General features: G+C 40.8%; 1 protein-coding gene and 1 pseudogene across 3 annotated transcripts; one reads left to right on the top strand and one right to left on the bottom strand.

The window, feature by feature from the left end:
* Positions 1-23,719: 23,719 nt before the first annotated feature.
* LOC123937587 lies at positions 23,720-24,226 on the bottom strand (annotated as a pseudogene).
* A 6,130-nt stretch (positions 24,227-30,356) lies between these two features.
* Positions 30,357-71,467, top strand: LOC123944911 (protein argonaute-4). 3 transcript variants are annotated; one of them, XM_046010358.1, is made up of 18 exons: positions 30,357-30,736; positions 39,465-39,630; positions 43,442-43,562; positions 45,384-45,565; positions 45,964-46,100; positions 46,198-46,332; positions 47,272-47,359; positions 49,413-49,560; positions 50,253-50,372; positions 50,496-50,624; positions 50,873-51,006; positions 52,147-52,331; positions 53,612-53,771; positions 56,923-57,115; positions 57,379-57,513; positions 64,893-64,994; positions 65,262-65,461; positions 67,612-71,467. In XM_046010358.1, exons 1-18 carry the CDS (start codon positions 30,718-30,720, stop codon positions 67,718-67,720), a joined length of 2,463 nt encoding a protein of 820 aa, XP_045866314.1. In that variant the 5' UTR covers positions 30,357-30,717; the 3' UTR covers positions 67,721-71,467. The 3 variants fall into 3 exon arrangements, with proteins under 3 accessions (XP_045866314.1, XP_045866307.1, XP_045866322.1); XM_046010351.1 differs by having other exon boundaries at positions 56,923-57,238; XM_046010366.1 differs by lacking the exon at positions 30,357-30,736 and having other exon boundaries at positions 39,519-39,630; positions 43,446-43,562; positions 56,923-57,238.
* Positions 71,468-72,089: the final 622 nt, after the last annotated feature.

Here is a 72,089-nt window from a genome sequence, read left to right as displayed (position 1 = left end):
TATTGGAATTAGCAACCTATATTCTCAATCTTGGTGGTTGGCACCATAATCCATCACCAATTTAGAAACCTGGGAGTCACCTGACTCCTTTCTGTCTCTTGACTCTCAAGGTTAATCATCCAACAAGCTCTGTTTAGGAAGTTGATGATGATGAGGGAAATCTCTGCAGGATTCATTTTGCAGAGATTAGCCTGAACCTGTCTAGTAAAGGGCTTTGTAAACTTAGGTGAGTCATTTAGCTTCTCAGAGTCTTGTTTTCTTTATTTATAAGTAGAAAACACTGGATCCAATCCAATCCAATCAGATGGAGTCTCCAGTGGGTTTCATTGGCAGATCACCTGGATGTATGGTACTCTACAGGAAATATTTTCAGTACTGAGCACACCTAATCTGGTCATAGAAATTAGGAATTGTTTTTACTGCTAGGATCTATCCTTATGTCACACAAAATCAATATTAAAAAGGAATCCTTAGGGGTGCCTGAGTGGCTCAGTGGGTTAAAGCCTCTGCCTTCAGCTCAGGTCATGATCCCAGGGTCCTGGAATTGATCCCCACATCGGGCTCTCTGCTCCACGGGGAACCTGTTTCCTCCTCTCTCTCTCTCTCTGCCTGCCTCTCTGCCTACTTGTGATCTCTGTCTGTCAAATAAATAAATAAATAAATAAATCTTTAAAAAAATATATAAGGAATCCTTAGATTACATGTCTATGGAAAAAAAGCTACAGGATTTAACGTTGTCAGCTCATCCCTAAGTTATATTTACATTTGCTCACTGGAAGACAAAAGCAGATTCCAAAGACTTATGGAAGTTTGGAGGGAGAAAGCTGGGATTAAATTCCGTATTTTATTTCACCTTTTCTGCAAATTGAGAAAGCCTCCCGTGTTTAAGTTTTAGCACTACTATCTGGTGGTAAGTGGGAGGAATGGCTTGCATTTCTCAAGTCCTCTGCCATTGAGTCTTTATCCCTGGAGAAGCACTGCCACCAAGTGGCAGACCTTGGTCATGTCATTCCATCTATTGCCTGTACCCACTCTATTCTTAGGAAAAAAAAAATTTTTTTTTTAAATAATTCAGAATTGTTTAAATTTTCCTTTGGTGCAGTGAAATAATTGCATCTCCCAAAATCTGCTTTCAAAAATCATTTCAGGGGCGCCTGGGTGGCTCAGTGGGTTAAAGCCTCTCTGCCTTTGGCTCAGGTCATGTTCCCAGAGTCCTGGGATTGAGCCCCACATCGGGCTCTCTGCTCAGCAGGGAGCCTGCTTCCTCCTTTCTCTGCCTGCCTCTCTGCCTACTTGTGATCTCTGTCTGTCATATAAATAAATAAAATCTTTTTTAAAAATCATTTCATGTGGTAATTCCATATAGTTTAAGCTTCTCCTGGCAAGTGCCCCACTGTAAGTCCAGGGCTATTTTTTTTCTGGCTTCATTTAAGTAACCCCTGACCTTTAAAAATGTCACAGGACCTGACACATAAGGGGTGCTTACTACAGAATTGTTGAATGAATGGTGAAAATACCGTGCCCTAAAAAACAAAACCGAAAACTCTCAGGGCCTCTTCCCAAGCATGACAGCACACAGGCTATCTGCTATTTTGTATTCAGAAGTCCCTTTACTGCAACTTTCTTTTCTTTTTTTTTTAAGATTTTATTTATTTGACAGAAAGAGACACAGCGAAAGAGGGAACACAAGCAGAGGGAGTGGGAAAGGGAGAAGGTGGCCTCCTGACAAGCGGGGAGCCCAATGTGGGGCTTGATCCCAGGACCCTGGGATCATGACCTGAGCCAAAGGCAGACACACAACGACTGAGCCACCCAGGGACCCCTTTACTGCACCTTTTGGCAAGGTTAAGTATCTATCCAATATTCATACGCTCATTTAACGGAGCATCTATGTTAAGCCTATTCTAAACACGGAGACTATATAGATAAATAAAATACAGTCTTGTTCTCAGAGAACTTCCCATTGTTGGTTGGAGACAGGCAAACAAATATACACATGTGATAGTAGAAGAGTGTACAGGTAGCTGTGGGGGCCTGAGAAAGGCAAGTGACTTTGCCCGGGGTAAGCCAGGGGTAGATGACTCCTGAACTGAGTTTCAAAGGATTGGAGCTTCTCGGCTGGCACAGGGAGGAGAAGGCATTTAGGTATGTGCAGGGGCTTGATAAAGCATGTTGTGCTTGGGGAGCTAAAAGTAGGTCAGTATGACTAGAGCCCAGGGTATGCATTTGGGCAGGGAAAGGGGAATGGCCAGACAAAGTTTGCAAGTTAAACAGGGAACAAAAAAAGTCTGGCATGCTATGCTTAGTCTAGTTTTTAGACAAAATGAACTGGGCATCTAGGGGTGGGCGTGGAGGTTGTAAAGAAGGAGAGCAATGTGGTTCGATAGTAAGTTTGAGAAAGATTATTCTGGCAGGGTATGAAGGCTGGATTGGAAGGGGATTAGACTGGAGGCAGGAAGACCAGTTGTCTAGGTGGGAGATTAGAGGGAACTGAACTAGGTCAATGATAGCAGCAGTGGAGAGAAGGAGATGGATTGGGAACAAAGAGGCGAATAGGAGGAGGGCTTGTTGGATGATTAACCTTGAGGGGTGAGGGAGAGTATAATCAGTGTGATGTTTGTGACTCTCAGGTTTTCAGATTGGTGGGTGACCAATTCTGGTGCCATGTACCAAAATTGAGAATATACATAATTAATTCTAAGTACAGGCTCACTTATGCTTGGCCCAAAAGCTCGGTTAATATGCAGAACAAAAGGAGTGCCTGGGTGCCTCAGTCAGTTAAGCATCTGCCTTCAGCTCAGGTCACACCTGGGATCTGGCCCTGCATTAGGCTCCCTGCTTAGCAGGAAGCCTGCTTCTCCCTCTCCCACTCCCCCTGCTTGTGTTCCCTCTCTCGCTGTGTCTCTCTCTATCAAATAAATAAATAAAATCTTTAAAAAAAATTGTAGAACAAAAAGTTTCCCCTTCCAAGCTCCCCCTGTCCACACCTTGTCCACATTGCAGCTCTCTCTCTTAGCTTTCCTGGTGACTGAAGAGGCACTGCCCAGGCACAGACTCCTCTTTCCATTCCATTTCCAAACTGCTCCCAGAACCTCAACTCAGTAGCTCTTTGTTTCCTGTTCGTATAATTTCTCCTTAATTTTCTTTTCCTTTCTGGCTTCCTACCCCGGGGGCGGGGGGGAAGAGAAGGTGTAAGAAAAATTCCTCTGCCCTGTTTTATTGTCTTTTTTTCCTCAGGCTTTTGGCTTCAGTTTTTGTGAAAACCCAAGTATTTCCGTGACCCAACCCTCCTCTAAAATCTTATAGACACTTAATTGCTTGGTGTTGCAAGGAGTGTTTAATCAGACATCAGCATCCTCAGCACTTGGTTACTTATACCTCAATCACATGTTCCTCGAGTCTAGGGAGACTCTACATCTTTAAGTATGTCTAGGGGAGGGGATTCCATCCACGGAAAGGACAAAGGGGACCTGCTCCACTTGTGTTTTCTATTAAATTTTAGCACCTGCTTTTGGGTAGTCTAATGCCTACTTCAGACATGTCAGATAATTTGACTGTACCTAGAAGGGCAGAATCTTATAGTAATATAATAACTCCTTCAAGCACAATATAGTTGGGGAAGGAACACCTCCTAAGACAGGACAAACAAAACAACATGGTTCCCACTATAAGCCCAAACAATGGTTTTATTAGTGGTATTCAACCAGGGGATTTATCACAGTTGTTTTAATGCCCCCTTCTTTACTGGAATTTAGAGGGTAGGGCCAAGGTTGCTAAATGCAATAAGCATGGAGGAAGAGTATTTTTTTAAGATTTTATTTTTAAATAATCTCTACACCCAACATGGGGCTCAAACTTATACACTAAGACGAAGAATCTCATGCTCTACCAACTGAGCCAGCCAGGGGTCCCCGAGGGAGAGTATTTTAGGCAGGGAAGATACAATGGGTAAGGGCACTGAGATAGGAATGATGGTAAGCTTTTTCAGGGAATTGTTCAATCAGTGACTTCATGATGATAGAATGGATTGTAGGGGATAGGATGTCAAGATTATTGAATTAAATTCAACTCAAGGATCTACAGAGTGTCTTTTAGGAGACTGAATATCTGTTAGATACTCGGAATATAGGGAGAGAATGAGACAAGGTAACTTCCTTTGAGGATAAAAAAACACAGAGCAGAATGTGATGAGTGTTATGGGAAAGATAGGAAATCTGCACTCTGGGAAGCACGATCACAGCAAACCTTGAATATGAAGATGGAACTTTAGACAGTCATTGACTCACTTCACAAATCTTTACTGAGCATTGTGATGGATTGCTAGAATAATCACAGCTTTTTTTCCTCTCCCTTCCTCAAGGTGATTTGTGTCTCCCATCTAATTCTCAGTCTCAAATCTGGGCCCTCCTTGTTACTTGCAGTGATGAACAAACTATAGGGAAGGTAACATTGTATATACAGCTTCTGGGGCTAAGCTTTACGGAACTTTGTAGCTTTTATTTTCATTACCTTAGAACACTGTGGCTACCATTTAAGAAACCCAAGGTATCTTACTGTATGGACCCCATAGAGGAAAATAAAGGCAGTTCACCCAACAGCTACCTGCTAGACTTGACCATCTTGGACTATATAGCCCTAGTGAGCCTCTAGATGAACATAGCCATGTAAGCTACCAAAGACTTTTCTTGAGATCAAGAAAAGAACTGATCAACTAAGGCTAGCCAAACCACAGAATCGTGGGCAAATAAATGAGCCACTACATTTTAGTATGGCTTGTTATGCAGTAATAGATAACTGAAACAAGCTCCTACCATGGGTCAGACATAGATGATACATCTTTAAACAATGGTTCGGCTCTTGTAGAGATTATGTTCTTATACCAGAAGATAGACAATAAACAAATAAGCAAATATAATGTCAGGTAGTGATAAATATTTTGAAGAAAAATAAAGGATGGTAAAGGATTAGAGAGTAGACTCCAAGTAGCCAAAGCCAATCCTGAGAAAGAAAACTGTATTACAAAACTATTGTGATCAAAACAGCATGGTATTGGCATAAAAACAGACACATAGATGAATAGAACAGAATAGAGAGCTCAGAAATAAACCTATAAATGGGGTGCTGGCTGGCTCAGTGGGTAGAACATGTGACTCTTGATCTTGGGGTTGTAAGTTCAAGCCCCACGTTAGGTATAGGGCTATCATTAAAGCAGTGGGGTGGGAATGGAGAGGGAGAGAGAGAGACCCGTGAATATATGACTAAATAATTTACAACAAAGGGGCCAGAAATGTAACAAAGGGAAAGGACAGTCTAATAAATGATGTTAGGAAAACTGGACAGCCACATGCAAAAGAATGAAACTAGACCACATTCTTACATTATACCCAAAAATGAACTCAAAATGGATCAAAGACTGGAATGTAAGAAACCATAAAACTCCTAAAAGAATACATAGGTGGTCAGCTCCTTGGCATTGTTCTTTTTTTTTTTTTAAAGATTTTATTTATTTATTTGACAGAGAGAGAGATCACAAGTAGGCAGAGAGGCAGACAGAGAGAGAGGAGGAAGCAGGCTCCCTGCGGAGCAGAGAGCCCGATGCCGGGCTCGATCCCAGGACCCTGAGATCATGACCCGAGCTGAAGGCAGCGGCTTAATCCACTGAGCCACCCAGGCGCCCCTCCTTGGCATTGTTCTTAATGATTTTTTTGGATCTGACACCAAAACCAAAGGAAACAAAAGGAAAAAATAAAGAAGTGGGAATACATCAAACAAAAGCACAGCAAAGGAAACCATCAACAAAATGAAAAAGCAACCTACTGAATGGGAAAATATTTGCAAATCATATATATCTATAAGGGTTTGATATCCAAAATATATAAATAACTATACAACTTGGTATAAAAAATCCGATTAAAAAATGAGCAGAGAGACATCTGGATGGCTTAGTCATTGAAGCATACAGCTTTTGATCTCCAGGTTGTGAGTTTGAGCTCCACATTGGGCATAGAGATTACTTTAAAAATAAATTGAAATTTAAAAAAATGAACAGAGACTCTGAATTGACATTCTTCCAAAGAAGACATACACACGGCCAACAGGTACTTGAAAAGGTGTTCAACATCACTCATCAATAGGGAAATGCAAATCAAAACTGCAATGAGTTATCACCTCACACCTGCTAAAGTGGTTATCATCAGAAAGACAAGAAATAACAAGTGTTTGTGAGGACGTGGAGAAAAGGGAAACTGTACTGTTGCTGCAGCCACTTCCTCAAAAAATTAAAAATAAAACTACCATATGATCCAGCAGTTCCACTTCTGTGTATTTATCTGAAGAAAATGAAAGCACTAGCTTGAAAAGATATATGCGTTCCCCCCCCCCCAATCAGGTTCATTGTAGCAATATTTAGAATAGCCAAGACATAGAAATAGACTAAATATCCATTTTGGATGAATGGGTTTTTAAAAATGTGATACACAGATACACACACACAGAAGAATATTATTTGGCCATATAAAAGAATGAAATGTTGTCATTTGCAACAACACAATCTTCAGGGCATTGTGCTAAGTGAAAAAAGTCAGAGAAGAACAAATACCATATGATCTCACTTTTATATGGAATCTAAAAAACAAATTCGTAGATTTCATAGATACAGGGAACAGATTGGTGTTTTCTCAAAGTAGGGGTGAGGAAATGGAGAGTGTGTGAAATGGAGGAAGGGAGTCAAAAAGTACAAACTTTCTGGGATGCCTGGGTGGCTCAGTCAGTTACGCGTTTGCATTCAGCTCAAGTCATGATCCCAGGGTCCTGAGTTCAAGTCCCATATCAGGCTCCTTGGTTGGTGGGGAGCCTGCTTCTTCCTCTGCCTGCCACTCCCCTGCTTGTACCCTCTCTCTCTGACAAATAAATAAATAAAATCTTTTTTAAAAAGGTTCAAACTTCTAGTTATAAAATAAATAAGTCTTGAGGATATACTGTGCATCATAGTGAGTGTAGTTAATAATACTATGTTGCATAATTGAAAGTTGCTGAGAGTAGATCTTAAAAGTTCTCATCACAAGGAAAAAAACGATAACTATGCATGGTGACAGATTGTGGAAATCGGTTTGAAATATTCAACTGCCCCCAGAACAATGTAGGGAAATGGATCGGTGGCTGACCTCCCCATCCAGATGAAAATCCACATAGACTTCTGATGCCCCCAAGACTTAACTGTTGACCAGAAGCTTTCCCAATAACATAAGAGTACATTAACACATATTTTGTAAGTTGTATACATAATGTGTTGTATTTTTTTAAGATTTTATTTATTTATTTATTTATTTGAGAGAGAGCTCAAGCAGGAAGAGGGGCAGAGAGAGAGAGACTCTAAAGCAGACTCCACACTGAGTGCAGTCTGTAGGTACTGTATTCTTACAATAAAGCTAATGAAAAGAATATGTTATTAAGAAAATTATAAGAGATTAAAAAAGAAATTATAAGAGATGATACACTTACAGCATTCTACTGTAAAAATGCACATAGAGGGGTGCCTGGGTGGCTCAGTGGATTAAAGCCTCTGCCTTCGGCTCAGGTTGTGATCCCGGGGTCCTGGGATCGAGCCCCACATCGGGCTCTCTGCTCCGCAGGGATCCTGCTTCCTCCTCACTCTCTGCCTGCCTCTCTGCCTAGTTGTGATTTCTCTCTGTCAAATAAATAAAATATTTTTTAAAAATCTTTTTTAAAAATGCACATATAGGTGGATCTACATAGTTAAACTCATGTTGTTCAAGGGTCAACTGTATACAAATATTGAATCATAACATGGTACACCTGAAACAAATATAATGTTATATGTCAGTTATACCTTAGTGTTTAAAAGTGTATTAAAAAGGAAGGGTTAGAGGATGACAGGTGTGGTTGGGGGATAAGGAGAAGAGCTGCTGTTTTAGAAAAATAAATCCTTTTCTGTGGGGGGGTTCTTTCAGTAAGAGAAAGAGGGTGAAGGGGGGAGGGGGACAGATGGACAGGAAAAGAGAATCTTAAGCAGGTTCCATGCTGGACATAGATGACATGGGGCTTGATCGCCAGACCCTGAGTTCATGACCTGAACTGAAATCAAGAGTCGGGTGCTTAACCGGCTGAGCCACCCAGGCACTGCAGAAAAAGAAATCCTTTGAAGGAAACCTGAGTGTTCTAGAAAAGAGGTTTTCATGCTGATAACCTTCTACCACCTATCAGTCAATTCTTTTCATGATCCTAACCCAGATCCTTACAACCGCATTAGATTCCATTTTTAGAATCATAGAAGAAACTTTAGAAGTCAGTTCCTCCTATCTCCTCATGTAAATAGACTGAGCCCTAGAGGAGGTGTTATGCTGATATTTACTTATATTAAATACCATAATATATAATATAGAATCTGATATATTATGTGTTAATAGGTGTTAAAATGTTTCAGATGAGAAAGTTTGACATACAAGTATATTAACTAGCTTTAGTGTAAACCTACTGAAGTGTAAAGCTGTTCGTTAACATGGAAGTACCCTAATAAGAAATATACTTTAGGAGTGGTTAGTTAGTATCTGAGAAATGCTAGGCAATAGGCTACATTCCAGTAGTAGTAACAAGAACTTCCACTATCTCTGTCTCTAATTAGCATTAGAAAGCTGTTCGGGGCGCCTGGGTGGCTCAGTGGGTTAAAGCCTCTGCCTTGGGCTCAGGTCATTATTGCAAGGTCCTGCCCGTAAGGGCGGTGCAATCCCGCCTCGGGCAAAGACACTTGAGAGTCACTACAACAGGGCCCTCCCCCAGAAGATCAACAAAATATCCAGCCAGGACGAAGTTCATCTATCAAGGAGAAAGCAGGTTCAATTCCTAAGACAGCAGAGCAACTCCAGAGGAGGAGAAAGCAAAGCACGGAACTCATGGCTTTCTCCCCATGATTCTTTAGTCTTGCGGCTACTTCAATTTTTTTTTTCAATTTTTTTTTCTTTTTTCTTTTTTCTTCTTCTGCTAAATTTTTTAAAACTTTTACCCTTTTCCTTTTTAACGTTTTTTGACTAGTTCATCTAAATATATATATTTTTTCTTTCTTTTTTATATTTTTTATTTGTTTTATTTTTTAAATTTTTTTCTTTTTTTTCCCTTTTTTTTTTCAGAACCTGTTTTTATCCCCTTTCTCCCCCCCACAATTAGGGGTCTTTTCTGATTTGGTTACAGCGCATTTTTCTGGGGTTTTTGCCACCCTTTTAGTAGTTTATTTGCTCCTTCATATCCTCTTATCTGGACAAAATGACAAGGCGGAAAAAATCACCACAAACAAAAGAACAAGAGACAGTACCGAAGGCTAGGGACCTAATCAACACAGACATTGGTAATATGTCAGATCAAGAGTTCAGAATGACGATTCTGAACATTCTAGCCGGGCTCGAAAAAGGCATGGAAGATATTAGAGAAACCCTCTCTGGAGATATGATTGCAAGGTCCTGGGATCCAGCCCCACAACGGGCTTTTTCTCGGCAGAGAGCCTGCTTCCCCCCACCCCCTCTCTGCATGCCTCTCTGCCTACTTGTGATCTCTGTCTGTCAAATAAATTTTTAAAAAAAGAGAGAGAGAGAGAGAGCTGTTAAATATGGTTAGGTGTCAGATACAGTTTCTCATGCGTGAAATGAGTGATGTCAAGATATGTGATTTGGGTAGAAGTATTATATTGTACAAGCATCCCCACCCTTACCTAACCAAGATATAAGAATCTAGTGTGCCCAACAACTAGGTTCCTTTGGAGAGATGTTATGGGCTAGGACCTATTCAGTTTTTTCCTTCCCACTTAGTGGAGAATTGTGTTACCTGATTCTGACTAGCGGGTCAGATAAATCCTGCTGCTAGAATATTTTCTTATTTACCTAAAGTAAACCTTTCATGCCAAGTGCTTGGCAAAGTGTCTAAAAAGATCAGGAGCTAAGACTTCATTGAGCTAACAAGTTGTATGACTGGTTTTGTCTGCTTGTTAATAAATATTTGAGCATGTGGCAGATTTCAGTCTAAGACTTGCCTTCATTGTAATACACCACTTGGTGGTAAGGTTTGAGGAAGGAACATGTGGCCCTTCTCTTCCTGTTGAAGGCTACTGATAGCAGCCCTTCACCCTTGAAAGTAAAAATGACCAAAAAAGAAAAAATAAAACTCTACTCAATCATTAATAGTTTATTAATAGAATATAATTAACAAATGAGCAAATTGGCTTGGCTTGGTATGGGACAGATGATTTGCCTAAGATCACATAACAAATTGATTCTTGCCACCATTAAATACCAAACAATTTGGACCCACATTAACAAAGGGAAGCCAACCAATGTTAAGTCAAGGTAGACACATGTTTTAGGAAGTTCAGCTTGCTACAATCTAAAGAATGGGCTGAGAAGAGAAATGCTGGAGACAGGACTAGCAATGAGGAGATTGTTGCTATAGCCCAGGTGAGGTGGGAGTCGGAGGAAACAAGCCTGGGCACTGGCATCAGAGAGATCCTCATTCCAGTACTGGCTCTCCCATTTATCAGCTGTTTGACTGCAGGGAAGTTACTTCCCTTTTCTCAGATTCAATTTCCCCCCAGTGAAATAATGATTCAATGAAATGGTAAATGTTCAGACCCCTAACTCACTGACTAGTGTGCTAGGCACTAAAGAAATGCTAATTCCTTTCACCACCGTTAAACAATAAAGTGGAACAATGTGATGGATATAGAAAGACTAGCCTAAGCCCATACTATGTGAGCAATAATATAAATTACATTTATGGCCCAAATCATCCCTACCTACTCCATGCACATTCTCTGCCCAAAGTTTTCTAAATATTTTTGCTATATAACTTGGAGAATCCTTTTTATGACTATCATGACTTTTAGGATTTAAAACAGTTGTGAACATATTCCTCTCGTGTGGCTATTGTGAACATAGAAGCCTTGACAACATGGAAGAGTCAACTTGAATTGGCAAGTAGGAAATGCCTCCACAGTCAGGTAGTTGGAAAATAAATGGATGGATCAGGCAAAAATACTTCTGGTCCAGTTCTAGTCCCTGGGAAAAAGAAAACAAGAGATCCATTGGAAGACAGAGGCACCAAGAACTCTAAGGAACGTGGTTTCTCCAGGGAAGAACTCACATCCCTCCTAAAATTCTGGTCCCAGAACCTAGAAAATTGCCATACATTTGATGATCTCAAAATACTCTTGCTGAGGAGAACTGGTAGTTTGAACACATATGTTTATCTCTTCTCCTTCTTAGAGCCCCACAAAAATGACAGCAAGTGAATAAAATCAGAATAAACCCACAAGGATAAAGAGAGTGGGAGAGGAGGCATCAGAGGATAAGAAGATGGAAAGCCAAGTGAAAAAATTAGCAGGGCTGAGAAAGCTGCATACCAAGTGTCTGCAGAGGTGGTGTTAATGAGAAGCAAGGCATTTCCTGCCACAGAACTCCAGCAAAGCTCAAGTACTAGAGAGGACCCAGAAACCCAGGAAGAAAGACCCAGGGAGAAGAATGGATTGAAGACAAGAGGATTGGATGAAAGTATCTATGATCCATTAGCTCTCCAGGTCCATCTACAGTCTTGCACCTATGAGATGACTGCCCCTCCCCAGCAGGAGTCTAGAGGGTTGGTCTGTGGAGCAACCGAACCAGTGCCTCCCTAGAAAAAGGGAAATTCATTGGAAGTCTATATATCGAAAAAGAGTAAACACACTTCTCTGTTTACTCTCACCCCATTTCCCAGTCTCTTTACGTGGTAGCTAGGTTAATAGCTCCCTGGGTATGAAAATGAGGACATTTTCTGGAGAGACTGAACGGCCTCAGAGACCTAAAGTTGTAGCTGCTATTATGAAAGCCACCAAAACTCCACACTTAGAAACAGAATGCAAATCAACATTTTAATACCTGATTCTTCAATGTGAGTGGACAAAAAAGGATCAGTAGACATTTGATAAAAGCCCCCCTTCCAATTAAGTGAAGGAGACTAAAATAAAAAATAAGGGACTAATATTTTTGAAAAAGGGACTAATACAACACTTGACTCCCTTCATTTCTGGGATTTCACATACCCTTCTTTTCCTCCTACCTCTTTGGTCATTTCTTCTCCATCTCCTTTGCTGGATCTTCCTCATTTCTTTACCCTTAAATGTTACAGTACCCAGAACCTTATCAATCCCAGAATCTCTTTTCTTCTCCATCTATACTCACTCCTTTAGTGATATTATCCAGTCTCCTGGCTTTAAATAATATTCAAACACTGTTGACTCCCAAACATATACCTTTAGACCAATCTCTTCCCTGATTCCAGATTGTGTATCTCTATGACTACACAACCTCTCCACTTGGTGACTGAACAGGTACCTCAAAACTAATGTATTCAAAATGTACTACTGGTCTTCCCCCCTCCAAGAATCTGCACCTGCCAAAGTCTTGCTCATCTTAATAAATGTCAATTTATTCATTGATAAATAATAATAAGTGTCTTTCTGAGTTGCTCACGCCAAAAACCTTGTGTGTTAGTTTGAATTTCCCCAAAAGCGGACTCGGAGATAAGGATTCAAGTACAAATAGTTTATACTTTACAGAAGAAGGAGCCACTAGGAGGAGAGTGGGGAAGTGATAGATGGAAGAGAAAGTGGCCAGTGAAGATGTGTTGTTCGGTTAGCTACCACTGATCGGCTGGAGCTTAATCTTGCGGGAAATGGTGTAAAACACATGTGTCAGAATTATCCCATCTGAGGGACAAAGGAGCTGAGATATTTTTACACCAGTTCCTGAGAATCACTGGTTGACATAGCTTACCACAGTTGGGGTTAATTTCCCAGCACTTCCAGCCTATGGTAGGAATTGCAAGACTGGCTTTTCCTTTGCAGTTCTGGGAAAGGCCTCAGGCACAGAGATGTAGACACCTGGGGTACTAACAGCACTGAAACCTTAGAATAATACTTGATGTTCCTCCTTCTTTTATACCCTATATTCATCTGGTCAGTAAATTTTGTCTTTGAAACACATCCAGAATCCACAGCTACCACGTGCTATGATAATATTTCCTTTCCTGTTAAACTTTTGTGTTCTTCTTAGAGTTAATAATTGCCTTGTTTTTCATTTTAGATAGTTCTTAGTGTGACTCTCTTCCCCCTCTCCAGCGTTATTGAAACATAATGGAGAAAACTGTAAGATATTTATTTTTAAAGATTTTATTTATTTATTTGTCAGAGAGAGAGAGAGCACAAGCAGGGGGAGGAGCAGGCAGAAGGAGAAGCAGGCTTCCTGCGGAGCAGGGAACCCAAAGCAGGACTTGATCCCAGAACACTAGGATCATGACCTGAGCCAAAGGCAGATGCTTAACTGACTGAGCCACCCAGGTGTCCCAATTGTAAGATATTTAGAACATAAATCAGGGGCACCTGGGTGGCTCAGTGGGTTAAAGCCTCTGTCTTCGGCTCAGGTCATGATCCCAGAGTCCTGGGATCGAGTCCCGCATTGGGCTCTCTGCTCAGTAGGGAGCCTGTTTCCTCCTCTCTCTCTCTCTGCCTGCCTCTCTGCCTACTTGTGTCTGTCAAATAAATAAATAAAATCTTTTAAAAAAACCATAAATCATGGTAATTTGATATACATATCAAAGGACTGTCACCACCTAGTTAATTAACAGATTCATCACCTCACATATTTATTTGCTAATTTTTCTACTATATTGTTAGTCTTTTACTGATGCTTTTGTAGGAGACCTTTATAGTTAGTTTTATGGGTTTTTTGTGAGAAGTTTTAATTTTTCATATTATTAAATCTGTTGGCCTTTTTCTTTATGTGGTTCCAAATTTTGTATGTTGTTTAAGAATGCCTTTCCTGGGGCGCCTGGGTGGCTCAGTGGGTTAAGCCTCTGCCTTCGGCTCAGGTCATGGTCTCAGGGTCCTGGGATCGAGACCCGCATCGGGCTCTCTGCTCGGCAGGGAGCCTGCTTCCTCCTCTCTCTCTGCCTGCCTCTCTGCCTACTTGTGATCTCTGTCTGTCAAATAAATAAATAAAATCTTTAAAAAAAAAAAAAGAATGCCTTTCCTACCCCCTCAAAATTTGGAAATACTTTTTTTTAAGGGTTTATTTATTTTAGAGAGAGAGTGGGGAAGGGGCAGAGGGTGAGGGAGAGAAGTAGACTCTGTGCCAAGTATAGAGCCTGACATCACCACCTGAGCTGAGCCTAACTGACTAAGCCACCTAGGTGCCCCCAAATTTGGAAATAGTCCATAGTTTCTAGTATTACATCGTGTTTGGAGTTTATCTGTTTTGATCAAACTGGAATTTATTTGTGTGTATGGTGTGAGGAATGGTTGAAGCATATTATTTTTCCTAAATGGATAGCCAGTTGTCCTGGAACATATGTTACAGACATTATTTTCCCCTCTAATTCGAAATGCCATCTTTTTCATATACTGAATTCCAATAGATAGATAGACAAGGGAGAAAATCTGGTCTTGGACACTTAATTCTTTTTCTTTATGTTCATCTATTCCTGGGCTAATAATATTATATTTGAATAATTATAGCCTCATAGCACATTTTGATATCTGATAGGGTAAGTCCTTCCTCCTATATAGTGAATATTTTTGGTTATTCTCTCACTTTTTTATCAACCTGCCAAATTTCATTTTTAAAAAGATCAATTGAGTAGAATGGTATCTTTAAAATAAGCGGTCTCCCATATGTCTTTATTTATTTGGATATTCTTTTATATCTTAGAGTAAAACTTCATGATTTTATTCATATAGGACTTTCACATTTCTAACTAAGTTTATTTCTTGATTCTTTATAGACTTTGCAGCAATTGTGAATTGATTCTTTTCTGTGACATATTCTAATAAGTTATTGCTGGCCAATAGGAAAGATATTGATTTCTACGTAATTTTATATATAACCATTTTATTAACTCTCATTCATTCTAATAATTTTTAGTTTGTTCGCTTAGATTTTGTAGGCACTATTTTTCTTCTTCAAATAATACATGCATTGTGTCTTCTTTTCCCAATATTTATACCTTATCTTTTCTTGTCTCTCAGCAGTAGTTAAGTACCCCAATGCAATGTTGACTAGTATAGATGATCATTGACATGCTTTTGTTGTACTTTTAGTGGGATTTGCCATTTTTATTTTAACAAGTAATTTGGTGGGTAGACTTTCAATTAGCAGAAGCATGAATGTATTATCTAAACAAATTGTTGACTTGGAGTTACTTCATTCAACAGAAAGTGAGACATCATGAAAGATATTCTGAAGTTGACCTCTCTTGGTCCCCTAGAAATGTCCCGAACAAGGGAACAAGATATTAACAGTTTGGGATGAGTTTCATGGAGACTAAAGACCTGCCCAAAAACTTTCTGTTACCTTTTATACCCCTTCCTTACACAAGTAGCATAGATTGTACATATTACAGTAACATGGTCAACTTAATAGGATGCACCTGCATTTAATACAAAGTATTTAATTTGATAAAATATATCTCTATATAAGTACAATGTTTACCTTTGGTTTCTGGTAGATGCTTTTGATCACATTATGGAAAGATAATAATAATAGCCAAAAGTTACTATATATTTATAATAGTTACTGTTGAAAGTGCTTCATATATTAACTCATTTAGAAAATCTCTTTCTATTCCCAGCTTACTAATAATTACGTGTGTGTGTGTGTGTGTGTAACAGGAGTGTGGGATTTTACTGAATGCTTTTTTCAGCATCTATCAGGATAATTGTATGACTTTCCTCCTTTATTCTACTCCTGTAAGGAATGAAATCAATACATATATTAGTGTTGAATCAAAAACTCATGAAGTCCCCTAATCCATCAAAATCATCACTTTTCTAATTATCCCACTCTCCTCATGTTCTTACTTTTTTCCTCTCCCAGTCTAGATTCCATGGTACATCACTGCAATCACAATATTGTAAATATTCATACTTCTCTTGTCACTTTCTCTTCATTACATTCACTGACAGAACTCCAATTCCTCCTAAACCCAACTCTGACTGAGTAGTCTATGTCTGTGTCTGAGCAGTTGGACATGGCTGGAGAAAATCACTCGAATGTGCTGCTTCAACTAAAGTATCTTTTTATTAAAAATATTTTGTGGGGTGCCTGGGTGGCTCAGTGGATTAAGCCGCTGCCTTCGGCTCAGGTCATGATCTCAGGGTCCTGGGATCGAGCCCCGCATCGGGCTCTCTGCTCTGCGGGGAGCCTGCTTCCTCCTCTCTCTCTGCCTGTCTCTCTGCCTACTTGTGATCTCTCTCTCTGTCAAATGGATAAGTAAAATCTTAAAAAATATATATATTTTGTTTATTTATTTGAGAGAGAGAGTACACAAGCAGGGGAGAGGGGCAGACAGAGAGGGAGAAGCAAATGTCCTGCTGAGCAGGGAGCCTGATGTGGGGCTCAATTCCAAGACCCTGAGATCATGAACTAAGCCAAAGGCAGCCCTTTAACCCACTGAGTCACCCAGGCCTCATGAACTGAAATTTCTGACTAAAAACCTTAAATGAGACTCGATCCTGCCCAGTAATGCTGCTATACTCCCCTGGTATAGTTTCGTTTTCCCACTGTCCAATATGATCTTTTCTGCTCTCTTCAAACCTCCAACATACTCTGTCCCCCTTCACTCTCATATGACTTCAATTCATAACTCATTGAGAAAGTAGAACCATTCAAATTCATCTTCCTCCCACCTAATCTACCAACTTTTCTTTTCTTTCTTATTTATTTATTTATTTGACAGAGAGAGAGAGAGAGAGAGAGAGAGAGACTACCAACTTTTCTGATCTGCATCAGGATCCTAGTCACTGCTTTTTTACCTGGCTCTACACACCTATCCCATGTTCTTGTGTCTTCCCAAGGATCAAATTCCTTCTCTCTGCTGTATCATCAATTTCTCCTTCTCTACCAGATCATTTCCATCACCAAAATCACAGGCCTTAAGATGTCTCATCTTAAAACCCACATAAACACAATTCTCCCTTGACAGCATCTCTCTCTTCAGCTACCGTTCCACTTATACCTACTCACAGCAAAATTTACGGAAAGGTTGTCTATATTTGCTTTCTCTGCTTCTTAACCTTTCATAATGATCCAACCAACCTTTTAACCTCTTCACTCCACTGAATGTGCACTTGTCAAAGCTACCATTGACCTCTAGTTTGCCAAATTCTCTTCTCTGTTGTTCTCATCTTGATTGACCTCTATGAAGCTTTCAACATGGTTAACCACTTCCTGAAACATTTTCTTTTATTAGCTTCAATAATATAACATTCTCCTTGTTTACTTCTGCCTCATTGGCTGATACTTCCCAGTCTCCTTTGCTGGCTTCTTATTAAGCCAACCTCCAAATGTTGGAGTGATTCAGGACTCCCTTCTCTGTCCTCTTGTCTTTTCACTCCTTTGTTGATCTCATCGAGCTCTAGTGGTCTAGTTTCCTTCCTTCCTTCCTTCCTTTCCTTAAAGATTTATTTATTTATTTGGGGGGGCACAGCTGAGGGGAGGGGTAGAAGGAGAAGGAGAGAGAGAATCTCAAGCAGACATCCCACTGAGTGCACAGCCTGATGCAGGGCTCAATACCAGGATCCTGAGATCGTGACTTGAGCCAAACTCAGATGCTTAACCATCTGAACCACCCAGGCGCCCCATGCATCCCAGAGGTTTTGAACAGATGTGTTTTCATTTTCATTTGTTTCCATGATTTTTTTCAATTATTCTTTAATTTCCTGGTTGACCGATTCATTGTTTAGTAGGATGCTCTTTAGCCTTCATGTATTTGAGTTCTTTCCAAATTTCCTCTTGTGATTCAGTTCCAGTTTCAAAGCATTGTGGTCCAAAAATATGCAGGGAATGATCCCAGTCTTTTAGTACCAGCTGAGTCCTGATGTGTGACCCAACATGTGATCTGTTCCTGTTCTGGAGAATGTTCCATGTGCACTCAAGAAGAATGTGTATTCTGTTGTTTTAAGATGGAATGCTCTGGGGGTGCCTGGGTGGCTCAGTGGTTAAGCCTCTGCCTTTGGCTCAGGTCATGATCCTAGGGTCCTAGGATCAAGTCCTGAATCGCGCTCTCTGCTCAGCAGGGAGCCTGCTTCCTCCCCTCTCTCTCCCTGCCTATCTGCCTGCTTGTGATCTCTCTCTCTCTCTCTCTCTCTCTCTGTCAAATAAATAAATAAAATCTTAAAAAAAAAAAAAGATGGAATGCTCTGAATATATCTGTGAAGTCCATCTTCCAGTGTGTCATTTAAAGGCCTTATTTCCTTGTTGATCTTCTGCTCAGATGATCTCTCCATTGCAGTGAGTGGGGTGTTAAAGTCCCATATTATTGTATCATTGTTGGCGTGTTTCTTTAATTTTGTTATTAATTGGTTTGTATAGTTGGCTGGCCCCATTTTAGGGGCATAAATACTTACAATTGTTAGATCTTCTTATTGAATAGATCCTTTAATTATGATATAGTGTCCTTCCTCATCTCTTATTACAGTCTTTGGTTTAAAATCTAATTTGTCTGGGATGCCTAGGTGGCTCAGTCATCGAGCATCTGCCTTCAGCTCAGGTCGTGATCCCAGGGTCATGGGATCGAGCCCCACATCAGGCCCCGTGTTCTTCGGAAAGCCTGCTTCTCCTTCTCCCACACACCCTGCTTGTGTTCCCTCTATCACTCTTTCTGTCAAATAAATAAAAAAGTCTTTCAAAAAAACCTAATTTGTCTGACGTAAGGATTGCCATAGCAGCTTTTTTAAAATGTCCATTAACATGATAAATGGTTTTCCACCCCCTCACTTTAAATCTGGAGGTGTCTGCGGGTCTAAAATGAGACTCTTGCAGATAGCATATTGATGGGTCTTGCTTTTTTATCCAAACTGATATCTGTGTCTTTGATTGGGGCATTTAGTCCACTTACATTAAGAGTAACTACACTGAAAGATATGAATTTATATAATTGTATTACTTCCAAAGTCACTGTTTCTGTGTATTGTCTCTGTTCCTCTATGGTCTATTTACTTTGGGGCTCTCTCTTCACTTAAGGATCCCTTTTAATATTTCTTGCAGGGCTGGCTTAGTGATCACATATTTTTTTAGTTTCTGTTTGTCCTGGAAGGCTTTTATCTCTCCTTCAATTTCGAATGACACCCTAGCTGGATAAAGTATTCTTGCCTTTATATTTTCTCATTTAGCACCCTGAATATATCATGCCAGTCTTTCCTGGCCTGCCAGGTCTCTGTGGATAGGTCTGCTGCCTGCTTAATATTTTACCTGTGTAGGTTACAGACCACTTGTTCCAAGCTGCTTTCAGGATTTTTCTCTTTGTCTCTGAGATTTGCAAGTTTCACTGTTATATGTTAGGGTGTTGACCTATTTTTATTGATTTTGAGGGGGACTCTCTGTGCCTCCTGGACTTGAATGCCTGTTTCCTTTTCTAGATTGTGGAAGTTCTCTGCTCATAATTTGCTCCCATATACCTTCTGCATCCCCCTTTCTCTCTCCTCTTCTTTTGCAGTCCCAATTATTCTAATATTGTTTTGCTTTATGGTATCACTTCTCTCTCGAATTCTCCCCTCATGATCCAGTAGTTGTTTATCTCTCTTTTTCTTAGCTTCCTTATTCTCCATCATTTGGTTTTCTATATCACTAATTCTCTCTTTAGCCTCATTTATCCTAACAGTAAGAGCCTCCATTTTTTTTTTTTTTTATTGCTCCACATTAATAGCTTTTTTTAAATTTTGGCTTGATTAAATTTTAGTTCTTTTATTTCTCCAGAAAGGGCTTCCCCAATGTCTTCTATGCTTTTTTCAAGCCCAGCTTGTATCTTTATAATTGCTATTCTGAACTTTAGTTCCAACATTTTACTTATATCCATACTGATTAGGTCTCTGGCAGTCAGTACTGCCGCTTGTTCTCTTTTCTTTTTTTCTTTTTTTAAGATTTAATTTATTTATTTGATGGAGAGAGAGAGATCACAAGTAGGCAGAGAGGCAGGCAGAGAGAGAGAGGAGGAAGCAGGCTCCCTGCTGATCAGAGAGCCCGATGTGGGGCTCGATCCCAGGACACTGAGATCATGACCTGAGCCAAAGGCAGAGGCTTTAACCCACTGAGCCACCCAGGTGCCCCTCTTGTTCTCTTTTCTGAGGTGAGTTTTTCTGCCTAGCCATTCTCTCCAGGGAAGAATAGATGAACAAGAGAACAAAATACTAAAAGGCAACAACAAGCCTGGAGAACTATATACTAAACAAATCAGAAAAGACCCAAAATGAAAAAAAATTAAATTAAATTTTAAAAAGAGGGAGAATATAGGGCACTAAAGAACCCTAAAGAACTCTAAAGACTCTGGGGCGCCTGGGTGGCTCAGTGGATTAAGCCGCTGCCTTCGGCTCAGGTCATGATCTCAGGGTCCTGGGATCGAGCCCCGCATCGGGTTCTCGCTCCGCGGGGAGCCTGCTTCCTCCTCTCTTTCTGCCTGCCTCTCTGCCTACTTGTGATCTCTCTCTCTGTCAAATAAATAAATAAAAAAAATCTTTAAAAAAAAAAAAAAAAAAGAACTCTAAAGACTCTAAAGAACAACCCAGCACCTGGGTGGCTCAGATGGTTGGGCGTCTGCCTTTGGCTCAGGTCATGATCTTCAAGTCCTGGGATAGAGCCCCACATCATGTTATCAAGCTTCCGGCTCAACAGGGAGTCTGCTTGCTTCTCTCTCTGCCTCTCCCCCTGCTTGTGCTCTCTGTCTCTCTCTCTAATGAGTAAATAAAATCTTTTAAAAAAAGAGAGAGATAATATAATCAGACAGGTTGAACAGAACAGAGCAATACACTGGATCCTGTGTGTATTTTGGCCTGTTTGTTAGAAAACTAGATCCCAAAATCATAAAGAAAAAAAAAAACAACTAAGTACTATGAAGTGTGTAAACCTGGCAATTCACAGGCCTGTACCCCTGGGGCTAATAATACATTATATATTAATTAAAAAATAATTTTAAAAAACTTATATGTGTACAAAAATAAAATTAAATTCAATGAAAGGATAGAATGTAACTATAAAAATGAAAATTAAAGGACAAAAAAAAAGAAAGAATATAAACAGACGGTTGAACAGAACAGAGCAATACGCTATATCCTGAGTATTTTGCTTTGTTTGTTAGAGGAAACTACATCTCAAAATTGTAAAGAAAGGAAAACTTATACATGTATATACATAGATATATAAAATAAAATTAAATATATTGAAAGAATAGAATTTAAATGTAAAATGAAAGCGAAAAAATATTTTTAAAAGGGAGTTGGTGGGGCGCCTGGGTGGCTCAGTGGGTTAAAGCCTCTGCCTTTGGCTCGGGTCATGATCCCAGGGTTCTGGGATCAAGCCCCTCATCGGGCTCTCTGCTCAGCAGGGAGCCTGCTTCCTCCTCTCTCTCTCTACCTGCCTCTCTGCCTACTTGTGATCTCCCTCTCTGTCAAATAAATAAATAAAATCTTTAAAAATAAATAAATAAATAAATAAATAAATAATAAAAGAGAGTTGGCACAATAAGAAATTGGTTGAAAAAGAAAAGAGAAAAAAATTAAATTCAAAGATTAAAGAATCATAGGATTCTTTAACCATTCAAACCATGAATTCTATATACTATATTTCTCCCCTAGTGCTGGAGTTTTACAGTTCTCTATGATTAATAAACTTGGTCTTATCTTCTTCTTCTTTTTTTTAAAAAGATTTTTATTTATTCGTTTGAGAGAGAGAAAGAACACAAGCAGGGGAAGAAGCAGAGGGAGAAGCAGACTCTCCACTAAGCAGGGAGTCCAACACAGAACTTGATCCAGGACCTCAGGATCATGACCTGAGTTGAAGGCAGACACTTAACCATCTGAGCCACCCAGGTGCCCTGGTCTTATCTTATTCTTTTTTTTTTTTTTTTTTGTTTATTTTAGTCTCACTTCAAGACTGAACTGCATGAGGAGGGGAACCCCACTTCTCTGGCTCACTCTTGGATCCCCATTACCTAGTCCAGGGTTTGGCACATGGCAAATCCTCAATAAACAGTTGCTGAAAAAATTCAGTAACATATAAGTCTATGAATATTTTTGTATTAACTTAATAGACTCTAAAGAACCACAAAAGTCATCTGACCTTACCTTTTTCATCATTTCAAACTTGCTTCAATACTCTCAGGGGCCTGGAGCTCACTACTTCCTGAAAACCGTCCCAGACTTTGGATACGTCTGGGTATTAGAAAGGTCTTTCTAAAATCAGTTATTCCCCACCCCCAACCTATAGATAAAGAAGGCTTGTTCTGGGCTGGGGTGGAAGTCAGAGGGATTGGGCATTTTTTTGAGCCCTTAAAGTGCCAGGCACAGTGTTAGGTGCTTTCCATTAATCATATTCTTTGATCATCTCAATAAAGCTAGGAAACGGTGTCATCCCCATTTCACAGATGAGAAAGCTGAGGTTCAGAGAGATGAGGTGACTTATTAACTGTCATGTGGCCTATAGAACTGAAATTTGAGAATTACACTATAGAATTGAAATCCAAATCTAGATTTACCTCGTTCCCTAATTCATTCCCTTTATTTCAGCTTGAAGAAGAAAGAAAAAAATATATCAATTGTCCCAGTTAAAAAGTGTAGTAGAAGGAAAGGCTGGAAGTAAAAGCAAACATATTAATTGATTTGTTTGTCAAAACCTCATGCACTGGGGCGCTTGGGTGGCTCAGTCATTAAGTGTCTGCCTTTGGCTCAGGTCATGATCCTAGGGTCCTGGGATCAAGCCTGGCATAGGGGTCTCTGATTAGTGGGAAGCCTGCTTCTCCCTCTCCCACTCCCCCTGCTTTTGTTCCCTCTCTCACTGTGTCTCTCTCTGTTGAATAAATAAAATCTTTTTAAAAAGCAAACAAACCAAAAAATAAAAATAAATAAAAAAACAAAAAAAACAACAAACAAACAAACCAACAACAACAAGCCTCATGCACTTAGTAGCTACCTCACTCCTTAGTAGCTATGCCATCTCGTAAAGATGGCAAAATCAAATATAGTTGCCAAGTGTCTCTATTCCTCGCTCTAGATCATGAATACATAGAAAGCTGACTGCTTACAAAATACAAAAAAGGGCCACTTTTCTTTTTTTTTAAGTTCCAGGAGTTGTTTTATTGTTTCCCTGACAGAATAATAATATCAGGCAGAGAATCCCCCAAGGAAATGATGGTCATGTTTCATTGTTGTTTGCCCTCTGCTCTTTCATCTTCTAAGCATTTACTATTTTTCGTTTATAGATATTAGACATTTTTTTTCACAAATGCAATCCAAGTGTGAATACATAAATGCATTATCTTTTTTTAAAATTTTACTTATTTATTTGACAGAGATAGAGAAAGAGATCACATGTACACAGAGAGGCAAGCAGAGAGAGAGGGGGAAGCAGGCTCCCTGCTGAGCAGAGAGCCCTACGTGGGGCTTGATCCTAGGACCCTGAGATCATGACCTGAGCCGAAGGCAGAGGCTTAACTCACTGAGCCATCCAGGTGCCCCAATGCATTATCTTTTAACATCTGCCCCCACTATGTTCCTTTAAATAGAAAAAAGACCTAAGCATCTCTTCAAAGCTTATGTGGCCATAGCTGTCCCACCTATGGTTTTAAAAACACCATAATTTACCTTCTGAAATCTTTCTTGAGCTACAGCTCATTCTGTTAAAGAAATCGTGGGAAAGAAGTCCTATTGATATTGTCGATAGTCTCCAAAAGGTGAGGATGGTAACTGGCAGAAGGCAACTGAGAGTGGTCTTCAGCAAAGTGAGGACCATTGGGAAATCATGCAGAGATAAATCTTATCAACAAGATACCAGATCCTATAATTAAAGCTAGAATGCCACCCATCACTGCTGACCCAACGATGGCCACTGATCCATCTCTTGCTGCCAGTATGGCTCCTGTTAAGGCAACACTTGTGATGGAGTTCCAGGAATCCTTCCCTCCGACTTGAACCATGATGCAGTCAGTCATGAAAAATAAACCTCCACAAACTGCAAAGCTACCTCCCAACTGCAGAGCCCTGTTTTAATAGCTGTGAAACTCCCTTGTAGTCTGTGGTTTACTCCCACCGGGGAATTGTGAAAACCTTTGAGTGGTTGAAAGATACCACCAACTGTGGTATCTATGGTAAAGACCCCACCACACTCATCCACAATTTGCAAGGACAAGGCTCTCACATATATTCCTCCATCTTGAGTCTACCCCCAAAAAACAAAAACAAAAACAAAAACAAAACCCCATTTTTAAAAAGTTTTTATTAAAATTTCAGTTAGTTAACATATGGTATAATATTAGCTTTAGGTCTACAATACACTGATTCCACACTTCCATACAACACCTGGTGCTTATCCAGCAAACGTACTCCACTCCTTAATCCCATCACCATTTTCCCCATCCCCCATTCCCCTCCTCTCTGGTAACTATTAGTTTGTTAAAAGATGGCTATTTCTTTAAAAAAAGAGAGAGAGAGGGGCGCCTGGGTGGCTCAGTGGGTTAAGCCGCTGCCTTCGGCTCAGGTCATGATCTCAGGGTCCTGGGATCAAGCCCCGCATCGGGTTCTCTGCTCAGCGGGGAGCCTGCTTCCCTCTCTCTCTGCCTGCTTCTCTGCCTACTTGTGATCTCTGTCTGTCAAATAAATAAATAAAATCTTAAAAAAAAAAATAAAAAAAATAAAATTAAAAAAAAAAGAGAGAGAGAAAAAAAGAGGGTCACTTCTACTCAACATTTTACTGGAGGTTTAGGGCAATTAAGCAAGAATATAAAAGAAAAAGCATCCATATTAGAAAAGAGAAAGAACTATCTCTATTTGAAGATAACATGATTTTATATATAGAAGATGCTAAAAAATCCACACACATAAAAATTAACTGCTAGAGGTAATAAACATATTCAGGAAGGTTGTGGATGCAAGACTAATATAAAAAATCAATTGCATTTCTGGGGCGCCTGGGTGGCTCAGTGGATTAAAGTCTCTGCCTTTGGATAAGGTCATGGTCTCAAGGTTCTGGGATCGAGTCCCGCATCAGGCTCTCTGCTTAGCAGGGAGCCTGCTTCCTCCTCTCTCTCTGCCTGCCTCTCTGCCTGCTTGTGATCTCTGTCTGTCAAATAAATAAATAAAATCTTAAAAAAAAAAAGAAACTCTGTACCTACATGAAAAAGAATGAATTTGAACTCTACCTCCCATCACATACAAAAACAAACTCGAAATAGATCAAAGACTTAAATGTAAGAGCTAAAACTATAAAATGCTTAAAAGACAACATAGGAATAAATCTTCATGACTTTGGATTAGGTTTCTTAGATATGATAACAAGCACAAGCAATCAGAGAAAATTTAGACCGTTGAAATTAAAAACTTTTGTGCTTCAGGGGCACCTGGATGGCTCAGTTGGTTGAAGGTCCAGCTCTTGATTTTGGCTCTGGTCATGATCTAAGAGTCCTGGGATTGAGCCCTGGGTCAGTCTCCACACTCAGTGGGGAATCTGCTTAAGGCTTTCTCTCCCTTTCCCTCGCCTCTTCCCCACCTCAAATAAATAAATAAATCTTTAAGAAAATAAAAAGAGCAAAGGTTGAATCAACATTTCTTCAAAGAAGTTATACAAATAGACAACAAGTACATAAATAGATGTTCAACACCAACTGTCCTTAGGGAACAGCAAACCAAATATACAATGAGATACCACCTCATACTCATGAGGATAGGGATAATTTTTTTAAAATCTGAAAATAACAAATATCAGCAAGAATGTGTAGAAATTAGAGCCCTCACATAAAATAGTGTAGGCACTGTGGAAAACATTTTGTCAGAAAGTTAAACATAGAGTTACCATATAACTGAGCAATTCTACTCCTAGGTTTATACCCAGAAGAATTGAAAAATTATATATCCACACAAAACTTACGTGTATCCACACAAAAACTTGCACATGGTTGTTCACAGCAGCATTGTTACGGCCAAAAAAATGGAAACAACCCAAATGTCCATCAACTAATGAATAGATCAACAAAATAATGGTGTATACATACAATGGAATATTATTCAGCATTAAAAGTGATGGAGTAGTGGGGCACCTGGGTGGCTCAGTCAATTAAGCAACCAACTCTTTTTTTTTTTTAAGATTTTATTTATTTGACAGAGATCACAAGTAGGCAGAGAGGCAGGCATAGAGAGAGAGGAAGGGAAGCAGGCTCCCCGCTGAGTGGAGAGCCCAATGTGGGGCTTGATCCCAGGACTCTGAGATCATGACCAGAGCGGAAGGCAGAGGCTTAACCCACTGAGCCACCCAGGCGCCCCTAAGCATCCAACTATTGATCTCACCTCAGGTCTTGATCTCAGGGTCATGAGTTCAAGGCCTGCATTAGGCTCCCTGCTGGGGATGAAGCGTATTTAAAAAAAAAAAAAAAAGCAATGAAGTATTGATGCATGTTACAACATGGATAAACCTTGAAAATATTATGATAAATGCAAGAGCACATACTATATTATTCCATTTATATGAAAAGTCCAGAATAGGCAAATCTATAGAGACAGAAAGCAAGTTAGTGGTTTCCAAGGGCTGAGGCACAGGGTTTCTTTTTGGATGATGAAAATGTGCTGGAGTTGGAAAGTGGTGATGATTGCACTTGTGAATACACTAAAAACCACTGAATTTTACACATTAAAATGACGAATTTTATCATATGTGAATTTTATCTCAATTTAAAAAATGCAAAAGAGCGAGGCTGCCAGTAGAGTAAGAGCAGGTGGGCAGAAATTCCATTTGGATGCCAGGTGGTGTCTCTTGGCAAGCTAGTCTTGTTTGGTAGTGTCCAATGCAGGTCCCTGTCCTCCTCAGCCAAGTGGCTCCACTTCAACTGCCACTTAAGATTTTTATTTGAATAAGGGGTTCCCCAGCTAAAAAAGAGTAAAGCCCTTGGCCCAACTGATCAACTGCAAAGAAGTTTCTCCCCGACGTCTAAGCTCCAGACTTGCAGAATGTTAGTATGAGGAGAGGCTGGGGAGTCAAAACATCAACAGAGGCCAGTGGCCCAGACAAGGGTTGGAGTGTCACAAACAGCGCTGGTGGCTGGAACCCAGCCTTCTGGCACAGTGTCTGCTAACAAGGATCCCTCTGGCTCTTTCTGATCTCAGGGGAGCATTGACATATTGGAGAGGTTTAGTTTCATTCATAAGCCTTGACGGAGTATGTTCTGGCTCTTACCCCCAGATGGGTGAGCCAAGTCCCTGTCCTCAGGTGGCTCAGACACAGGATGTGAAAACGTGCTCAGTCCCTGACGGTTCTGTTCCCCTCTCTTGGACTGAGCTGAGATCTTGGGTACACTGTCTCCCAAAGGACAGCAAGACAGTTGCAGGGGAGCAGATCTTAGCCCAGGGGAAGGAGGGAAGGCAGGAAAACTAATGACTATTGGGCACATATATTGGGTCAGAAACACAGGAACATGCACATATATGATTTAACTTCCTCCTTACTGACTCCTTTAGCAGTAGGTGAAGGGACTTGTTCCAGGTCCTTGGAGCTATTATGCTCTAGAACTGAGATTTGAACGCAGGATCACCTGATCTGAAAGTCTGTGCTCTGAAGAAGCTGGAAGTTCACCTCGAGTTTTTCACCTAGGTCCCTCCATTGGACCGTTTCTAGCTCCCACTGCTGGCACATTACTTGCTCATTCATTCATTCATTCATTTGTCCCGTAATTTTCCCTGAGTAGGCATTTGGTGCCATATAATGCATTAGGCAACAGACACACAAACCTGAATACCCGAATAAAGTGTAGGCCCTGTCTTCAAGGATTTATAACGTATTGGGAGCTAAGCCTAGACTGAGACATAAGACCAGGGGCTGAGGTAATTATACCACCAAGGGAGGCCCTATGGTGGTTTGGCCAGATGACAAGTGGTTTTAATACAAGAATGAGAATTCAAGGTTTGGGGCAATGGGGGCAAATATATGGCTAATTCTCTACCTATCCCCCACTGTGTCCTGTAGATAGATGTGTGGGGTGCGGGAGAATGAGCAGCCACCATCAGAGAGAGCTGAGGGGGAAGTGGTATTCTAGGGCATGGCTTCTACTCTGCCACAGCAGGAAGTGGGGGGAGAGCTGGCTGAACAGGCCAAGGCTTAGGGGAGTTTACTGACTATAGGACTTTGGTTTGGGAGGGTTCAGTCAGAAGGGTCTTTGGGAAGGGGACAGTGGGTGCCAGAGTGAGTTTGGGAAGGAGAATGTAGATCAGAGTGGTCAGGAATGATGGGGTGAGAGAGAAGGGATTGAAGTATTGCAGTCCCGACTGAAAGTACAGGGTAATTACATTTCATACTCAGGTTTCTGAGGCTATTTTCGGTATAGGAAACAAACTATCATGTTTGCTCAGGGTACCAGATAGAACATGGGGGAAATTTGTTAGGAAGTGCAAGAGGGAAAATCAGCCTCAACTCAGGCTGGAAGCCACTAGTACTGTTTAAACTATGGGAGGAGTTTAGCCTGGAGTAGAGGAGAAGGGAGGTGGCTCCTAGGTTTAACTCAAAGCTGGACTTCTATTTGGTTTTTCTTATCCTCTTAGCTGCAAACCAGTCTGTTCGTTTTGTGAGTACTTCCTCCTCTTTAAACTCGTGTCCCCTCTTGCCGCTTCCCGTTAATATGTGGTTTAACAGAGAAGTGGCATGGTGCTATGGAAAGAATTTAGAATACAGTATCCCTCACTATAGAATCTGGTCACTCAGTTAAAAGTCCCAGTTCCATAGCCAGTCAGGGATGGAAGCAGCCAGAACCAGAATGCAGGATTTAGAACTCCCATTTTCCCATCTTTCACTGCATTATCATATAATGCAGAGTCTGACTTCCTTAGCTTCCCTGAGCTTCAGTTTCCTTAAAAACATCTACTTTAGGGCGCCTGGGTGGCTCAGTGGGTTAAAGCCTCTGCCTTCAGCTCGGGTCATGATCCCTGGGTCCTGGGATCGAGCCCTGCATTGGGCTCTCTGCTCAGCGGGGAGCCTGCTTCCCCCTCTCTCTATCTGCCTCTCTGCCTACTTGTGATCTCTCTCTCTGTCAAATAAATAAATAAAATCTTTTTTAAAAATCTACTTTATAGTAGTTGTGAAGATTAAATGACATGTGAAACCCATGATACAATGTTTGGCCATGGAGTAACCCTAAGATTTTTTTATTATTACAGGCAAAAATTACCGGGCTCTCTGGCTTGATGCTCAGATGAATATCTCATTATACACGTTATAGGCTGAACATATGAAATTCATATATTGAAATCCTTACCCTCACTATCTCAGAATGTGGCTACATTTGAAGATGGAGTCTTTAAAAAGAAGTCTGTAAATTGGGCCTTAGTCCAGCATGATTAGTGTTCCTGCAGGAAGAGGACATTTTGACACAGACATGTACAGAGGGAATATCATGTGAAGACACAGTGAGAAGCCGGCCCTCTACCAGCAAAAAAGAGAGATCTCAGAAGAAACCAACCTTTGATCTTGGACGTCTAGCCTCCAGAACTGCAAGAAAAGTAATTTCTGTTGTTTAGGCCAGTCAGTCTGTGGCACTTTGTACCCTTTTAACTTACACATTGTACCCTTTTAACTGGTGGACAAAAGGCTCCCTCATTTTGCTTCTTAGCCTGTAGTGCTATGCTCTCCAACTCAGTCAGCTAAAAGCCCCAAAGGTGCCGGTGTCACTGGGCTGGCCATGCTGTCTGTCTTGGACTGGGTGTTGCTCCCTTGGCTGTTGGCTGCTAAGAGGAAGTCATGTGAGAAAGCAAGACTTGCCCTTCTGAAGTGCCTGGTGGCTTTCTGACTAGAGGTGCTTGTGGTGGAACCAGCAATGTCTCACGCATCATGGTCCATTCCCCGGGTGCTTTCAGGCTGCATGGGGAGGGAAGGGCAACTGGGTGTGCGATTTGGGTGAAGCAATGGAGGAAAAGGGCTGCATCTGTGGTGACCGTGGTGTCCTCTGTCCCAGGACAGTAGAGAAAGAGGAGACAGGAGAAAGAAGGGGTCTGAGGTGGGAGGAAGAAGGAGAGGCGCCTGATGTGAATCACAGGGCACTTTCCTCCGCCAGAAGTAGCGAACTGCGTCCGTGGATCAGCAGGGTCTGGAATCCCGATCTTTTGCGGGGTACCGTTTGCCTGGAGGCTCTGGGACTACCGCACGAAGCCCCCCACAGCCTTTTGCCCGGCTGACTGTCCTGGGCGACAGGGCAGTGTGAACAGGCGCGCGCGCACCCGACACGTCCTCGGGGCACTGCCCCCTCCGGGCGCGCGCCCGCCCACGCCCCACCCCGTCCCGCCCCCCGCCGGGCTCCGCTGACCGGGCGCCCGGGGCCGCGCACGCCCCCTCCGCGAGCCGGGACCCTGGGCCGCGCGAGCCCCGTGCCCCCTCCCCGCCCGGCGGGCGCGCGCGCTGGCTCCCGCTCCCGCTCCCGCTGGCAGCGGCGGCGGCGGCGGCGGGGATTGTTTTTGTTGTCGCTGAGGCCGGAAGAGCCGCGGGAGCCGGGTCCCTGTCCCCGGGCCGGGCGCCGCCGCCGCCCCCTGCCCAGCGCCCGCGTCTCCGCGGCGCCCCCACCCCCAGCGCCAATATTCCGGAGATCAAGCGTTACGCGGCGGCGGCGGCGGCGGCGGCGGCGGGGCCCGGAGCGGGAGGCACCGGGGACCGGGGCGAGGCGGCCCCCGCCGCCGCCATGGAGGCGCTGGGACCGGGTGAGGAGCGCGCTCGGGCCGGGGCTGGCTGCGGCCCCGGGACTGGTGGGCGGGTGAGCGGGCTGGCCGGTCACTCCCGGTCTCCCCCATCGGCCCTTGCTTACCTGGGTTTGGGCCGTCAGGCGTGGTGGGGAAGGGGATCCGTGCTCCGTAGCACAGGGCGGAGGGAGCTGACCTGGGCCTTGAGGGGCGGGGACCGCGCTCCAGCCTGGAGAGACACCGCTTGAGGTCTAAGGGAGGCAGGCCCAGGATGGTGACCCCCGGCCTCAGGTAGAGGGGAGACCTAACTCAACCTCGGGGAGGTCGTCTGTGCTCCAGGGTTGAGGCAGGCGAGTTTGGGCCTCAGAAGGAATGATCTGGGCAGGTTGTTCAACTGAGGCCTGGCCTGGACTGGACTGGACCCAGAAGGACCCCCTCCTACTACCAGGGGTATTCTTGGCATGGGGCCACACCCATGGTTTTTCTTTGCACTGGTAGACGGTGCAAAGCCCTCAGACAAGGAAGAAGAACTTCCCCCAAAGACTTCTCATGACCCCCAAAGGCCAAGGGACAAAGTACCCACCCTTTCTCGAAGGCCCTGAAGTCTCGGGAAATACGGTCCTATGCGTCTGTCAGTCTGTGCAACAGTCCCAGAGCCTGTGGCCTTAGTGACAGGCAAGTAACCAGAGAGCCCATTCTAGTACAGGCTTTATGCCCTGAGTTCTCTTCTAACTGGGTTTTAGGAGGTTGTGAGGATTAAATGAAGGTGAAAGTGCTTTGGAAACTAATTCCCCATCTTCATGAATGACCTGTTTATCTCTCCCAGTCGGCTCAAGCCAGAGGAACCATTCCAGGTTGTAGCAAATGCTCTGCAGGTTGGGAAGCTGGTGCTCCCTCCTCAAACCCCAACAGGTTTCATATGCCTTGGCTAAGTAGGGCAGGGTTTAGAGGCTGTGATAGAATTAACTTTAATATCAAACCTTATCTGTATAGTGGACTTAGTTGTAGAACATTTCATTTTTTTAGTATGTAGAAAATTCAGTTTACCATTTGAGTTTGGAAACTGCAGATTTGTTTACTTAGAACTTGTTTATAAAACTGAATGATTAAAGCCCACCTTAATTTGCTGCCTAAAGTATTTTTAAAGGCCCCCATAATCAACTTTCATATGCCTTTTTAAAATAAATTGGCTTTGTGATATTAATATTGTTTGATAAACCTGAATCTGAGTATTATACTTGGTTACTTCAGCTATGTCCCCCAGCCACAGGCATGATCATGTCTTTAGGAATGTAACAGATTTCTGTTCAAATCCAAGCTAGTCATTTAATAGTTGTATAACCTTGGGCAAATTACTTAATTCCTTTGAACTTTCATTTCCTCATCTGTAAAATGAGGGTAATAATAATTATGTGCTGCAAGATTGTTGTGAGAATGAAATGAGATAATGCATATGAGGAGTCTTATTGTGGAGACTAATGCATTATAGATACTCAACAAATGTTTCTTCTTCCCTCCCGGTCAGTAATTCATAATGGAAGCAACTGTTGCATTTATGAGCTGCTGCTGGAAGAGACTGTGTAACTAACTGTGTATACAAACTGAATGTCATGGAAAAGATCAACCTGGTAGTTAGGAACCTCCTAGGGACTTTTTGTTGGGGGGGGGGTGATTTTAGCTTTTGCAGATTTGAAGACTTAGCTCACTCAGGATTGTGGAAAATTAATTCTCACTAAGCACAGTTTTAAGACATGAATGTATAAATCAAAATGTCACATAGATCTTTTCTGCTAACTAGAATATTTTCTTTCTGCTGTCTAGCAAACCCCTTTTCAGGTGTCACAGTATCTTGGAAACCCAGTTAATAATAAGCTGCTTGCTGAGCATAGAATTGGAGCAAAGGGAGTTGATAGTCTTGTGGGATATTTTATCCAGCCTGTTTTAGAACTTAGAGAAGCATTTCAGCTTTGTTGAAGCACACCAGTGTAGTGCTTTGTGCCCCCCTCTGTTGAATAATCACTGACGTATTCCTGGTCTTGCTGTGCTTTCTTCTTACCCCATTTTGGTTTCTGAAAATAATAACTTAGAAATATAGTTAGTCAGATTACCATTTATTTTGGCTATATTAATGATAACTTATTTTTACAGTGCTTTACAGTTTGGAAAGTGCTTTCATAGCTCTTAACTCATTTGAACTGTGAGGTAGGCAAAGTAGCATTAGCCCCATTTTACAGATGAGTAAAGAGATTCAGAGAGCTTAAGTGACTTCTTCAAGATCTCAAGGCTGAGTGGTGAAATACAGATGAGTCTGGGTCATCTGACCCCTAGTCTGTTGCCCTCTTCTTCATTTAAGACTGACTTCATCCAATTAGTGTTAAGTAATATTTGTTTCCTTTTCAGAAGATGTGATTTTCTGACTTTCTCACCAACTTTTGGAGATATGCCTATTATAAAGCCCAGGGACTTTTGAGCACTGACTATAACATGTATGCAAGTACAGTCATAACAGCTAACATTTATTGAGCACTTACTATTATGAGGCACTGTGTTAAGCTTTATGTGTACATTATCTCATGGGATCCTGACGATTGCTTTATGAAGTAGATGCTATTATTACCACTCCTCCCATCTTTTATAGATGAGGAAACTGAGGCACACAGTGACTAAGAAACAGGCCCAAGGTCATGCAGTTAAGGACTGGTAAAACGGTGATTGAAACCTACATAGTTTGGTTCTGCCTTAGCCATTGTGCTTTATTTCCCTGTAACTAGTTTGCTGAATTCAAAGAAACCAGCCTTTGGAAAATTTTAGATCATAGTTTTCTAAATAAATCTCCTAAACTTACTCAAAGAAATGACCACTTGCCTTCTAGCTTTTCTCTCTTACCAAAGAAAAGGCACACAGTACTTACCTTTCTCCATTAATCCCACTTCTTTTATTTCCTTTGCCTCGATCCTTTTGGCATCAAGTACTTCACAATCCTAAGGCATCTATGTATCTCCAAAGTACATTGGGAAAGAAAAAGCACTGGGCTGGGAATTAGGAAACCTAAATTCTAGGGGCACCTGCGTGGTTCAGTCGTTAAGTGTCTGCCTTAAGCTCAGGTCAGGTCCCTGCTTGGTGGGAAGCCTGCTTCTTCCTCTCCCACTCCCCCTGCTTGTGTTCCCTCTCTTGCTGTGTCTCTCTCTGTCAAATAAGTAAATAAAATCTAAAAAAGAAAAAGAAAAAAGAAACCTAAATTCTAGTCAGAATTTAAAATCAAAACCCTATCATTTGCTCCACATTTCTGTTTCTGAATTTCTATCATAAAGCTGGATTTATGATACAATGATTGTTTAAATGTACCTTAGACTATGCGGGGCTAACTTGTCTATATGGTTTAATTGGGTTAATTCAGTATGCCTATCATCTCTGATATTATTTATTATTTACCTCTTATTTTTAAATGTCTGACCACGCCCAGAATAGATCCATTGTATACCAGAAGTGGAACTCAATTCCAAGCAACCATATTTTTAGTATAAATCATGTACTTTTGCTTAAGTGAAAAATAATAGTCAATTCTTGGGTTTTAGGAATGACTGGGTTTCTCTTTGGTCTTTATCTGAAGCTGCTACAAAGATGACAGGTACAGGCATACCTTGGGGATATTGCAGGTTCAATTTGCACCACTACAATAAAGCAAATATCACAATAAAGCAAGCCTAGTGAATTTTTTGGTTTCTCAGTACATATAAAACTTAGGTTTACACGATACTGTATTCTCAGTGTGTAGAAGCTTTATGTCTAAAAAATATACATACCTTAAGTAAAAATCCTTTATGGCTAAAAAGTGCTAACCATCATCTGGGCTTTCAGTGAGTCATGATCTTTTTGCTGGTGGGGGCTCTTTCTTTGATGTTGATGGCTGCTGACAGATCAGGGTAATGTTGCTGAAGTTTGAGGTGGCTACAGCAACTTCTTAAAATGAGACAATGATGAAGTTTCCCACATCAATTGACTCTTCTTTTCACGAATGATTACTCTGTAGCATGCAGCGACGTTTGATAGCGTTTTACCTGCAATAGAACTTCTTTCAGAATTGGAGTCTGTCCTCTCAAACCTTGTCACTGCTTTATCACCGGAGTTTGTACATTCTAGGTGCTTTGTGGTCAGTTCAACAATCTTCATAGTGTCTTCACCAGGAATAGATTCTGACTCAAGAAACCACTTTCTTTGCTCATCTACTGAAGCAACTCCTCATCCCTTAAAGTTGTACCACGAGGTTGCAGTCCTGCAGTCACATCTTCAGGCTCCACTTCTAATTCCAGTTCTCTGTCTGTTTCTACCACATCTGCAGCTACTTCCTCCACTGAAGTCTTAAACCCCTCACAGTCATCCAGGAGGGTTAGAATCAACTTCTTCCCAACTCCTGTGAATTTGGGTATTTTGACCACTTCCCATGAATCATGAGTGTTCTTTATGGCATCTAAAATGGTGACTCCTTTCCAGGAGGTTTTCCATTATCTTTGCCCAGATCTATCAGAGGAAATCACTCTCTATGACAGCTGTAGTTTTACAAAATGTGTTTCTCAAATAATAAGTCCTGAACGTTGAAGTTACTCCTTGATTTTTGGGCTGCAGCATGGATGTTGTGTTAGGAGGCATGAAAATGACACTAATCTTGTACACCTCTGTCAGAGCTTGTGAGTGACAAGGTACATTGTTCCTGAGCAATAATATTTTGGAAGGAATCTTTTTTCCCGAGTAGTATGTCTCAACAGTGGGCTTAAAGTATTCAGTAAACCGTGTTATACACAGATGTGCTATCATCCAGTCCTTCTTATTTCCTTCATACAGCACAGGCAGAATAGATTTAGCATAAATCTTAAGGACCCTAGGATTTTCAGAATGAATATTGGCTTGAACTTAAAGTCACCAGCTGCATTAGCCATTAACAAGAATTGGTCTGTCCTTTCACGTTTTGAACCCGGGCATTGACTTCTCTCCAGATATGAAAGTCTTAGATGATCTCTTCTTCCGATATAAGGCTATTTCAACCACACTGAAAATCTGTAGCCACCTTCATTATTTATCTTAACTAGACCTTTTGGATAACTTGCTGCAGCTTCTGTATCAGCACCTGCTGCTTCGCCTTGCACTTTTCTGTTCTAGAGATGGCTTCTTTCCTTAAACCACATGAACCAACATCTTCTAGCTTCAAACTTTTTCTTTCTCTCTCTCTCTCTCTTTTTTTTAGGAGCATGTGCCAGAGAGCATAAGCAGGGGTTGAGAGGTAAGGAGACAGGGAGAGAAAGAATCTCAAGCAGGCTCCATCTCAGCATGGAGCGGGAGAAGGCAGGGATTGGGGAGGCTTGATCTCAGGATGTTGAGCTCATGACCTGAGCTGAAATCAAGAGTGAGACACCCAACAAACTGAGCCACCCAGGTACCCTCAGCTTCAAAGTTTTCTCATCAGCTTCCTCACCTCTCTCAGCCTTCATAGAATTGAAGAGAATTAGGTCTTGCTCTGGGTTAGGCTTTAACTTAAGGAATTTTGTGGCATATTTGATCTCTCCAGACCGCTAAGACTTTCTCCGTATCAGCAATAAGGTTGTTTTGCTTTCTTATCGTTCATGTGTTGACTGTAATAGCACTCTTAACTTCCTTCAAGAACTTTTCCATTGCATTCACAGCTTGGCTGACTGGCCCAAGAGGCCTACTTTCAGCTTGTCTTGACTTTTTTTTTTTTTTTTTAAGATTTTATTTATTTATTTGACAGACAGAGATCACAAGTAGGCAGAGAGGCAGGCAGAGAGAGAGAGAGGAGGAAGCAGGATCCCTGCTGAGTAGAGAGCCCGATGAGGGGCTCGATCCCAAGACCCTGAGATTGTGACCTGAGCCGAAGGCAGAGGCTTTAACCTACTGAGCCACCCAGGTGCCCTTGTCTTGACTTTTGACATGCCTTCCTCACTAAGCTTAATCATTTCTGGCTTTTGATTGAAAGTGAGACACATGTGACTCTTCCTTTCACTCGAATACCTAAGGGCCCTTGTAGGATTATTAATTGACCTAATTTCAGTGTTGTAGTGTCTCAGGGAATAGGGATGCTCACAGAGAGGAAGAGAGGGAAGTGGCCAGTCAGTGGCACAGTCAGAACACAAAACATTTATGGGTTAAGTTTATTGTCTCATATGGGTGCAGTTCATGGCACCGCAAAACATTTACAATAGCAACTCAAGGATCTTTGATCACAGATCACCATAACAAATATAATAATAATGAAAACGTTTCAAATATTGGGAGAATTACCAAAATGTGACATAGAGACATGAAATGACCAAATGCTGTTTGAAAATAGCACCAATGGTCTTGCTCAATGCAGGATTGCCACAGACCTTCAATTTGTAAAAAATGCAGTATCTGCAAAGCACAATAAAGCAAAGTGCAATTAAATAAGGTATGCCTATATTTTTCAATTCAACCTTTATTGAACTCCTACAATGTGCTAGTCCTTGATGAGGTATTGAGATAACAATGAACAAAAGAGCCATTTCTTCTAAGAATTTATAGGCTGGTGAATGAGACAATAATTAAATGTCATTTCTGTGTGCATGTGCTAAGTGTTCCCTTGTACAGAGGATCTTGGGTATACCAAGGATGCATCTTCCAGTCTGCAAGACTTCCAGAAAGGAAGTAAAACCTAACCTGAGTTTTGAAGGATGAGTAGAATTTAGGGAAAGATTGAACAATGAATTTAATATGTGAGATTTTCCATAACTTTAAGAATTAGTTTATGGAGATCTGTCAACACACATCTCATTAAAGTGTTTGCTTTGATTTTCCTAAGTGATGTTGGACCAGAATAGCTTCTTACTTCAAAGTTTTCTCTCCGTAGTGAATTGCCTTTGTTCTTGGCAAAATGCCATAGCAGTAAGAACCTGTTATAACTTTCCACTGTGATCACTGTAATTTACTCAACACCTATTCATAACAGAAAAGATGTTTATTTTTTAGGCCATTGTCTACTTGACATTATCATCAGAAAGAAGTAAGGTTTTCTAGAATCAAATATTTCCCAGTCTGTGTTTCCTCAATCCTTATCTCCTGAATATTGGCAGATATTTGATTCTAAAAAGAGAGAGTTGAGGGGGAAAATAAGTTGGGTAAATGATTAAACAGATTTATTTATTATAAAACTTACTAGAGGGCCCCTGGGTGGCTTAGACGTTAAGCATCGGCCTTCAGCTCAGGTCATGATCCCAGGGTCCTGGGATCAAGGCCCACATCCCGCTCCCTGCTCAGCAGGAAGCCTGCTTCTCCCTCTCCCACTTCCCTCCCTTGTGTTCCCTCTCTCTCTGTGTCTCTCTCTGTCAAATAAATAAGATCTTTAAAAAAAAAAAATTACTAGAGAATTTAGTATGATAATGTACATTGGAATTTTGAGAAGGGGAGAGAATATGCAGTTTCTTTAGCTTATGGAATCCTTTCTTTTTGTGGACTATTTTATGAAGCATCAATGGAATAATTTGGAATGACTGCTCTTTCTAGACCAGGGTTTCTCACGGTCAACACTATTGATATTTTGGACAGATACTTTGTTGTAGGGGGGCTGTCTTGTGCACTGTAGGATGTTTAGCTCTATCCCTGGCTCCCACCCACTATATGTCAATAGCTCCCTCTGAGTGGTGACAACCAAAAATGTCTCCAAACATTTGTCAAATGTTTCCTGGAGGACAATATCTCTCCCAGGTTGAAAAACACTGGTCTGAACTGTAAGTTCTTTGAAGGTAAGAGCTCTTTTTCCAGAATCTACAGCACAGGTTAGACGTGTAATAAGTGAATAAATAAGCTAGACATTATGATCCAGAAATGTCACATTGTCCAGATTCTACAAACATTAGGTTATACACTGTAAAGTCTAGCATTATTGATATTGTTTCACCATCTAAATTAGCAAGTAAATTAATAAACATATAGCTACTGTTAATCTGCTCTTGTCTGTACAAATTATAATAATGTAAACTAGTTTGTGAAGGATTATTGGATCTTCTCCAACCTGAGCATGGTGATAGTCCCTAGAGCTTAGAGATGGTTTTATTTTAAAATACACATAATTTGGGGGCACCTGACTGATGCCATCAGTGTAGCATGAAACTCTTGATCTCGGGGTTGTAAGTTTGAGCCCCACATTGGCTCGAGAGATTACTTAAAAATAAAATCTTTTAAAAAATGCATATAAATTTGTAAGCCTAGCTGTAGATCTACTAATACTTCTAAGAGATTTTCTACAGTAGTCTATATCTGAGAGGAGTTCATCATGCTGTTTATATAATTTTTTTTAAAGATTTTATTTATTCATTTGACAGACAGAGATCATAGGTAGGCAGAGAGGCAGCCAGAGAGAGAGGAAGGGAAGCAGGCTCCCCGCTGAGCAGAGAGCCCGATGCGGGGCTCGATCCCAGGACCCTGGGATCACGACCCGAGCCGAAGGCAGAGGCTTTAACCCACTGAGCCACCCAGGCGCCCCTATGCCGTTTATATAATTTTAATATTCCCCAGATTCAAAATGATAGCCACATGGCAAAATATTTAGAAATCTAGAAAACCCTGGGTTAAAATATACCACAGACTCTTTGTATCAGAGTATGTTCAGTGAATAATAAGATCTCAATAATTATATCTATTTTTGTTATCATCATCATGATCATGAAGGGAATATTATGCTTTACAACCAAATAGCACATCAAATGTCTTTCAATCTCTTCAGGACCTCCAACCAGCCTGTTTCAACCACCTCGTCGCCCTGGCCTTGGAACTGTTGGAAAACCAATTCGACTGTTAGCCAATCATTTTCAGGTTCAGATTCCTAAAATAGATGTGTATCACTATGATGTAGATATTAAACCAGAAAAACGACCTCGGAGAGTCAACAGGTAGGTATCAGAAAAAGTAGACTTATGTATATTTAAATGCATATAAATGCATTATATATATTTATATATGCATTAAGTGCATACAAATGCATATTTATTATGTATCATATTGTTCTCTAAATTCTTTCCATGTAGGCTTTGTTTTCTAAGATGGTAAGTTTCTCGATAGCAGCTTTGTTGTCTCATACAAGGTTACTCCGGAGATCGTCGCACAGTGCTGGATACGTCATTGTTCTTTAAGTGAATACTTATTGAATGAAGGAGAAGGTCACTCTTGTTGTCCAATGGTAGCAGAAATTTAAATAATAAAATAAATAAAAATAGGTGAAGCATTAGTGTCTGGGAAATTAGAACTATCTGAAAGTTCAGGGGCTGGCTCAGTTGATGGAGCATGCAACTCTTGATCTCAAGGTTGTGAGTTTGAGCCCCATGTTGGATGTAGAAATTACTTAAAATCTCTTTAAAAAACTATCTGTAAATTCAAATTTTATTATTAAGTGTTAGTATCTGATATGAGAAAAATGTAAGTGTAAAGGCAGAAGAATCATTTTGGAATATTGAAAAAAGTAAGCTCAGAGAGAAGCTCTGTTAAATCTGACATTACCCAAGAGGGGTCTGGATGAGACAATTCAAGGCTTGTGGTCTGTGTGGCAGGAATTTACCAAGTGTGAAGACGTAGTCCTGTAGTAGATATTTTTTTTTTAAGATTTTATTTATTTATTTGACAGAGAGAGAGAGATCACTAGTAGGCAGAGAGAGAGGAGGAAGCAGGCTCCCTGCAGAGCAGAGAACCCGATGCGGGGCTCGATCCCAGGACCCTGAGATCATGACCTGAGCAGAAGGCAGCGGCTTAATCCACTGAGCCAACCAGGCGCCCCGTAGATATTTTTATAATGCTAAGAACACCTGCTTACCTTTTCTCTGTTTTCATGTCATGATAGTTACATCATCCTTAATATTAGGATTCTTGCTTTTCTAAAAATGCCCCTGTTGTCAAGTGCAATATTTTATGCTGCTCGATTTTTGTTTCTCGTTATAAATCAATAATATGGCTTTCTGGTACAGTTTAATCTCATGCAAGCCCATAATTGCTTGGCTGTTGTATAACTGAGATCAATTGTAATAGAAGTGGTATTAATGGCTAATATTAATCCATTCAATAAATATTTTATTGAGTGCTTACTATGTACCAGGTATTGTTCTATGCCCTGGGAATACAACATGAACAAAAAATGCAAAAATTTCTGCTCTTGAGGAGCTTATATTCAAATAGGGGAGAAGACCAAAAATCAATCAATAAGAAAACAAAACATATTACATGTTAGTTGGTGATAAGTGCTATGTAGAAAAATAAACCAGGGAAAGAATATAGAGAATGGATGTGAGGGGTCCACTGAAATATTTTTAATAATTTTTGGAGGTGGTGTCCACAAGATGTGCTGATGGATAGAACATAGGGTATGAGGGAAGAAATGAGTCAGGATCAATCCCAGGGTTTTTGTCCTATGCAAGTGGAAAAATGGAGTTGCCATTTATTGGGATGGGGAGAACTATAGGAGAAGTCAGCAGGGCTGGCAGATCCTAGTGGAGCTGTTGAGTGGGGGGTGGGGAGTTGAACAGATGAGGTTGGATTCAGGGGAACTATCTACGCTAGAGACAAATATTTGAGAGTCATCACCAGGGGCGCCTGGGTGGCTCAGTGGGTTAAAGCCCCTGCCTTTGGCTCAGGTCATGATCCCAGGGTCCTGGGATCAAGCCCCACATCGGGCTCTCTGCTCAGCAGGGAGCCTGCTTCCCCCTCTCTCTCTGCCTGCCTCTCTGCCTACTTGTGATCTCTGTCTGTCAAATAAATAAGAAAAATCTTAAAAAAAGAGAGAGAGTCATCACCATATGGGTAGTAAAGCCATGAACTGGGTAAGATTATATGGGAAGTAAATGTAGTTAGAGAAAAGACTCCAAGACTGAGTCCTGGGGCACCCCAATATTTTTAAATTAGGGAGATGATGCTTATTAGACAGGAGACTGGCATGGCACTGGGTTAGAGAACCAGGACAGAGCAAGGAGGCAAGGCAAGATGTGTTAAGTTGGAAGAGTTTATTACCTTATGTCCAAGAAGCACTGAATTTAGCACTGTGGGACCTACTGGGGACCTTGGTAAGAATAGTTTTGGTAGGGGAAGGTGGAGAAGGTTTAAGAGAGTTAGAAGAAGAGCAATTAGAGACAACTCCTTTAAGAGATTTTGACACAAAGGGGAACAGAGATGTTCAAATGAGAAAGTCAGGTCAGGGAAATTTAATTTTTTTGAAGATGAGAGAAACTATACCATATCTGTATGCTGAAGGAAATAATCTAATAAAGAGGAAAAAATGTATAATTCAGAAAAGAGAAGAATTCTTGGAGTCATACCCATGAACACAGCAGAGCGTAAGTGGGCTTACTGTGTGACCAGCATTGTTCTAAATTTTTATGTGTCTTTATTCACTTAATATAACAAACTTGTATGTTAGCTATTATGATTATTATAATTTTACAAATGAAAAGAAACAGATAATGGAAGATTCAGTAACTTGTCCAAGGTCATGCAGCTCTGCCAATTAATCACTGTGTGACAAGGAGCAGATCACTTGCTTATTCTGATTTTTTTTTTCTTTTTACTCTGAAGACAGTAATCATCAGCCTATTTGTCTCACAAAGATTAGGTGAGAACAGAGGCGAAAATATCTCTTCACTATAAAACTACTTATGGTTGTAATTTAAGAATATAAGATGAGAAATTACCCTTCTAATATGAAAATGTATTATTCTTGAGATAGTTTTTTTAAATTAGTAATACACGATATTACATTTTTCCATCAATTTTCTTCAGTTGTGTGATTTGGTTTATAAATGTGTATCTTTTCATGGGTTTTATTTGCAGAATATTAATGCCTTAGGTAGTTGTGATATATCCTGGCTTTTAAGATATAGTTTCCGCATGTAGCACTCACCAAACATTGGTGAGATTCAGTTTTCATTAACTCTAGCATTCCACATCTCACAGACTCAGATCTGTCCATCTTAAACCATATACTCTAGTTACTCTGCAGCTGCCTTTACTTCAGAGCCTGCACACGGTGTGGTCTGATATGTACACAAGAACACTTAGGTAAAGCTTTGCATGCTTGATTGAGGGAAGGGCATTCATTCTAGAAAGAAACTACATTGGTAATCTTTATGGAATGACGATATTTTACATTTCCTTCTCTACACTGCTCCAGGAGCACTTTGGGATAAAACAAGACAGTTTGAAGAATAATAAATTACCAGCATTAGGCAGAGGGATTGACATTACTTTGAGTATGATGCATCTTGAATTTACTGGCCCTCACATTTCTTGATTTTTGCCTACTCTCTTTTCTGAAACCATGATACTTGAATAAGAATGTTTATTTGCTAACAAATTTATCATGATTCAATTATGAATATTCATGCCAAACTCAGATACCTAAGATAGGTTATTCTCGTAAGGCTATATTTGTCATGGGAGAGGATTATGAAAGGCAAGAGTTTGATAGGGTGCCATAAAAGTTATGCTCTCTTTTTAGTCCCTGCTTTTCTTTTCATCTCATAGCTGCTTTTGTTCACCTGTTGCTACCTTTCTTTACTTGACCGTTGTTAACTACTTTTTTAATTACTGAAGACAATTATAACTATAACTCTTACTTTTTCCAAGTAATTTTGAACTCAGTTTAGGTGATTAAGGTATGGTGATAGTTTCCTTACTCCTTGCCATTTCTCAAAGCTAACTGCCACTCTCTCCATTATTGTTAAGAGAGGTAGTAGATACAATGGTGCGGCACTTCAAGATGCAGATATTTGGTGACCGGCAGCCTGGCTATGATGGCAAAAGAAACATGTACACAGCACATCCACTGCCAATTGGACGGGATAGGGTAAGTGTTAAGGACCAGAAATGCATTCTAGACTTAGATCATTTACATAGGACAAAAGTGTCTCCCTTTCTAGGGGTGCCTGGGTGGCTCAGTGGGTTAAAGCCTCTGCCTTCAGCTCAGGTCATGATCTCAGGGTCCTGGGATTGGGCCCCACACCAGGCTCTCTGCTCAGCGGGGGGCCTGCTTCCCCCCACCCCTCAACGCCTGCCTCTCTGCCTACTTGTGATCTCTGTCAAATAAATAAACAAAATCTTTTTTTAAAAAAAGTCTCCCTTTCTAATAATAACTTAATTCTTAGAGTTGTTTCACATAGTGATGATAGATTTGTTACTATGTCCATATTCTCTTGTCCCTTAGTTAATCAATAATTGAAGATGAGATTAGTATTAGAATTTAGGTTGAGTGTGATTATTTGAGTTAGATTAGATTAGGTTGATTACATATATTCCAGGTGTTTCACATTGCTAATGTATTTGCTATGTGAATCTGAACAATGGAATTTTATAGATTATAGAAAATTATCTAAAACCCACTTAGGAAAATATTCACAATACCACAATAACTTTTTCTTTTACAAGTTTAGTTTTTAAATTTGAAAAGCAATATATAAACATACACTTATTATAAACTTACTTAGACATCAAGAAATATTGTGATTTCCTGTCTCCCTACCTGCCTGCATCCCCTAACCCCATTTTCCTTTTTCAAGGAAACAACTCTAATAGTTCAGTACATATCCTTTCATATATTTTTATGTGCATTAGCTATTTATGCATATGGTTATGTGTGTTCTTTTTTTTTTTAAGATTTTATTTATTTATTTGACAGAGAGAGAGATCACAAGTAGGCAGAGAGGCAGGCAGAGAGAGAGGAGGAAGCAGACTCCCCACGGAGCAGAGAGCCCCATGCGGGGCTCGATCCCAGGACCCTGAGATCATGACCCGAGCTGAAGGCAGCGGCTTAATCCACTGAGCCACCCAGGCACCCCGGCTATGTGTATTCTTATTTGTTTGCATATCATTCTAGGATTTGCTTTTTCATTTAACAATATGTCTGGGAGATCTTTCCATTTCTGTACATTTAAATATCTCATTACTTATTTAATTCAAATTCTTTTTTATTGTGGTAAAGTATGCATAACATAGAATTTACTATTTTAGCCATTGTTAAGTGTACCATTTAGCGACATATAGTATATTCACATTGTTGTGCCATCATTGCCACTATCGACCTCAAAACTTTTTTTATCATCCCAAAATGAAAGTACATACCCACTATGCATTAATTTCTCCTGTCCCCTTCCCCCAGTTCCTGGTATCCACTATTCTACCTTAGGTCTTGGGACACCTGGGTGGATTGGTCGGTTAAGCATTCGACTCTTGATTTCGGCTCAGGTCATGATCTCAGGGTTGTGAGATCAAGCCCCGTGTTGGACTCTGTACTGTGCATAGAGCCTTGTTAAGATTCTCTCTCTCCCTCTCCTTCTGCCCCTCCGTCTTTCTGTCCCTATGAATTTGACTGTTCTAAGTACTTCAAGTGGAATCATACAGTATTTTTCCCTTTGCGTCTGGCTTATTTCACTTAGCATAATGTTTTCAAAGTTCATCCACATTACAACATTCACCTTAGTTTCAAACTATTGCACAATAGTTAATATGATATTATTCCCCTCTTGATGGGCACTTAGGTTGTTTCCAATGTTTTATAATTACAGAAATTCTTAAAATAAATATCCTTATGAATATACTATGTTGAATATTCCTGGAATCTTTCTTTCATACTCAATAAATATATGTAGCTATGATTTTTTTTTTCCCTTAGGTTGATATGGAAGTGACCCTTCCAGGTGAGGGTAAAGACCAAACCTTTAAAGTGTCTGTTCAGTGGGTATCAGTTGTGAGCCTTCAGTTGCTTTTAGAAGCTTTGGCTGGGCACTTGAATGAAGTCCCAGATGACTCAGTACAAGCACTTGATGTTATCACAAGACATCTTCCCTCAATGAGGTTAGTACCTTAGTTCGAGTCCATTCCCACAAATGTCACATTTTTTCGGTAGGTTGCATTGGAGCCATTGAAAAGTTTCTGCATAATTCAGTTCAAACTTGGTTTCGAGTTTGTTTATAAAGTTGAGAGTAAGGGCACCTGGGTGGCTCAGTGGGTAAAGCCTCTGCCTTCGGCTCAAGTCATGATCTCAGGGTCCTGGGATGGAGCCCCACATCAGGCTCTCTGCTCAGCAGGTAGCCTGGTTCCCCCTCTCTCTCTGCCTGCCTCTCTGTCTACTTGTGATCTCTGTCAAATAAAAAAATAGGATCTTTAAAAATTAAAAAAATAAATAAAGTTGAGTGTGAAATGAAAGACCTTTCAAGTTTTTGTTGGTGAAACATGCAAACTCATTTCTTCAGGTACACTCCGGTGGGTCGTTCTTTTTTCTCACCTCCTGAAGGTTACTACCACCCTCTGGGAGGGGGCAGAGAGGTTTGGTTTGGCTTTCATCAGTCTGTGAGACCTGCTATGTGGAATATGATGCTCAATATTGACGGTATGATAGAATTCTCTTTTCACTCTTTCGGCCAGTTTTTTTGGTGCTTTCCCTTTCTCTGAACTGAAGCTAAGTATCCGTCCTCTCTGTTTGTTAGTGTCTGCAACTGCTTTCTACCGGGCTCAGCCTATCATCGAGTTCATGTGTGAAGTTTTAGACATTCAGAACATCAATGAACAGACCAAACCTTTAACAGATTCCCAGCGTGTCAAGTTTACCAAAGAAATCAGAGGTAGGTATTTGCATTACAGGAGTTTCAACAAGGTGGCTCAGTGTGGTGCAAGGAGCAGGGTCTTGGAGTCAAACACATGTGGGTTTCCATCCCAGCCAGTTCTATAAGTGGGACCTTGGTCTAGTTACTTAACTGCCATGAGTCTTAATTTATTCATCTCTAAGGTAAAGAAAATAATGTATATCTTTACGTTTGTTGTGAGAATTAAATGCAATTAGATGTATAAAGCTTCTCATCCAGGAGCTGGCACACATCAAGCATTCTTACCCTTTACCCACTTAAAAACACATTTTATTCTATTTGTGTATATTATTATTTTTCAAACTTACATTTTAATAAAATAACACAAGTTTATTCTCCTCTGGAATTTCTGTTCTTTTTTAAATTTCCTTTTTTTTTTTTTTTAAGATTTTATCTATTTATTTGAGAGAGAGACAGTGAGAGAGAGCACGAGCAAGGAGAAGGTCAGAGGGAGAAGCAGACTCCCCGTGGAGCTGGGAGCCCGATGCGGGACTCGATCCCGAGACTCCGGGATCATGACCTGAGCCGAAGGCAGTCGTCCAACCAACTGAGCCACCCAGGCGTCCCATGTTCTTTTTGTTATTAGCTATCTTCTCTCACTACAATATAAACTTCCTTAGGGCTCTCCCTAGACCTCATAATAATTACCAGAATTGTTGGTATTTAGGAGATATTTATTGAACAAATTAATAAATTTATGTAGGTTGCACAATTTAAATCATCTGGGTCCTAAGTTTTTCTTCTTAGCTGAGACTTTTTGCCTATACGTGATGAAATTGTCCTCTTATCCTTGCAACTTTTGCCCTGTGCAATGTGGCGCTTTTCTGAAGACATTTGAACCTGTTTTTGTCACTGTGATTTTAATTAATACCTGATGTTTTGTTTTGACCTTTTTTTTTTTTTTTTTTTTAACTTCAGGTCTTAAAGTTGAGGTGACCCACTGTGGACAGATGAAACGAAAATATCGAGTTTGTAATGTGACTAGACGACCAGCCAGTCATCAAACGTATGTTAACCACATCTAAAATGATACTGTTATATTTTTGGTAACAGAAGAAGCTGCTATGATTTGAGAAAATGGTATTCCATATTGCAAATTTCAAAATCACTGAGATCATCACTTTTAACCAGAGCTTTAAAAAATGTTTTAAATATTTTTGATGGAGACATTTAAAAAACATATTTCTTGTCTTGATTCATTTCCCCTCTTAAACAAAGGGTGCCAAACACAGATCAACTTTTATATAATAATGCAGAGTCATCATTATAAGCATCATTTATTATACTGTTATATTCTCAACGCATGTCTCAAAGGATCTGTTAAGTCCTGTAAGTCATATAAGGCTGTCATGAGAAGATACTGCTTTGTGTTTTGTTTGGATTTTTCTCTTTTTGTAGCCACTCCTTCCAGCTGCCAGTATGTATGGCATGCCTCTAGCAGCTACTCATTTCCATTTTCCAGTCTTTTTTCCAATCACCCAACTTCTAATCCACTGTGAATTATGCAAAATGAGAAAATATACATGAAATGCTTTTATTTACCATAGATGTAAGTTTTGTTCTTATAATCAAGATCTTTAAACTGATGTCTGACATAAATAAATATTGGCTCCTCCGAGTAAAGAACATGAACTTACGTATATAAACTTTACATTGTTTTGGTTAGAGAGAAGCCTTTGGTTTGTTTGTTTATATTCTAGTCTGACTTTGTTTTAGTTCCACGTTTCTTGATTTTTAAACTTTAGTGTATGTCAAAATCATCGGGAAGTCTTTGTTCTAGATAGTAGAAGTTTTGGGGTGAACTCTGGATAAATGGGGTATATTAATTCAGTATGATTTGAATAAATTCATCAGTATGAACCCATAGGCACCTGATGTGAATTTCTTAAGAGTTATAAGGTGATAGTCCATGTATTCTTCATATTATACTATTGACTTCATTCTCTAGGAGGAAAAACATTACCGAAGCCTTATGAAATCACTATTGAAAAGTGTAGCTTTTGTTTCAAGAACTTTATCTTTTTCGTTAATTACTTTACATAGCCCTGTAAAAATAATTATACTTATAGATTTAGATAATCTTTGCATGAAAATTGAAAGCACGTAGTTTTAAATATCACTTAGATAATCCTTGCTACATTGTTATTTTGTGGGGCTATAACAGTTAAAGCCAGTTAAAGTTAGTAGTAGTAGTACAGTAGTACCAAGTATTTAAGTATTACTGTACCAAGTATTAAAGTTATTACTGTACCAAGTATTTAAGATAATTTGCCCCCTGAAAGAGCCAAAGAAAGAGAATCTCTTAAATCATGTTCTCTAGTTTATGGCAAATATCCTGGCACAATCTGAGTTTCATGTGTTTGGTCTCATTGCCTCTAAATCCACATATATTTTTCCTGGTTTGGGGATCTGGAAATGTGGCCCCAATAACTGTTACACTCATTTTATAAAAAGTTCTCTTAAGCAAATAAAACTCCTATGTGGATGATCCCAAGTCCTTATTTGATTTTAAATAATTTGTAGGAGAGGCGCCTGGGTGGCTCAGTGGGTTAAAGCCTCTGCCTTCGGCTCAGGTCATGATCTCAGGGTCCTGGGATTGAGCCCTGCATTGGGCTCTCTGCTGGACAGGGAGCCTGCTTCCTTCTCTCTCTCTGCCTGCCTCTCTGCAACTTGTGATCTCTGTCTGTCAAATAAATAAATAAAATCTTTAAAAAAAACAATTTTGTAGGAAGCCAGCTAGAGATTATATATGTATCTGTAGGTGTTAACTGACCTCTACTGAGTTTGTATTTTCCAGTTCTGCAGCTTCTTCTTGTTTTAACTTCTTTTTAAGCTTTAATTTAATATTTTTCTCATCCTAGCTTCAACAGACATGGAAAATTCCAAGAATCACTTTTCTCATTAAATACTAAATGTCTTAAGTGAAACTGGTCAAATAAAGATTGACCTTTGTTTTTTAAGTGACTGATCAAGGTAGAAAATGTTAGGCTTTTGTTTGTTTGTTTGTTTAAGAAAAAAAGAACTTAAAGACATTTCTAAAGAGATATTCTCTCCCATAGTTTTCCTTTACAGCTAGAAAATGGGCAAGCTATGGAATGTACAGTAGCTCAGTACTTTAAGCAGAAGTATAGTCTGCAGCTGAAATACCCCCATCTTCCCTGTCTCCAAGTGGGACAAGAACAAAAACATACATATTTGCCACTTGAGGTAAGCTAAACTGAATTTTCTTTTCCCGAATCTGCCAATCTCTTGAATGAGTTAAAAAAATGAGTTAAAAAAAAAAAAAATCACGTTCTGGGGTGCCTGGGTGGCTCAGTGGGTTAAAGCCTCTGCCTTTGGCTCAGGTCATGATCTCAGGGTCCTGGGATCGAGCCCCACATAGGGCTCTCTGCTCATGGGGAACCTGCTTCCTCCTCTCTCTGCCTGCCTCTCTGCCTACTTGTGATCTCTGTCTGTCAAATAAATAAATAAAATCTTAAAAAAAAAAAAAGAAAAAATCATGTTCTAAACTAGTAGTAGAATTTAGTATAAATTTTTAAAATATTTTGAGCAGGGGCACCTGGGTGGCTCAGCCCATTGAGTGTCTGACTCTTGGTTTCAGATCGGGTCATGAACTTGGGTTTGAGGAATCCAGCCCTGCACTGGCCTCCTGGCTCAGCAGGGAGTCTCCTTCTCTCCCTCCTCCTCTGCCCCTCCCCCACTTTGCATGTTCTTGCTCGCTCTCTCTCAAATGAATAAATGAATCTTTTAAAAAATGAATAAAATATTTTAGGCAGATAGCTTCACTAGGTAATAACATTTTCATGTTTTGGGGAATCGAAGAGGTAAGATACAGTTTAGCAAAGGCTTACTTTACAGAAACCCATTACACAAACGAATTTCTCTTTGCCTCTCTGTAGGTTTGTAATATCGTGGCAGGACAGCGATGTATAAAGAAGCTCACAGACAATCAGACTTCTACAATGATCAAAGCTACAGCAAGATCGGCTCCTGACAGACAGGAAGAAATCAGTAGACTGGTCAGTAAGGCGTAGTCTTCACGATATGCTAGCTTTCAGATGAGAAAACAAGACAATAGAAAACTCCTGGTGGGACACAGTTACTCTTTGGTTTTTATATACGCAGGCTTTCCTGTTCTTTAGGTGAAGAGTAACAGCATGGTGGGTGGACCGGATCCATACCTTAAAGAATTTGGTATTGTTGTCCACAATGAAATGACAGAGCTCACAGGCAGGGTACTTCCAGCACCAATGCTGCAATACGGAGGCCGGGTAAGCTTTTTATTTCATTCAGCAAGCTCCTTCCAACAACCAGTCAACAAGAGAATAATCCAGGGTTTCTCCGCTACACCACACCGAATTTACCCATAGTTTTGCTCCTTACTGCTTTTTGTCTTTTGGCTAATTCCAAATACAGTTTTGTTTATCCCCTCATCAACATTAACATGGCCTTAGATTGTAATGTCTTTTCTCTTTTCTTTTGTTTCTTTTCTTTTCTTTTCTTTTTTTTTTTTTTAAAGAATAAAACGGTAGCCACACCCAACCAGGGTGTCTGGGACATGCGAGGAAAGCAGTTTTATGCTGGCATTGAAATTAAAGTTTGGGCAGTTGCTTGTTTTGCGCCTCAGAAACAATGTAGGGAAGATTTACTAAAGTGAGTATCTTCATATTTTCAGCTTAGTAATATCCCTCCCAGATATGAAAATACCATCTTGACGTGAATGTGCTGTGCACACTGGCACTAAATCCCTAACTCCTGTAGAGATGCCATCTGGCTGCAGGAAAAAGACCTTGTATTATAGTAAATGGCAAACTTGGGAGTGACATTAAGAATCTGACTCAGCTTCCTTACGTTTAGAGCAGAAAGTCTGTGACTAACAAGGCCTAAGCAGCGATAGTTGGCAAACTGTTCTTAGTGGAGCTTCCTTCGGTATTAATTGTATCTTTTCAGCTGAAATAAAAACTCGTCCGTTTTTAATCATTATAATTTACTAGTGAGCTTGTTTTCCGCAGGGTCACACTGACTGAGATCATTGGTTCATGTCTTACAGATGCAGCTATCTATAGAAAGGAAGTTAGTGAGAAGGGTGGAAAAATCAGGGCAGGAAAAGGGAACTGGATGGAAGAAAGGAGTCTTACAAAATACTGGCAAATGCACAAAAGAAATTATTCTGAAAGCTTTAGATTAAAGTCACTTCTCATAGCCAGAATTTAAAGCTTCACAATGAATTTTGTTTTTTTTAAAGTGATGATTTATTTTGATATTGTTATTGAGTCAAATATGGTACAAGTTTGAATGTAATCCTAAATATACCGATTTTGTGTTTCCATGTTCTCAGTTGAACACAAGCTTACCCAACCATTCTTGTGCCAGGCTTAACCAAAATACATATTACCTGAAATTTTGACTTCGGTTTTCTTTGGTTCAGAATTACTGACTTGAATGTTAAAAAAAAAAAAAAAATATATATATATATATATATATATATATATATATATCTTTGAACAGACATGCTCTTCCTAGTTCCTGGGGCCCAGTTGAGGCAGAATTATTTAAAAATTCAAAATGATGATCTGATAGCTTAATAATACAGATTCTTGTGCATTATAATTGCCATGATACAATTGCCAGCCCATCTTTGGCAACCACTTAAAGGTTTTTTTCTTTGTTTATTTGTTTATTTTTAATTTTGGCTAAGAATGTACAGAACTGAAAGAAGTATCTTAGTGGAAAATAAATTCTGGGAATGTACTCTGAAATGAAAGCACTGTGCCACTGGTTCTATTTTAACAGGAGTTTCACTGACCAGCTCCGTAAAATCTCTAAGGATGCGGGAATGCCCATCCAGGGTCAGCCATGTTTCTGCAAGTACGCACAAGGTGCAGACAGTGTGGAGCCCATGTTCAAACACCTGAAAATGACCTATGTGGGCCTACAGCTAATTGTGGTTATCTTGCCCGGGAAGACACCAGTGTATGGTATGGACCCCTTTAATTTTGAATGAGGGATGGTTTGAATGAGTAGGTCAGGATAAGCTGGGTTAAGCTGTCATCACAAATAACCCCAGACTCTCAGTGGCTCAGAGCATCAAAGGTTGATTTTTTTGCTTCTGCTATGTGTCCATTGAGGTGGACTGTGGCCTCTGTTCTATGCCATCATATCATTTTCACTCCAGGACCCAGGCTGGCAGAGTAGTTGGTATTTGGAAAGTTGCTGGCCCCATGACAGAGAAGAAAGAGAGCTCTGGAAGGTTCTTAACATTTGCAGCTTCTTTTTTTTTTTTTTTTTAACATTTATTTTATCTTATTTTTTTAAAGATTTTATTTATTTATTTGACAGAGAGAGATCACAAGTAGGCAGAGAGGCAGGCAACGAGAGAGAGAGAGAGAGAGAGAGAGAGAGAAGCAGCTTCCCTGCTGAGGAGAGTGCATGATGCGGGGCTTGATCCCAGGACCCTGATATTATGACCTGAGCTGAAGGCAGAGGCTTAATCCACTGAGCCACCCAGGCACCCAACACTTGCAGCTTCTTGACCACAACCAGCCACATGGCTTTTCCCAGCCTTCCTGTGGGAATTGAGAATGGGGGCCAGGAAATGCAGCGGGAATGAGCATGGGGCATACAGTGAGATTCATAGTCCTCACAGCAGGAAGAACCAGAATGTTTGGTGACAAGTACTTAGGAATATCTGAGTGGGGAAGATTGGGGGATCCTGCCACTTCCAGAAGAGAAGTTGTTCAGTTTGTGTCTCTTATAACAAGAGTGATACAAAGTTCTTTCGGCTATCATCTAAATAAAGGATTTAGGAACTGCAGTCCAGCTGTTTGAACTTTATAAAATGTCTTCAACACCCTCTGTAGTTGTTTCTTTTGTTACTGTCTGTTTATCTCTGGTGTTTAGAGGAAAAGGAGGGGGAGGGTGGAAGAAAAATATTTAAAAGTCAAAGAGCTGGCCTGTATACTGAGAGGGAGGAGCTGGGAGATGGAGTCCTTTGCCAGACCCGTCTGGTGGAAAAAGTAACCTTAAGGGACTGAGTCAGGGGTGGCAAGCAGCATCCAGGAGTAAAGGAACTGGGCTAACTTCAATGCCTGCAGGAGGGAAGAAAAGGAAAAATTGCCCTGGGGGTTTAGCAGATGAAATGACCACATCTAGCACAGTGTGCTGTGTGAATGTTTGTGTGCGGATTTTTGCCTCTACTCTTAGTAATTAGGAGAATATTTAAACATTTTTAAATTAATTAATGAATTTATCCTTGTAGCGGAGGTGAAACGTGTTGGAGATACCCTCCTGGGCATGGCCACACAGTGTGTCCAGGTAAAAAATGTAGTGAAGACCTCACCCCAGACCCTTTCCAACCTTTGCCTGAAGATAAATGCAAAGCTCGGGGGAATTAACAACGTGCTTGTACCTCATCAAAGGTAAGATTCTGAACTCTGTTTTTTCTACTTTTTTTTTCCCTATGTTTTTATTAAGATCAAATGTAATGTAATTTACACAAGCACACATATCTTAAACATGCATCTCAATTACTTTTTCTTAGATATGTATACACTCATGTAACCACTACTCAGGTGAAGATCTAGCACAATACCTGTCAGGCTTCCTTGTGACCTCTCCCAATAGGTAACCCCCAAAGGTAACCACTATCACCATAGATTAGTTTTGCCTCTTTTTGAACCTCATATAAATGGTACCATACAATATATAATATATAATGTCTATATTTTGTTTATCCATATGTGTCTGGAATTCATTCATGTTACTGTATTAACTAGTAATTTACTCATTTTCATTATTGTATATTATTTCATAATATGAATATACCACAGAATTTTATTTTATTTATTTTATGGTTTTTTAAAAATATTTATTTATTTGACAGAGAGAGATGCAGCAAGAGAGGGAACACAAGCAGAGGGAGTGGGAGAGGGAGAAGCAGGCTTCCACCGAGCAAGGATCCTGATGTGGGGCTTGATCCCAGGACCCTGGGATCATGACCTGAGTCAAAAGCAGATGCTTAATGACTGAGCCACCCAGGCACCCCTACCACACAAACTGAACAGCTTCTCTTCTGGAAGTGGCAGGCTCCTCCAATCTATTCTACCATTGATGGATATTATTGTACATTCATTATACAATTTTTCTACCTTTTTAGTGGATGTAAATTCTCTTTTTCCTGGATATATATCCAAGAGTAGAATTACTAAGTTATAGAAAGTACACGGATTTAGCATTGATAGCTACTGTCAAATAGTTTTCCAGAGTGGTTGTACCAGTTTGCATTTCCATTGAGATTTCTAGTTGTACCATATTCTCACCAACACTTGGTAGTATCAGTCCTTTTAACGTTAGCCATTTTGTTTGGGGTAATAGTATCTCATGGTTTTAATTTGCATTCCCCTGATGATTAATCATGTTAAACATAATTTCATATGTTTATTGGCTATTTAGATATCCTCTTTTATGATGGGTTTGTTCAGTTCTTTGCCTGTTTCTTGGATTGGATTATCCATCTTTTTTTTTTTTTTTTAAAGATTTTATTTATCTACCTGACAGAGAGAGATCACAAGTAGGCAGAGAGGCAGGCAGAGAGAGAGGGAAGCAGGCTTCCGCTGAGCAGAGACCCCGATGCGGGGCTCAATCCCAGGACCCTGAGATCATGACCTGAGCCGAAGGCAAAGGCTTAACCCACTGAACCACCCAGGCGCCCCCAGCCACCCCTCCATCTTTTCATTAATTTGTATTTTCCCTAACTATTGAGATAATACCTGACTTGCTAACTCTAAAATGTTTTCCTGCGAAATTCTGTATGTCAAAGTGATTTGAAAAGTTCAGTTTAGGGCTGTGGTATTAGTGATTGCTGTACTTGACAAGAATATGAAATTGAGTGCCTTGCTCTTTTTGTACAATCATATTCCAATTCTTAATTTTCCCTTGAATAAAATTTATAGGTAACAAAATCCTAATCATACCTCTACATCAGTGATGGATGAGGTATATACGCCATATGGGAAGTTAGTCTAAAATCTGAAATCATTTAATTTTACCCCAAATATTTGAGACAACATAACATAGCCATTTAGAGCGCACACCTCAGTGTCTGACAACCTAGGTTTGGATTCCAGCTTTTCTGTTTCCTAGTTTTGTAAGCTTGGGTAAGCTCCTTAATCTCTTCTGTCTCATATTTTAATTATGGAAAATTGAGATAATAATTGTACCTCCCTCACGTGATTATTGTGAGGACTAAAGGAGTTAATACAGGTAAAGCATTTAGCACAGTGGCTGGTACATGTAAGCTGTTACTATGTTGTGCATATGTATGTTATAGAGGTATGTTTGCTGTTGTACTTCTCTGCACCATCATATTGCATAATGAAACATACAAAGAAATCTAAGACAGCTGCTGCCCTCATGGAGATATCTATTCTATTACAGGAGATTTTCAGATTTGTGATGTCTCCTGCATTATACTTTAAGAATCAGTATTCAGTTCCAAATCCCACCTTTAAGAATTTGCCAGAGAAGCATGCATGATATTTCCCCTTGATTCCTTAGAAAAATCAGTGCCAAATAAATGAGTTCATTCTTTCAACAAGTGTTTATTGAGTGCCAACTATGAGTGAGGCAGTGTTCCAGGTACTAGGGATACTGCAGGGAATAAGACAAAACAAAACAAAATTCCTGCCCTTGTAGAGCTTACACTCGTGTGTGTGTGTGTGTGTGTGTGTGTGTGTGTGTGTGTAAAATAAATACAACTTAAATTAAGTGAGGTGCCTGGCTGGCTCAGTCAGTAGAGTGTGTGACTCTTGATCTTGGGGTTGTGAGTTTGAGCCCCACATTGGGTGTAGAGATTACTTAAAAATAGAATCTTTAAAAAAAAATAAAATCTTTAAAAAATAATTAAGTAAAATATGTGGTATAAGTGATGAATACTAGATAAAAATAGAATAGGAAAGTAGATAGACTCGATTCTCTTCTCTAAGCCTCACATCTTAAAGCGCATTGGGGGTTTTGTCCCAGTTCCATGTAAATTCTGCAATTCTATATCTGTTGTAAGAATCCTGGGATCCAAAGAGAGTTCGTTCTGGGAAAGTCTTCCCTTCGCACATAGAGATTTTATTAAATTTGTCTCAGGTCCTCTTTTAGTCTTCCCTTCCTGCTATTATAGAAGAACCATGTTGATTTCTTTTTTAATATTTTATTTCTTTCAGAGAGAGAGAAAGAGAGCGGGGGGAGGATCAGAGGGAGAGGGAGAGAGAATCTCCAGCAGGCTCATCACTGAGCGCAGAGCCCAACACAGGGCTCGATCCCAGGACCCTGAGCTGAAACCAAGAGTCAGACGCTTAACTGACTGAGCCACCCAGGTGTCCCAACCATGCTGACGTCTTGAATCAATTCAGATTCATTGCCAAAGAGGCACAGACACTCAGTGGGCCTTTGAGTTCTCACCCAATATGTTCAAGTCTTTATTCTGTCTTGTAAAACTATATCTGATTCTATCTGGTGAGCTTGAAAGTACAGATTTTCATCTGTATGTCTGAGTGTCAATGTCTCCTTCAATCTGAGCAGGCCCTCAGTGTTCCAGCAGCCTGTCATCTTCCTGGGAGCGGATGTCACACATCCCCCAGCGGGGGATGGGAAGAAGCCTTCCATTGCTGCTGTCGTTGGCAGTATGGATGGCCACCCCAGCCGGTACTGTGCCACCGTTCGGGTGCAGACCTCCCGCCAGGAGATCTCCCAGGAGCTCCTCTACAGTCAGGAGGTAATTCAGGACCTCACTAACATGGTTCGAGAGCTGCTGATCCAATTCTACAAATCTACACGCTTCAAACCCACTCGGATCATCTACTACCGTGGAGGGGTATCAGAGGGACAAATGAAACAGGTACTCTGATTACCCATGGTTGCCTTTGGGGGTTCTAGGTGTCTGATAGAGCTTCCTCCCATCTAACACTCCAAGTAAACCAGATCTGAGAGCTGCAAGGTGAGTTCTCAATTAAACGTCATTCTGTTTCTAACTCTTAGGTCGCCTGGCCAGAGCTAATAGCAATTCGAAAGGCATGTATTAGCTTGGAAGAAGATTACCGGCCAGGAATAACCTACATTGTGGTGCAGAAGAGACATCACACACGACTTTTCTGTGCAGATAAAACAGAAAGGGTAAGAAACTATGGTAGAAGCCTCATTATCTGATGCAAGTGAATATATTTTCAAATGGGCGTACATACAATTTTTCCCCTAAAAACAAGTGTAATAATAATTTATAAATATACTATCTCCAGTTGAACCTTGATGGTCACTTCTGAATGATACAGGTTTTGAGAGTGAATATTTCTCTTGTGTGACAGAAGTGCTGGCTTCTGGAGTTTTGTTTTTTTTTTTTTTTTTTTTTTTTAAGGTTTATTTATTTATTTGGCAGACAGAGATCACAGGTAGGCAGAGAGGCAGGCAGAGAGAGAGAGAGAGAGGAGGAAGCAGGCTCCCCGCAGAGCAGAGAGCCTGATGTGGGGCTTGATCCCAGGACCCTGGGATCATGACCCAAGCAGAAGGCAGAGGCTTTAACCCACTGAGCCACCCAGGCGCCCTGGCTTCTGGAGTTTTTAAGGGGGAGTCAAAAACATGCCAAGAGGGGCGCCTGGGTGGCTCAGTGGATTAAGCGCTGCCTTCAGCTCAGGTCATGATCTCAGGGTCCTGGGATCGAGCCCCGCGTCGGGCTCTCTGCTCCGCAGGGAGCCTGCTTCCTCCTCTCTCTCTGCCTGCCTCTCTGCCTACTTGTGATCTCTCTCTCTCTGTCAAATAAATAAAATCTTAAAAAAAAAAAACAAAACATGCCAAGATATACTGTGGTGATACAGGCAAACCCTGAAAGGATGGCTTATGTATTTGGACTTTATTATCATTTGCTACTTCTTACTACCTGTGCCTAAGGCATGGTTCTAGGGTATAAAGAAGAAATTCTCTTCTAAATGATTTTGTATCAGTGCCTATATCAGTGCAGGAGATTCTTGGGGTACACATTTTAATGGTTATAATGTCATACTTACTAACCATGGGCAAGTTAACTTCTCTAAGCCATAATGTTCTCATCTGTAAAATGTAGTAAGAACAATTCCCATCTCACAGGATTAAATTAATAAATGAATATTAATTTGGGGTATAATTCCCAGCATTTGCTAAGAGCCATTTTGCATAATTGGTTTATAATCTGTTATTCATGAATGAACTAGCTAAGTTATAGGTACACAATATTGAGTGACTTTGCTTCTGTGATATCTTCTGTGACGTTGTTTCATCTTTTCCAGGCCTTCCCTGATCCACCCACAGAGAGACCAGTTCTTTCTGTCACTTACTCTTGTAATCTTGTGGGTCACTCCCATTATTTTCTAGTATGCCCTTAGGTTTTGTCTCTAATCCAAGGCTTTTTGTTTCCAAAAGCACTGAAAAACTAAGGTTTCTCTCCTTGGGCTCCAGTTCCACCAGTCAGCTCAGATTCCAACTATTGTCTTTGGAATTACCCAAACCCTGACTCAGTAGTACTTTGTAAGGCCTCCACTGACACAAGTTCTCCAAACTCTTGCCTGAGCTCTGGTCACAGAATACCCTGCCATCCCCTCCTGAACTGCATTATCACATCTCCATCCTTCCACCAAATTGCTGTCTGTGTGTAGCTCTAGGAGCTCGATTATCTTGCTAAAACCCAGGCTGTCTCATCATTTTGTCCTTTACCATCCCATGTCACTCCTAACCTTCCAGAGATTGATAATCCCAGTCCTTGGTCTACCCTGCTCCCTTGACACTTACCAACATCTCCACTTCTCTTATCATGCCTCTAGCCAATCTCTAACTCTGGATCCGTCCACTTACCCATTTCCTTTGCTTTGACTCTTGGGCCAGTGGAGACTGCTGAGGAAGAAAGTCATTTGTTTAATGATGAATGGCATCGCAGATTCATGATAGCAAATCTCAGCCAGCCTTTGACGCCGCCATTTCTCCCATTTATCCAGTTCCCCGTAGCATGTATTCCAAACCTTCACTCCTCAACTCACCAGCCCTAATCTGTGATGCCTTTATTAGCAACGCTTTACCTTGCCAGCAATAGAACAACCCTCTATTTCCCCAGAAAACAGCATCTTGAAGGCATGAGTTTTCTCAGCTTCCTGTTTTCTACTTTTTTTTTTTTTTTAAAGATTTATTTATCCGTTTTAACGTGAGAGAGTGCGAGCTCAGGGAAGGGCAGAGGGAGAGGGAGAGAGAGGCAGGCTCCCTTGCTGAGCATGGGGCTTAACACACAGGGCTTGATCTCAGAACCTTCAGATCATAACCCTGAAATCATGACCTGAGCTGAAAATGGGAGTTGGACGCTTAACCAACTGAGCCATCTGGGCACCCCTCTCTCCTCTACTTTCAAATGTACTGAAATGTGTTTTCTCCGCTCCTTCCTCTCACATCTCAGAGGCTAATCTCTCCACCTAGGCTTTTGTTCCCAAAGGACACTTCATTAATTACCCTTGGTTTTCAAAACTCCAGTTCCTTCACCTCACCCTCTAAAGTTCCTCAACTCCTCCTAGATCCCCCCTGTAAGGTTCCTTTTACTGTTTCTCCCTCAGTCTACCTGCCACCTTATCTTTGTTTTCTTTCATGACCCAGCTTTTAGAAGAAAAATGACTTGACTTTCCACCTGTACCTTCTCACATCAGACATCCATTCTCTGTAGCATGACTTCAGTTTCAGTGATTCTACTGAAGCTTTTTACTCAGTGGCTTGCTCATTTTGAATCTAGTGCTACCTCGTCAGGTTCTTCCGCTGACTTCTTTGCCTGAGCAATATGACTTTCCAGATTCACTACCCTCTTCTATAATTAGACTTTCTTTGACTTCTCTTCCTTCTCTGGCCATTATATACTGATGTTTCCAGGCATTTCATACATTTCTCTCCCTCTTCTTCTCTGAATTTCAGCTCTCTTTAGTCTCATCCACTTTTCTGTGTTCACTGATCTGCTTATAGATTCCTAAATTTGTATTCCCAGCTGCAAACATTTCTGTGCATTTCCTGATCTGCACCTCCAACTGTCTACCAGACATATTTACCCAGATGCTCTATAGGCATTGTATCAGCAAGATCAGCTAGGCCATGCTATGGAAACAAAAAACCCCTCCAAAAGTCTTAGGGGCTTAACAGAGATGCATTTCTTGCCCATATTACGCACTCATTGTGGCTCTGCTGCAGCTGTGACCCTGATGTCCTCCTTTTAGAACCTAGGCTGACAGAGAAAAATCTATCTGGAACATCACCAGTTTTGAAGCAGAGGGAAAGAAAGATCTGCACAATTCATATGTTGGCTTTTTTTTTTTTTTGGAAGATTTTATTTATTTATTTGAGAGAGAGGGAGGAAGAATGAGAGAGAGAGAGAGAGAGAGCATGAGAGGAGAGAGGTCAGCTGGAGAAGCAGACTCCTCGCCAAGCAGGGAGCCTGATGTGGGACTCAATCCTGGGTCTCCAGGATCATGACCTGAGCCAGAGGCAGTCACTCAACCAACTGAGTCACCCAGGAGCCCCCATATGTTGGCTCTTAAAGCTTCTGCCCAAAAGTTATACATGTCAGGCCACACTCTATCAGCCAAAGCAAGTTACATGGCCATTCCTGAGTTAATTGGGTGGGGATGTATAATCCTCCCCCAGGGAGGGGCATGGGAATATTTGGCACTAGTGATACAATCTACCACAGGCATGTCAAGCAAAACACGTCTGAACCTCCTACTTTCTGTTTTATCCTCATCCAAAGCCTATTTCTCCCCAATTTTCCTTTTCTCCTGTGACCTGGCATCATTGTACATTAAGTCAGCCAAGTTAGAAACTTCAGCGTTGTCTTTAAATTCTAACCCTCTTCCAGTCCCCCCATATTCAGTTGTTCAAATAGTCTTCTTTGTTCTGCCCTAAAATCTTTTGTCTCAGTTCTTCCTCTGTGTGTCACCTCTGTCCTGCGCAGAACCTCCTATACTGCAGGAGACTCCTACTGGTCTCCCCATCGGCATTCCTCCTTCACAGATGCACCCTCCATCTGCTGTCAGGGCTAGGTTTAAAAAAATACAGATCTCAGGGCACCTGCCTGGCTCAGTTGGTGGGGCATGTGACTCTTGATCTTGGGTTTGTGAGTTCAAGCTCCACATTAGGCTTAGAGCTTACTAAAAAAAAAAAAAAAAAAAAAAAAAAATGCAGGGGCACCTGGGTGGCTCAATGGGTTAAAGCCTCTGCCTTCGACTCAGGTCATGGTTCCAGGATCCTGTGATCAAGAGCCTGTGTCGGGTTCCATGCTCAGCAGGGAGCCTGCTTCCCTTCCTCCCTCTCTGCCTGCCTCTCTGCCTACTTGTGATCTCTGCCCGTAAAATAAATAAAATCTTTTAAAAAAAATGCATATCTTACCTTGCCATTCCATTATTCAGAAACCTTCACATATCCCCCATTGTCTACCAAATACTTACTTTTGGTGTTCAGTGTTTTCCTAAGGTAGCCAGAACATTTTAGTTTCATCCTTCCACCAAACCTTCATGCACTTTCCATTTTCCATATATTTGTGGATTTGAATCCCCGAGATGACCAGATCAGTCCCCACTCTCCCCCCCCCACTATTCTTAATTAAGGTATAATATAGGCAATAGTAAAATCCACCCTTTTTAGTGTACTGTTCTACATGTTGTGACAGATGGATTTACTTGTGTAAGCACCATGTCTATGAAGACATGAACAATCCATCATGCACACACATTCTGCCAAGCCCTCTGCAGTCAACCTTTTCCCTCATCTACAGCCCCTAGCAACCACTGACAGGCATTCTGTCCTATGGTTGTGTTTTTTTCCAGAATGACATATAAGTGGGATACCATAACCTTTGGTCTGGCTTCTTTTACTTTGCATAATGCATTTGAGGTTCATCCAGGTTCATCCAAGTTTATTGTGTATATCACCAGTTTATTCATTTTTATTGCTTAGTATTCATCATATGGCTGAACCACAATTAGTTCATCTATTCCTGACTTTAGGGGATATTTGGAGTGTTTCCGGTTTTCATCGCATCCCATCCCCCCATTCAACTCCTGCTTATCCTATAAAGGATGGCTCAACTATTTCCTCCCATCAGCTTTTTCCAGCACCTTCCATAATGCTCTGATCACACTATATTGCAGTTCATTTTAGATGGTGTGCATGAAGGGCAGGAGTGTGCAAGTTCATTAGTTCTCTCTGTGCCTCTGTCTCCCGTCAGCATCTGCAAAGCCTTCCACGTGAGTGCTCCAGCAGTTGAAATGGACGTGCTGGATCTCTTTTTCCCCAGGACATCACCTCCTTCCATTCTGATCTGTAGATTCTAGGAGATTTGCTTTAAAAAGGATTCCATGCTGGGGCAGCCGGCTGGCTCAGCCCATGAAGCATGTGACTCTTGATCTCCGGGTTTTGAGTTCGAGCCCCACGCTGGGTGCAGAGATTGCTTAAATATAAGTCGGGGCACCTGGAGGGCTCAGTTGGTGAAGGGTCCAACTCTTGATCTCAGCTCAGGTTTTTTTTTTATCCCAGGGTTGTAAGTTCAAGCCCGAGTTGGGCTCTACACTGGATATGGAGCCTACTTTTAAATTAATTAATTAGGGGCACCTGGGTGGCTCAGTGGGTTAAAGCCTCTGCCTTCAGCTCAGGTCATGATCTCAGGGTCCTGGGATCGAGCGCCACATCTCTGCTCAGCAGGGAGCCTGCTTCCTCCTCTCTCTCTCTGCCTGCCTCTCTGCCTACTTGTGATCTCTGTCTGTCAAATGAATAAATAAAATCTTTAAAAAATTAAATTAAATTAATAATTAAAATCTTTTTAAAAAAGGATTCTGTGGTTAAATAAGTTTGGAAAATACTATTTACTCCATCTCCCTCTTAAAGATGATACATCACTGGGGCGCCTGGGTGGCTCAGTGGATTAAGCCGCTGCCTTCGGCTCAGGTCATGATCTCAGGGTCCTGGGATCGAGCCCCGCATCGGGCTCTCTGCTCCGCGGGGAGCCTGCTTCCTCCTCTCTCTCTGCCTGCCTCTCTGCCTACTTGTGATCTCTCTCTCTGTCAAATAAGTAAATAAAATCTTTAAAAAAAAAAAAGATGATACATCACTGAATAAAGGTTCTGAGAAATCATACAATAGAAAAACCTTTTTACCTTGGGTTCAACCCAGTATTTCTCAAATCTTTGTGAACCATGAAATATCTAAACACATCCTGCGGAACTAATATTCCTGAAGAACACACTTTGGGAAACGATGCCAGAACTATTATAACTCAGTTACATTTCCTTGTGTCCAGCACTGTCCCCAAGCGCACATTTGAATTTGATGGAATGAGACTTTTCTCTATTCATAGATGTTCCCGTACGCATTGGTATACAATTAAACTATAGGTAATGGTAGTAAGAATGAAGCCAAATAAACTCCCATGAAATTCATGCCTCTATACAAAATACAGTTCTTCATATGGAACCCTGCTATATAGCACAAGAGGGTGAAAACTAACCAAATAGCAAGATTTAATTCCTTTCCTTCTAAGTGCATTTCTGAAATTCCCTTCCCTGCTTCCCTAGAAGATTGATTTTAGAATTTTGACTGTAAGTGAGACTTACAATTTCGAATTTTAAAAGTGTCAGGGATCGTCACCTAGTTTTATAGCTGGTCAGATTAAGACCCAAAGATATTATGCTTTGTTAAGGTATATAGTCACAAGACTAGGCTTAAAACTGAAACCCCGGTTTTCCTAATTCCCATTTCAGTGCACTCTTCCTGATAATGCATGTGCTGGTGACTTCTTTTATTGATTCTGTAAAAGCATTAGTTTTGCTGAGCCTCGTGTACCTGCTCAAAGATTTCTTCATCTTAACTTATACTGAAAGTTGTGCATATCTTTTTACTAAGTAAGGGACAAACTTTATTTTTTTCCTCAGGAAGCTTATCCATTGTAAATACCTTTTTTTTTTTCCTCTCTGAGAACAATGCCAATATATCATCTATAAATAGATGACAACAATGCCACCCAAAGTCGCAGGTAAAATAGTTCTTTGTCTGGATTTCCCTAGGGAAACCATGGAGTATATTTGTTTGAGAAAATACTTAAGGATAAAGTGGTTGGGCTAAGGAACATTGCAGAAAATTCAACATGTTGAATTAAACTGATTTTCAAAATGTCACTTAAGAACAGTTTGCTGGGGCGCCTGGGTGGCTCAGTGGGTTAAAGCCTCTGCCTTCAGCTCAGGTCATGATCCCAGCTCCTGGGATCAAGCCCCGCATCATCGCATCATCGGGCTCTCTGCTCGGCAGGGAGCCTGCTTCCCTTCCTCTCTCTCTGCCTGCCTCTCTGCCTGCTTGTGATCTCTGTCTGTTGAATGAATAAATAAAATCTTTAAAAAAAAAAAAAAAGAACAGTTTGCTAACTTGTTACCAATGAACACATAAGAGGAAAATATGGCCTGGGCTCAGTTTGGCATTTTGATGACTCATTATACTCCTCCCTCCCCTGTTTTTGGTAGGTGGGGAAAAGTGGCAACGTACCAGCAGGCACTACAGTGGACAGCACCATCACACATCCATCCGAGTTCGACTTTTACCTCTGTAGTCATGCAGGAATTCAGGTAATTTGGAAACTGTTTCAAACCTTTGACTTGATAGGGAGATGTTTGCAAATGCAACAACTGGCTTGACTAGACTTGTTATTCAACACTGTGCATCACTTTGTTAATTTAGTGCTTGTGTTCCAGAACTGTTATCTTTTGGTCTGGGTGTCTGCTTGTAGGTGTGCTAGGCAGGAATACTTTTGAATTTAAGGAGTGGATTTCAGTTCTTCTCTCAGATAGCCAACCCGTGTCAGAAATGTGTTAATCATTAAAGTCTCTCTCCAGGGAACCAGCCGTCCTTCACATTACCAGGTCTTGTGGGATGACAACTGCTTCACCGCAGATGAGCTCCAGCTACTAACTTACCAGCTCTGTCACACCTATGTGCGGTGCACACGCTCAGTCTCCATTCCAGCCCCTGCATATTATGCCCGGCTTGTAGCTTTCAGGGCACGGTATCATCTGGTGGATAAAGATCATGACAGGCAAGTTTCTCAGGCACAGTGGAATCTCTTTTTGTCTGAATTAACATGTTTTAAAAAATGAGCTACTACAGGAAACTTTTAGGAAGAGCTAAAGTTCCTTTTAGGGCTTAAATTTCAAGAAGTGAATAAAATTGAATGTGCCTTTGAGAGCTTATAATGTGACTTTTGGTCCAAGAAGTGCTCGGGCTTGCCTATACTTGCATGGTGTGTCTATCATCTGCCCAAGGAAGAGTCTAATTTGGAGTTGCCTGTGATTTTCCCATAGAGCGAAATGCATTCGGTTCTGTTCAGGTCCTGAGCAGTCTCAGAAGTGGCCCACACAGTGCCCTGGCTCTAGTCAGAGCAATCACAGACCCGTGGATTCCACTTCATGAGAGGAAAAGTCCTGCACCGTTCACTTTGTTTTCAGTACAGTTCGGAAGAATGCACCAGAGTGAATCTGGGGCATGTATGTGGCAGAGGAGAGGTGCCAGGACCATTTTCACTCCCAAATAGGGATCTCAGAAGCATCAGACATTTTGACCTGTTACTGAGCACTGTTAAATAGCCGAACAAGCTCTCTGCATTAATTTCCTTTTCCAAATGACCATCTGTGAAGAGTAGCAGTTTCTGGGCTCTTCCCCAAGTCTGAATTCAGCTGCTAAATAGTAGACATTCCATTGCAAGTCTATTTCTGTAAGGGTTGAAAATACGCTATGAAGGAAAATGCCCAGCTGTGGCTTTATACCTTTCGTTCTGTAATGTACATTCATTCAACACATTTATTAGGTATTGACTGTGTGCCCGGGACTGTGCTAGTTACTAAAAATACTAAGATGAGGAAGACATGTTTCCTGGGATTTTCTTTTTCAGTATGGCAGACAATAGAGGCGAACAGAGCACTGACAATTAGCCCAAGGCAGTATAGGTGAAAGTGCAGTGGGACTTCAGAAGAAAGGTTGTTAGAGATTTCACTGCTGGATGGGTGGGATTTGGCTCTAGAAAGAAGAGAAAAGGATTTTCCAGGCAGAGGGGAACAATGGATATAAAGAGAAAGCAAGGGATATGTTTAGACAATAGCAAGTTTTCTTTGGCTGGAGTGTATGAAAGGGGAACAGCAGGTGTGAAGCTGGAAAAGTATGTTAGAGCAGGTTTTCTTTGTTAAATGTGAAAGGCTACTTTGGGGATAAAATAGCCCTTAACCATTAATTGGACATGAGTGGGAGAAGAGGATGAAGTTAAAGATGACTAAGATTGGTGAGCTTAGATGGTAAGGGCAATAATAATTTAACTAGTAAAATAATTAAATAGCTAAAGTAATAATTTAAGTCAGGAGCGGTTTGGTGATTTACAGTTTACCTAGCCCTTTATATCCTATGGAACCCTTAAGAGGTATGTTCAGAAGTTGTTACTATTATCGTAAAAGACCAAAGTTTGAAGGAGTTGTTACTTCTTCAAAGTCATGTAGCTAGTGAGGAGAAGAGAAGAGATTCCTGGCACAGTAACATTTGCACAGCAACGTAGTATGCTCCAGCATTATACTAGGCTCAGGAATTCATTCAGCAAATGGTTATTGAGACTATATTACGTGTGGGCACCAGGGGTTCAGTGGTGAGTAAGATAGTCACTGCATTCTTTGGGTTTACATTTCCTGGAGGGAATGTATAACTATCCAATTAATAATTTAATTTCAACAATGAATCTTAGAACACTGAAAAAATAAAATAAAAATTTTAAAATATTTAATTTCAATCGTGTTTAGTACCATGAAAGAAAAGTAGAGGTTTCTGTGAAAGTATGTTTCAGGTGCCACTGACCTGAACTTTGGAAGTGAAAGATTCTTTTGGGGGAAATGACATTTTGACTGAAGCCTAAAGGACAAGAAAGCATTAGCCAGACATAGTAGGCAGTGGGAGTCCTAACATAAGCACTGTTAAGGATTTGGGTCTTTGGAGACATTGTTCTATTTAATTATTGTAACAGCCCATTCAGTAAATTGTATGTATTTTTCAGTTGAATGAACTCGTTAGAGAGACACAACAAATTATTTAAGGAGCCACAGCTGGAGCCTAAGGTCTTCTTGAATCCAGTAGTATTTGTGCTATTTGAAACATGTGAAATTTGAAGTGGTCTTTTGTTACACCTGGTTTTTTGCATTATTCTCTTTACAGCGCGGAAGGCAGTCATGTGTCAGGACAGAGCAATGGCCGGGATCCTCAGGCCTTGGCCAAGGCAGTGCAGATCCACCATGATACCCAGCACACGATGTATTTTGCCTGAGAGTCTCAGAAAAAGAACTCAACCAATTTGGCACCCCATGCAGCCTCAAAATGTTTCAAATGCCTACCGCCTCTAGAGAGAGCCAAGTTGACTTCAGGTGGTCTTCTACGAGCAGCTTGGAATAGTTGCACTGAATCTCTACTTCGCAGCACTGTCTGATGCATCAACAAAATTGAGCCATTTTTTAAAAGTAATAGATACTCATAGATTGTCTTTTCTGATGCACTGGACTGAATTTTTACCTCATCTTGCAAAGGCTGATCAGCCTGAACTTCCTTAAGGACTTCACAAGAAAGGTTTCTATGGAATATTTTGCTCATTGTGGTGTTCACCGCATCCCTCTAGTCTTAGAAGATCACTCCTTGTTTTCTGTACTCATTGAGTGAGGTGTCTGCATAAGTGGGAGAGAAAAACCAAACAATCTACTTCAGTTCAGCGTTAACTTTTTAATTGTTTGGGTCCATAAACTTTTTAATGGAGATTTCTGACTTCGCCACTGTAAATGCCTTTAACGAGCATTAATTTTTGAAAGTTTTACAGAGTTTTATTAGTTTTCCTACTTTATCTTCTTGATCTCTACAGACTTGTGCTGGTGCAAGTACAGGCTGCCAGGCAATTGCACTATATTTGGCTGCAAATTCAGACCAGCAGCTCTCTGATTTGGTTAGCTTTTGTGAATGTGTAGCACAAACAGATGCAATCCATGTCACAGTGACAGATGACACTGCCATGGTAAAAGTACTCATGTTTCCCCCCTTGGAAAAAAAAATTAGCTTTTAGTATTTTTCAAAGTTTTCAAAAGTGCCCATTTTATGCTGCTGTGTGGTTTGTTAGATCTAAATGGTTTTTAAACTTTTCTCATAGAAAATTAACTTTGGCAATAAGCATTTTTTAAGGTCCCTTCTCTTCCTCCCCCAACTGTGTAGTTTTCTAGATGAGATTTCGGTATGATTTTATCAGCTATTTCTTATAGATCATAATGTGGCAATTTCTGAAACTGGTCAGAAAAGACATATATTTCCATGACTTTTTAAAGAATTATTTTTATCTGTTTTATAGTCACCATTGGTGTCCTGTCACTTTGTTTTAAAATAAGCTAGAACCAGGATGCTTCCTTATCGGATAGGCTTTGCCAATCCTTAAGGTACATTGAGTGATGCTGCGACCTGCACAGATGTACCAGCATTTAAAACTTCTTTTCCCGGGAATCAAGGTTACTCACATAGTCATGTGCACTGCAAATTTTTTTGTTTCTCTTTCAACCTGAAATGTACTTGGTGGGGTTTCCTTCCTTTCACTAAACTAAAACTGCATAGAAAAGGTTGATCTTTCTTAATAGATTCTAAATCCCGCTCACAAGGAGACGGGTTCCTTTCTTGTCCAAACAAGGGGAGCTGATCTAAAGCAAGCATCAGTGAAAGTGTAGGGAAAAAAACACATTTTGTATTTAGTGTAGATAACACTTTGTGAATGGACAACAGTTACATAGAGTCTTGGTAGTTCCAGCCAGTGTTTCCCAGTCCAGATTTTACTGACTTGTGATTCTCTACTCTGGAACCTCAGAAGTGAGAGCTGGGGAAGGGGGTAAAAGCCCCAGAGCCACAGTCCCTATGGCTGAGGAAGGTGCTGGGGAAAGAGACAGACACAATGTGGGAAAACAGTTTTGCCCCCTCTGCCTGGACACTGCTGGTGGGGAAACACTGGATCTGATGGTGAAGGGTGTTTGCTTGAACTCATTAGCCGGTCCAAATCTCTTAAACTAGCCTTCTCAAAATCCCAGCAATACAAAGCACTGTTTTTTCTTCAGTCTTTTAAAGAAGCTTGTAAATACATTGAAGTTTACATTTCCATGTGCTGTTGGTCAGCGGCGCCACCCGTCTTTGCTGAGACTGGTCTCTAAGAGTTTTATAATGTATATTGTGTCCTGTAGCTCATTAAGATGACTGCAGACATCCTTATTCTCTGCATATAGTGGGATGAAAGCAAGCTCTGTAATTCAGGCACAACACAGGCAGGAGTGAAGAGATGGCAGATGTTAATTTCTTACGATTTTCCTTTTCTGCAAATACCTCACTTGGATACTACAGATCAGGACATGTTGGCAAGGGGCTGGCTGCTACTTTTACTCACGCTTGTTCAGGGAGAGCTCAGAAAATACCCTTCAGCATGGCCACCCTGGACCCGAGAGGAAGAAAAACAGAAGCTTCTTTAGGAGAAGGAGGACTGACTGGCGTCCAGGTTGTGAAGAACTCTTGGTGGCTGGCTGGCTGGCCAGCGGGCACCACACCTGCCCTTGAGTGCCTCGGGTTTGCGTGTTAACGCACAGAAGTGTCACTTCTCATCATCTCCTGGCACGTATGGAGCAGGGAGCGAGGTGGAGTGCCAGGAAGCCCTGATTCGCTTGCTGGCAGTTGGGCTATATGCTTGACCTTGAACTATACAGTTTGTACAACCTCAGTCAGTCCTATACACTGGGGCAAATCAGCATGGTGGTGGAGGAAAAGCCGGGAGGCCTATTTTTATAGGAAACAGTACCTTTGCGGGGGGGGGGGGGGGGATGCACTCATTTTGGATGAAAGGAAAGACATAAGGAAGAACTAGGATTATTTGGGAGAAAAAAAAACCTGCTAAGGGGGGGTGAATCTTGAAGCGGTAATCACTACAGAATCAGAGTTGCAGCAATACTGTTGCAAGCAAGTCTGAATGCATAATTTCAATTTGGCTTGACAATTTGAATAGGATAGCCCCTTGGGACTGACTGAATCGTTATGCATGTGTCAATCAATGGGAGGTGTGCATTCTCTAGAAGTAGATTTAGGCTGTTTGTTTTTTTTTAATGCAGCCTGTTTAGGCACTGTCATGTGGTGTGAAAGACTGAAATGTAGCAATGCTAAAGAGTAACAATTAGGGGATAAGGAGCAGGGACCTCAGGAGAGTGGTGAAGATCCAAATGTTGAACCAATAACATTTTCTTATTGTCGTTAGCTGTTGAAGCCTAAGTGGTTTCTAGAGTGAACTAGCTGGCTTAGTGCAGCCATAGTCTGGGCAGGTAGAACATATTCATTCTTACTGTAAATTCTATTTGCTGCTTCCAAAGGTGATGATTTACAGGTTCTATATGGTCTATATTTTAGGATCTGGTGCCCAACCTATGTCAGAGCTTCCCTACCTGGCTTAGCTCTGTATCCTTCCAGTGGGAAAAGGCTACCCACTGTTTAAGAAGGCTCACCCTCTCCTCCCTGCCCTTGTGACCCTTTGTGGATGTGCTATAAGATTTTCTTGCGCAATAGCAAGGTGGTAGCTCTGCTTTCATTTTAAGGAAGTGGAGGCTGAGGGCATTGTATCAATACTGCTTCAACTCCAAGGATTTTTCCTTATAAAATTAAAGGGAAGATCTTATATGATCAATTAACCATTTTCTTATCCCTTGCTATTGACATTCATGCTCTTTCTGTGTCTAGTGGCTGAAATGTTTGCATTTGTTCATGCATTTGACTAATGGTGTAATTTTGGTTTCTATATTGTTAGACCTGTAATGTTTTAAAAATGTATTTTATTAACTTTGGACTGGATGTATGTCTCTAGCAATACGAGGTACTTTCTAAACTATTAAGGGAGGGGTGGTATCCCCATGTTGAGATAAGATGATGGTTGTCTAAATTTTGCAATTTTTTTTTTTTTTGGCCTGCAGGGATATTTTGTGTTCATGTGTCCAAAAGAGAATAAATTGGCATTCTTGTGCCAAAAGTTGTTTTTCTTGTCTGTTGTCTAATACATATGGAGTATACTGTAATGGTAACACGCATGGTTGCTTTTAAAAAGTTTCCTCTCTTTAAGAAATTTCAGAAAGAACAGAGAAGAAACTTTGTGTTTTTAAATCCTGGGTCTCCTTATCTTTAGAAATTGATATTTGGGAATTTTAGAAGAGTGTCTCAGCAAAATTTCACAAAGGAAAACTTTTATAAGATTCATCAGGGTTCTGGGTATAGCTCGTAATGGGAAGATCTATTTAAGTGAAGTTTTGAGAAAAATCTGCAGTCTCCAGAGGGCAGTATGGCCCACATCCTTTAAGACTGACTTCTCCAGGTTACCTGGGTGGCTCAGTGGGTTAAAGCCTCTGCCTTTGGCTCAGGTCATGATCCTAGGATCCTGGGATCGAGCCCCGCATCGGGCTCTCTGCTCAGCAGGGAGCCTGCTTCCTTCTCTCTCTCTGCCTGCCTCTCTGCCTACTTGTGATCTCTGTCTGTCAAATAAATAAATAAAATCTTTTTTTAAAAAATTAAGTTATAAAAAAAAAAAAAAGACTGACTTCTCCAGAGGAGCTCCCTAACTTCACCCAACCTGGTGCTATCCAGTCACAAGTCTTAAA

This window comes from Meles meles, chromosome 1 (genome assembly GCF_922984935.1).
Source record: "Meles meles chromosome 1, mMelMel3.1 paternal haplotype, whole genome shotgun sequence".
In the NCBI taxonomy this organism is placed as follows: domain Eukaryota; kingdom Metazoa; phylum Chordata; class Mammalia; order Carnivora; family Mustelidae; genus Meles; species Meles meles.
The sequence above is the reverse complement of the archived record's forward strand: the minus strand, read 5'-3'. Positions and strand labels throughout refer to the sequence as shown.

What these genes read in the sequence shown, in the direction of transcription:
- LOC123944911 (XM_046010351.1), top strand. An exon ending in GTTTACCAAAGAAATCAGAG is followed by an intron (nt 46,333 to 47,271) that starts GTAGGTATTTGC and finishes TTTTAACTTCAG; the next exon opens with GTCTTAAAGTTGAGGTGACC. An exon ending in TGTAGGGAAGATTTACTAAA is followed by an intron (nt 51,007 to 52,146) that starts GTGAGTATCTTC and finishes CTATTTTAACAG; the next exon opens with GAGTTTCACTGACCAGCTCC.